Source organism: Lycium barbarum, chromosome 6 (genome assembly GCF_019175385.1).
Source record: "Lycium barbarum isolate Lr01 chromosome 6, ASM1917538v2, whole genome shotgun sequence".
Classification (NCBI taxonomy): Eukaryota; Viridiplantae; Streptophyta; class Magnoliopsida; order Solanales; family Solanaceae; genus Lycium; species Lycium barbarum.
Genome location: NC_083342.1, coordinates 62,595,823 through 62,667,911, shown reverse-complemented (window position 1 = coordinate 62,667,911; position 72,089 = coordinate 62,595,823). Strand labels below are relative to the sequence as shown.

The following is a 72,089-nucleotide window of genomic DNA, read 5'->3' as shown; positions in this document are numbered from 1 at the left end:
TATGTACCAAGTATGTAAAGCAACACGGAATCATAAACAAGGAGAGTGCAGCAGTAAACAAGTTTACAAGTCAAACTGTAAGTAACCTGAAATGGCATTCTGAACCAAGTCCTGTGGCCCTTACCCAAACTCTAGCATGCGCAATATAAGTACAGCATATGCAAATTCTAGAATGCACAATATAAATTTAGTATCACACAGTCCCTTCGGACGGCCGCTTCCGGCATAATGACGATGATGGCCCCTTCGGGCAGCCGCTTCCGGCTTAATGATAGTGATGGCCCCTTCCGGCAGGCGCTTCCGGCTTAATGATAATAATGGCCCCTTCGGGCAGCCGCTTCTGGCTTAATGATAATAATGGTCCCTTCGGGCAACCGCTTCCGGCTTAATGATAATAATGGCCCCTTCGGGCATGCCACTTCCGGCTTAATAATAATGGTGTGGAGAGTAAACATAAATCGTAACTGAAATGAAATAGTAAAATCTCGCACCCCCTTTGGAGTGGTTTTGAAAATCAACTTTATGCTTCCTTTAGTACAAAACTAGTTTTCTCAAAATCATTAGTAAACTATAAACACATTTCTAGTAAGCCCGAGTTAGCATAAGAAAGTTAACAACCATATGTATACCATTTTAAGGTCCGTATTTGCACTTTACGACCACTGGGCAGATTGCAAATCTGCAACATTTCATATTCCTTAGGCTTTTCATTCCAATAATCCACATCCATTTGCATGCATTTCTCACCTCATACCTTGCCTTATCTTAGCCAACTTTCTCATCTTGCCTCGGATACCTTTGAAATCTCACCTAGGGTCATCAAACGTTGTCTCTTACTCATGGGACATCGTGGACTCGCACGCCTCACTAGTTCATTTACTTGCGTTCCAACGCCCCCCCCCCCTTAAGAACATTCGTCCTCGAATGTTAAAGTCTTCGGGGATTCTATAAAAATTTCGCCAGAGTTTCCCCTATAATAAGGCATTACATACGAAGAATGTACTGAGTATGTAAAGCATGATCAACATCGATATATATATAAGCATAGTAAACAATATATGAAATAGCATAGGAGGGGGGGGGGGGGGGGGGGGACAATAACATCATCATCATCCTGGCACTTACTTGCCTTTCGTAGGAACTTTCCATCTCTCATGCGTATATGTATACATACATCCTCATCCGTATTCCAATAGTAGATCTCGTATTAGTATACATGACCTTAGTCGCATTCATATTCATATTATACACGTAGTCATATCATATACATAGCACGTCCACATATATACATACATACATAGCATACCCGACCATAAGGTTCGGTGTTTCATACATACTTGGCCAACCAAGGCTCAAGGTTATAGCTACCTGGCCCTACCAAGGCTTCAGGGTTATCCGTACCATCTGCAGATGTGTGCGTGCGTTACGTAATCATATACATACATATATATATAAGCATATACGCTACCCGGCACCATAGGCTCGGGGTTTCATTATATCCCTTCATAGGCACACATACATCTAATAGCCCGTAGGCACCTTTAGCATCATTATTATTATTATCATCACCATTACTATCATCATCATTATCGTTACGTCTATATTATAGGCTTACTCGTTATATGAGGAACGTAGTACAAACGCGGTACATATCGAGGATCGTGAGCTTATGAGCTCGGAAGATCAATCATTTGGAGACAACATACTCGTATAGAGGATTTAGAAGTTTAGCCAAAGAACCATGCCTTATGAAAGAAGGGTTAGCCTTACATACCTTTTCGTCGCACTATTCTACACTTGCGCGTTCCCTTCCAACGTTAGCGTTTCTACCTTCATTAATATCATAACAATGGCCATTAGTCATTCACATTATCCACATTCCTTAATTTACTCCTAGTTCACCCATATTCATGGTTAGAACCTTCGACCTCGTCCACTCATATACAATGTCTATTCCACGATCTTAACGTCATTTATATCGCAACTCAACAACAATCATAATTCAATTCAAACTATTTCTCAAAATGTCACTATTCATCATTCATGACCCATTTTACCATATTTTCTACAATCCACGTATTTCAACTCTTCAATACCTTAAACATCATATAAATATCATGAATCTTACCTTAGATGTTGTAGGAATAAGCTTTAGTTGATAATACTCCACTTTGAGCAAAACCCTAGTTTTCCTCCATTTGGATTTCTTGGCCTTGGATGATCTTTGATGGTTTCCTTACTCTTGATTCACTTGTTTTTATCTTATTGATCACTAAATATCTTTGGTCCCCTTATTTAACAACTTGAAAATCTGTGTTGAAGTGTATAGTGGTCGTAAACATGGTTTACGACCCGTCCTCAGTTTACGGACCGTCCTTCATAGGCGTATTTAACCATATCAGAACCAGAAACTCAGACTGCAACCATGGTGATTTACGACCATGGTTTACGAGTCGTAAATCACTTTACGGTCCGTATTCCAGGTCGTATTTTACCATTTCCTCGACTGGCAGAAAGTTGAAGTCTTGCATGCCAATTTACGACCTGCTAGTTTACGGACCGTATACCATTTTACGGTCCGTATTTGCACTTTACGACCACTGGGCAGATTGCAAATCTGCAACTTTTCATATTTCTTAGGCTTTTCATTCCAATCATCCACACCCATTTTCATGCATTGCTCACCTCATACCTTGCCTTATCTTAGCCAACTTTCTCGTCTTGCCTCGGATACCTTTGAAATCTTACCTAAGGTCATCAAACGTCGTCTCTTACTCATGGGACATCGTGCACTCTCACGCCTCACATGTTCATTTACTTGCGTTCCAACGGGAAATTTTCTGAGGTGTAACATAGCTCATCCAACATATCATCAAGTTTAGGAATAGGATGTCGATACTTTATCGTGATTTTGTTGACGGCTCTACAATCAATGCACATCCTCTAAGTGCCATCTTTCTTTGGAACAAGAATCACCGGCACGACACATGGACTAAGACTTTCTTTGACAAAACCCTTCTCAAGAAGCTCTTCAACTTACCTTTGCAACTCCTTAGTTTCCTCCAGACTGCTCCTATATGCCGGTTTGTTGGGAATTTTGGATCCCAGCACAAAATAAATTTGATGTTCAATACCAATCAATGGAGGCAATCCTTTGGGCATCTCCTCAGGAAATAGCTCATTGTATTCCTGCAAAAGAGAAGAAAGAATACTAGGCAAAGTGCTAGTATCTTGGTTAGTATGCAAAAAGATATCCTTGTTGACAAAGCACACCATGAAGCGCCCCTCATCAACACCTTTCAAGCAATTGCTTGGTTTGGCAAGTGTACACATCTTGGCTTTCCCTTTTGTTACCCCTTGATCCTCTTGGCTAAGTAAAGACTCCATTTCAACCTCTTCTTTTTTCACTCTATCCTAGAGCTCTTACATGATTCTACAGTCCTTACTCACTTGATAGGGTGTCAATGGGGTAAGAGTATGCTTTCTACACCCAAAGACGAAGGAATACTTATTAGATCTCCGGCTATGTTGAGCATCCCTATCAACTTGCCATGGTCTCCCAAGTAACATATGACATGCTAGCATTGGCACCACATCACATAAGACTTCATGTTTGTACTTTCCAATGCTAAACTTCACTACAACCTGCTTGGTGGCCCTTACTTCTCCACAATCATTAAACCATATGGGAAACTTCATATGGTCAACCAATGTCGTGCTCACCACATTAATGCACCTCCCTATATCAATGATCAAGGAGCACACCTTATCCATGTTTGCATTGAGTATGGAAGAGGTTTTCCCTTTGATCAATTTTCTCTCTATTCATTGCACCCATGATCCTTCGCGACACATAAGCCAAATTAATATTCTCCTCTAGTTGCCATTCATCATCCTCCTCTTCATATTCTTCATCATGCTTACCTTTTGGTTCATCATCACTACCTCCTCCACCACTCTTTTCCTCTTCATCGGTTCGATAACCATTAAGCATGGCCACAATTGCCCTTCTATTAGGACAGTCACTTGTAATGTGACCCATGGTAGAAGGACGAGGAAAGTTAGGTTTAGCATTGTTACCTCCTTTAGCCTTATCTTCACCCTTGGCTTTGTAGTCGAACTTGGCTTGAGGAGTTGGAGTAGTGATCTTGGGTTTTTCCCATCTATCCTTGCTCTATGATGAGGATGACACATTCTTAGCCTTGTAGGATTTCTCCGCTTTCAAATCCACTTCAACCTTAGTTGCATCATAAAATGCTTCCTCAAGTGTGGTATAGGATTGAAGACTCATAGGTTTGGAGATATCATTGTTCTAATTGGCTACAAACCGGATCACCTTATAGTTCAAGTGCTCTTCGATCTTGGATTTCAACCTTAAGTTCTCAAACTCATCGAAGTATTCTTCCACGCTCTTACTACCATACTCTTTTGATAACGCCTTGATAATAGTCGAGTGTTACATACCTTGCTTTCATGAGCTCAATCAACTCTTTCTACGTTGGCACATCAAATATATGTCGTTGAGTGCTCTCACGTTTCTTGGATTCCTACCGAGTGGATGCATACCCCTCAAATTGGGTGAGGGCATACTTTTCTTTCAACGCATCCGAGATGTTGTTAGTAAGGAAAATCCTCTCGCTTTGCAATTTCCATTCTAAGAACTCTTCCGGGTCACTCCTACCTTTGAACTTGGGAAGTTCCACCTTAATAGCATAAAAATTGCGGTCTTGACCTCCTCTATCTTCATACCCTTACCATCTCGCCTGGTCTTCATGTCCTTGCCATCTAGCACGGTCATCATGACCTTTCCACCTACCCTGCTTCTAATAGGGTCTACCAAAACCTCCTCGTCTCCCTCGTCCCCTTTGGGCATCATACCCATGTCTCCCTCCATACCGTGGCTCCTCCCACCATCTCTGCCGTTCATACGCCTCAACTTCTTCTTCATAAGTCGAATTATGGTATTGGGTTGGAAATGGTTTCGGGGTTAAGTTTTTTAGTGTTAGTGCATTTGGGTTTGTGTGGGAAATAATTGGTAGATTGACTCTCGGGGTCACGTGTGGTGGACACTCCTCTTGAGGGTGTTGGTATAATTAGGGTTGGTTAAGGGGGTGGTTCGCCTCGCATGTCCCGTGGAATCAACATTTGGATTAGTAGGGGTGGAATGGATGAGGAAGGATTGAGGCTAGCTTGGGGATAGTATAATGGACGCATTTGTCTTGGGGTTATGGTTGGTGAGGTGTTGGGATTCCTACTCACGTCATCTCTAACAGTCGCATCCCCACCATCTGATTGGGGAGTGCCCATGTCACGACCCAACCAGAGGGCCATGACGGGTACCCAGAACTATCCTATCGAGAAACTCGGAACATGCATCTCATAATCATCTCTAGGTGGACCACAAAGACAACTCATGGGTATCATGATCTACAAGGGCATATATAGCAAGATAATGGCACATCTCTATGTAATCGTCAACAACTGTGCCCATAATCACAAGCCGACATGGCTGCCAAAATATCATACAATAATATGAACCGGTAGGGTTACAAAATGTCTAACTGTACATACATGTCCATGAGCCTCTACATAGAATACAAGTGACCAAAAAGACCAATACCAATAAACTGCAACTCCGAAGTAAGTGGAGTGCTCTTGAGAATCCGCTGATAAAGCACCTACGGATCTAATTCGTCTCCCTGCCTACCTGCGGGCATGAATGTAGCGTTCACAAGAAAGGGCATCAGTACGAATAATGTACTGAGTACGTAAGGCATGAATAGCAACATAACAACAGATACAGAACATAACATGAGATAAGGATAACCTGTACATCTGATTGCCTCTTGAGGCGAACATCATGCATGCTTAACTTTCTTTTAAAAAAAAACATTTTTCATACATATATAACATAATAATGCTGCGGAACGTGCAGCCCAATCCATAACTATATTATATCATCATCATATATGTTTCCATGGAACGAACGGCTCGATCCATTTATCCCATATATCCCACGTCCGGGCATCCCGTGTCCGGGACGATATCATAATATGCCAACTGATCAGGTAGTTATGCGTATATAACGCCTCACTTTTCCCCATATCCCATATATACATATCTAATATACATATATAATATAAGTAGCATGCATGATAGCCCAAATAAAAGCTACTACTTTATCGGAGTGACATAAGGTTGGTAACCGCCGATTATCTTATGGAACAATCATCATCGTTAAATCCCACCTTGAAGGAACAAGTAACATAAGGTGAGATGAACAACAATGAGTAAAATCAAGGAGATCATGAAATAAAATCAACAATCTCATAATAGCATCAAAACCATAAGCTTAGGAATATCTTGAATGGGATCATCATCATCATCATTAGCATCATTGGAAACAACTATCATTAGAAATATAGGATCTTTGAGAATCATGAACTTCTAGCATTTTGGGAATAAGGATATTATGGAAAACATGTATGGGTTCATAAGAAAAGAACCATGTCTTTAGAAAGAAAGAGACTAGCCTTAACATACCTTTTCGATCGCCTTAACTTTAACTACTTGACGCTTGTCCTCACAAGGTCGTAAATCTACATTCAAGAGAATTCATACTATTGTTAGGCTTATCGTCATATGCTTATATTAAGCCTTCAAGTTAAACCCCTTTAGAATCTGCAAAAATTTGGGCAGCATCTCCCCTATATCTTCTCCTCCCTCCAATCTTCAAAACAACTCCCAAAGCACAATAAAACATCAACAATTCCATAATCAAAAGATTACATTCAAACTATACTCAATTCAATCTCAAAACTTCTTTTCATAATCAATCCATAACAACAACTTTATACAACCCCTTATACACTCGTATACGACAATTCCTTAACATCATTATTATCCCTCATAACAAGATTATGCTCAAAACATACTAATTATAACTCAAGTTAATTCACAACTCAAAATATCATCAAATGCATATTTGAACTTTTCCTCCAATTTTCTTCTCCTCAAATCTTAACGTAATTACCAAACAAACTCATAAACATGAAACTAAGATGAAATCTTACCTCAAAATTTAAGAACACTTCAATTCCATGGTTACTCCACCTTTACAAATACTCACCCAAACATCATCAAGAAGAGATGACAAGTGTAGACCTCACTTGGAACCCTTAACCACTTTAATCTTCACTTTGATCCTTTGTTTGGGCTTGGAAATATGTTGGAATATGTTTGGAGAGTTTTCTAGGACTTCCTAGGACTTGGGGCTATGTTAAAAATGACCAAAATTGTCATATAGATTTGTAGGAATATATGTGCATGTTGTGGAAGTTGGAGGAATGTTCTAGAGGATTTTGGATATGTTTAGGGGTGTTTGGACGAAAAAATAAGTGGTAAAACCCCTTTTATAGTGTTCTAGAGTCGGTTGGCACCGACCTAGAATTTTCGAGTACTGTAGCGTACGTGTCGCGCACTGTAGCTACGTGTTTCTGCTCTGCCAGCCTGACTTGTGACTTCCATAATTCTCTACTCCGACGTCGTATCGACAAGCGGTTTGTTGCGTTGGAAACTAGACTTCATCAACTTCAACTTAGGATTTTGCATTACTTCAAAACTCCTCATATACTAAAAGATATTCTTTCCCCAAGTTGGCTCATACTTTGTTGCTCAAAGTAACGCTCATCTTTTTCCAAAGTAATACTAACTCAACTCTTTCCACTCAATTCCTTATAGGACCTTCCGAAATTCCTCATATGCATCCTTTACTCATAAAATATACTTAATAATGCTTCGTCCTTTATACTCCAAAGTTGTTTTACTTAGCCATAGTTCAACATACTTACACTTAAATTTGATCAGTGCTTCTTCGCAAGTACGGGGTGTAACAGCCCAACCGACTAGTTTGCTCCACATTCGCCAACCTAACATTGATACTTCCCACATCCGCCCTCATTGCACTCATCTCCATGGTCATCCTTGCAAACTACTAAGTAATAGAGCCATTGAGTCCTCTCCATCATGAGATTGTCCTTCGGAATTAGTCATGGTACCTACAAAACTCAACAAACAATATTAGTAGTAAAGTTCCTCACGTCGCTCGAATTTAACTCTCAAAGTTTACCACTCAACCTAGTGTTTCATCCAAGATTGCGAATGAAAACCACCTGTCCAATCAAGCCTCACGATTGCTAAGCTTTGTGGAAGAATGGATTATTGCGTTAGGAATGACGGACGACTCAAAAAAAACGAACAAGAACCAATAAACGTTCAACAAAATAAAACGAGAAAAGCTTGAAGAAATTCGTACGTAATAAAATTCGGACTCAAGAACTAATTTAACAATCAAGGAAAAGAAATTAGAAGAAGAGATAAACCTTGCAGAAGAATGAAATTTTTATTTATTTTTAAATTTTGGGGCTGGAAAAAAAAACAGGGGAAAATTTGGTGAACAGGGGAGAAAAAACGACTGAAACAAGGCCAAAAAGAGAGCAAAACCGCCTCTGAAGGTTGCCTCCACGTGTGCTCAGGCTGCGCTTGGGCCTGGCGCAGGCACATGGGAGGCGGGCTGACGTCAGCAGGGCGTCAGTTGTTTCTTTTTCGATTGATTTTTTTTTTTGGTTCTCTTTTTTTGTTTTGGTTAATTCGTCCCTTGCTTCTTTGAGGAGTCCACCAAACCTAGTATTTTCCCCTTTTTGCCCAACAAACAACTCTTACTTTGTATCCTAAATTAATTTGGATCAAACACACTCCTTTTGGGTCTTCTTCTCTATGAAGATTTAAAGTTCTTCAAGAACACCAACAACTCCAACTTTCCAATCACCAAATCAACTCCAAAAATTCTCAAATTTTTAATCTAGGTTCCCCTCCACTAGTAATAACAAACCCAATAATTATCAAGCCCTAATTTCCAATTCTTCCCCATGACCACCTTCAAACTCCATTAATGGTGGATGACTCAAAAATGATCTAATTGACTTGAAACTTTGGATTTTGACTCAAATAACACTAGAGAGGAAGAATCTAGTGTCAAATCAACAAAACAAACAATTTTTTATTTTTTGGAATTTTTCATTTTTGAAATTTTCAACACTTTTTTTTTAGAAACAAGGATGAAGAATTGATGGAATAATTCTTCTACGAAACTCTTGATACCAAATGATAAGATTTCTAATGGAAACTCTAGAAATGAAAAATGGGATTTAAATGCAAGGAATTAAGATAAAAAGCAAGACCCAATTAGTAAATGAATTATAGGAAAATCTAGGTATGTTAAACCTAAACCCTCCTAATTTATTAATTTATTCCTACTAATGAACCTATACTAATTGATAGTCAACAATGAAACTCAATGAATCCACAAATGAGCAATTCAATGTAGAAAATCAAGGATAAGAGTTTTGGATTACCAACCAAAGATCCACACAACTAATCGCTAAGATAATTTCAAATTAACTAACTAAAAAAACTATCACTCATATGAGGTTTTTCTTCAATAATCAGGCTAAAATCTAATGAAATGACTAAGGCAACTATATATAGTCTTGGCTTTTACAACTAAGGGTCAAAATTGACCTTTTGCAAAATTAACCACAAGTTGGCCAAATATAGACAACATTGGCTCTTCTTTGGCCATTTGCACTTCTAGCCACTTTTTGTGGCTTTCATTTTATGCCTTCATCTTCAACATTGTTACACCTCGGAAAATTTTTCGTTCATGCACAGTGAATAGACTGATGAAGGGTAAGCCGTATGTGATGTTTTGATAAGTAAGAAATAACATTTGATGATTCTAAATGAGATTTCAAAGACATTCGAAGTAAGAGAAGAAAGTTTGCCAAGAAAGACAAGGTATACGTTATGTATTGAGAAGGATTTATGAGTAACGAATTAATGATGTTTTGGAGAAGAGCTATAACGTCCCTTCGATTGTTAATGAGGTGTTAAACAAGTGTCAAGAAGGTATCATAAGGATTGGAGATCAAACGAGTCGACGAGAATGAACTTTGAAAAACTGGGCATTATACGGCCAAACATACTGGCCGTATAAAGCATACGGGCCATATGTTCAACCGTATAATCAGCCCAGATTATCACCCCTCTCTGGACCAAATCTACGGCCAGACATACGGTCAGTATAATTTATACGGACCGTATGTTGGTCCGTAGAAACTGGTCGGGACAGATTTTGTGTATTTAATAAGGGACTAAGTTCATTTCATTTCATTTCCCTTTTCACACCCCTTCTCTCTAGAACTCTCAAGAACACTTCTCCCACAAGAATTCAAGAGATATTAGTGATCAACTTCATCAAACCAAGTGAATCAAGTGTAAGAAACTCATTAAAGTTCATCCAAGACAAGGAACCCAAGTGAAGGTGAAACTAGGGTTTTGCTCAAGTGAAGTGTTTGCACTCAAGGTTCATTCCTACACCATCTAAGGTAACATTTATGGTGTTTCCATGTTGTTAAAGGTATTTGAAAGTTGAAACACTTGGATTGTAGAAGGATATAGAAAAATGGGTCATGAATGTGGGAATAGTGTCATTTGAGTAATAGCTTGAATTGATTCATGATTCTTGATGTGTTGTGATATGGTTATGCTATAAATGACATTCAGAACATGGGGTAAGTATTATATGTGAGAAAACGCAATAGTGAACCATGACCATGATTATGGAGGAATTAAAGTGAAATTGTGAAATGTGGATAATGTAGATGAATGATGATTGTTGCCTATAATATTGTGAATGTTGTTATGGATGTTTGGGAATTGATATAGATATGGAGATGGTAGTAGAAACAAAGGAAATGCCGCCCAATTTTCTCTAGCTTTAGTAAGCACGTTCTTATAATCGTCTAACTAATGTTAATACGACCTCCCTTGATGGTAAAGACGTGAGCATTGAAGGAGAACGATCAAGCGGTAGAATAGCTAAAGGAAACGGTATGTAAGGCTAGTCCTTTCTTTCTAAGGCATGACTCTTATGGTATGAATCCTCATATCTTTCCATGATTTTCCTACATATCGGGAATTATGAATCTACGACTATAAAGATCTTCATACGAGATAAAGGAAAGAGATATGTTACGAGCATGACAATACCGATGATGAATCTAAGTCTAGAAGTCCCAAAGTTCATGATACGATATTCCTACAAAGCTAGTGATCCTCATATGATTCCTATGATATTATTTCCCTACCTCTCCATGACTTTCTTACATTTCGGGAACTATGAGTCAACATTGATAAAGATCTTCTTATGAGATAAAGATGAGGAATATGTCATGAATATGATGATAATGATGATAAGTTTAAGCCTAGAGATTCTAAAACCAGAAATGATGTCTATGAAGTTAATGATCCTATTTACGATCCCTTGATGTTGTTCATGGTGTACACTCACCTTAAAATGTTAGTTCCTTCAAGGTGAGATATGATGGATATGGTCACTTCATAATGTAATCGCGGGTTCTCGACCTTATGTCACCCCGATATTGTTATAGATCGTCTATAAGTTCTAATGCATGCCCTATGACAAATGTTTCGGAAGAATTACGAGTCTATGTTCATAGAGGATTTCATATGAGATAAAGGTAAGAGATATGCCATAGATGCAATGATGGTAATGATGAGCCTAAGTCTAGAGATTATAAAGTCTATCATACGATATTTATACGAAGTTCATGCTACGAATATGATATGATTTTCATAGATTGTCTTTAAATTCAAATGTATGCTCTATGAAAAGTTATGATAATCTTATGAGATGTATGTGATGACAATGATGATGATGAGATATACCGAGCCTTTTTATGGCCGGGTACGGAAGACATATATGTGATATTGTCGAGCCATTACGTGGCCGAATACGAATATTGTCGAGCCACTACGTGGCCGAATACGGATAATGCTTTATGTGTATAAGCAGATACGGTGCTACGATATACATATGATACGATGATGTACGCGCTATGATGATACATGTATTATGATTATATAAGGTATATGGATGAAATGCACCCACCCTGAAGAGTTACGCAGGTTATATCTTCATCTTATGACTTATGATTTCTCTATCATGTTCATTTCATTCATGCCTTACATACTCAGTACAATATTCGTACTGACGTCCGTTTTATTTGGACACTGTGTTCATGCCCACAGGTAGACAGGGAGGCGACCCAGATTTATAGAGGCCGATAAGTAGACTTTTGAGAGCACTCCATTATTCCGGAGGTGCCACTGATTTACTGTTGGTATACATATATGTTTTGGGCACGACGGGGTCTTGTCCCGTCCATATGTCTAGTACTCTAGTAGAGGCTCGTAGATACGTATGTGTGGGTAGCATGGCCTCACGATGACCTTATTGTATATATATATGGGTATTGTTTTGATAGCCGAAGGGCTTATGTATATAAAGGTAATTATGTATCAAATGAAAATGATTTTTCCTATGATTAGAAGTGTGAGATTAATGAATGTACGCTTAATAAGTATGATGAGTAGTAGAATGAGTGGTGCTCGGTGGTTAGCCCCGAGTACCCGTCATGGCCCCTAGTCGGGTCGTGACAAACATCCTCCCAAGCAATCATCCACACATTGTACACTTTTGAGAGGTGTTCTTTAAGCGCCTCCAATGCCCCTCTCTTCATGAATATCACTTGCAAGTCTTGGAGCTCCTTGGCTTGGCTATGAGTGAAAGGCCTTGAAGGAGTGGTGCCCATTGGTATCATATCATGTACTGTAATAAATTTTTTAAACCTTTAATTTCAAATATTATTTTCTCTACTTCAACTTAAATATTGTCCAAATACCTGCGGAAATGCTAATTAAAGTTATTAAGTGTAACAACTGGGAAAATTGCATTCTGATCCTGTGCAGCAATGGGCGAAGAATGTAAATACTATTAGTATATACTCCCTCCGTCCATTTTTACTTGTTACGTTTCGCTTCTCGAAGGTCAATTTAAATAATCTTCGGAGGTAAATCAAATTAGATTAATACAATATTTTAAAACTAAAATTTAGATGTTTGGGAATTATACGAAAAATACTATAAGTTGCAATTCTTCTCATATTTATTTGATGAAAAAATACATCCTAAAATGTTGGTCAAAGTCAATGCAATTTGAATCTCGAGAAACGGAACGTGATAAGTAAAAGTGGACGGAGGGAGTATAATATTCTAGTACCTTACTTGAATATTGGGGTTCAATCATTAACTTTGAATTTTAAATTTTTGCCGTATTTATCCTCAGTTATAAAGTAAGCTTAGCTTACAATGTAATTAAAAAATTAATTATACTGAATAAAGAAGTGCGAAATTCATCTTATTAAATTTTGAATCAACATATAAATTAATTACGACTTTACTTAACAATTGAGCGTGGTGGACATGTGCATTTTTAAACTAAAAATTATATAACTCAACTCTGCCAATTCATTGAGCTGAGTACCTCAATCAAGCTCGAGTTTATTCAAATCAAACTTTGACGGAATTGAATTGAACCATGTTGAACTTTAACTAAATACGAAGCGAGCTAGATCATGCTAAAATCTAAATACAGTCGAACTGAACTGAGCTGAGTCGAATCTCCCCGGACTATGTCTAAATTTCACCGGGCTTAACAGACAAGTAGTGCTAATTGCAATGCAACCATTTGGCATATTTGTATATAGTTCTTTTATTGACAACGCAAAATACGTAATAGTAGCATAATCATTTCTTAGCCCGCCCATTTATAAACCATTAAAAGGCTGTATTAAGGGAATGGGACGGGCCATAGAAGAAAAACATTCGATAATTTTCTATGGTCGGTATCCAATAAAACATAACGCAGCCAAACTTCAGAGTTATATAATCCAAGCAGCGAAATAATAGAAGCAAGTAGAAAGTATATAGTAGTATATATATCCACATAAAATATGAGGAAATAGTTGGAAGCAGGGGAAATGTTGCCATCAAAAAAACAATATTTCTGGGGTCTAAAGCAATCTAAAGAGCACTCAGGGTCAAGCACATTCCTCCTTAACAGATTTGGTTCTTTGGGACACATATTCTCCCTTGCATCATTCCCCTTATACGCTTGCATCTCACCTTTGTCGCTTTCTCTTTTTACCATTCCCCAGCTTTCTCTTTTTACCTTTCCCCGGCTTTCTCATGCCTTTTTTTTTTAAGATTATAACAAAAAACATATTCTAATAAACTAAAGGATTCTTTTAAAACCAAATTCACGATAGGATCTAACGATGGTATTCAAGAAATTTATCCAGGTTCAGAAGAAAGAGATTAAAATTTAGAATATAATCATATTGTAAGTTAATTTTTTTTTTAAAGTACAGTTCAACTCCATTATACACAATGACAGCAACCGAGAGTGAAGCCTTACATTAGTTATTACTGTGGATCGATGGAGATGAGTTGTCAATAGAAATGCAATGGAGTTATTCCTATGACAACTAGGGAAAGGAGTCTACCTCTATTTACCACAAATTCACATGCAAATAATTAATGGGTTTTACTTGTTCCACACATAATAAATTACAATTAGACATTATATCTTATTCACAAGTTGAGTTGGTCACAACTCCTTTAATCTGAAATAAGTGGCGTTTTACCCAAACCAATTTGGTTCAACAAAGTGATAAGATATGCTATTTTGTGTTTTGATGATGCGACAAACTCTCGAGGAACCAGATAGGGACCAGGTACTTGATTAGGTTCCCTGAGAGTTGTACAAGTCAACTCTACAGCTGTAAAGCTACGGTACTGTACCAGTAGCAGAACCGCAGCAGCACATCTGCAGTTTACTAGAGGTCAAAACCAAGGTTGAATGGTCCCTATCAAATCTGAAAAACACAATTATCTCAAGTGCTAGTTGCCACTGCTCTCCAAGTCTTGTCAAGAACGAAGCTGCTACAAACAAAGGACCAGATCCAAAAACTGAAGATGTCTTGAGTCCGTAGGTTTGTTTTAGTCTTTGTCTTTTTGTCCTTTACTTATACTCTTACTTTATTTTCAAGAGGTGTCATCGTAGGATAGATTTCAACTTTTGTTGGGTCGTTATCCTTGGCTCGAGTTAGTCAAGTTTTGTAGCTTTGTAATAGAGTTATTGTAAAGGGCTTACAATTGGGTTATTGTAAGGGGTGAGGGATTAAGAGTTTTAATTCCTAGGTTGCAAGAGTTGTAATCTGAAGTTTCTCTGTTTTAGTGGAGTTAGAAATCCTACTAGTGTGGGTCGTGGTTTTTAATCCCTTCCACATAAATATCCTGTGCATATTCACTTTCTGTCCTTTATCTGTGCATATTTATCAGAGCAGGCTCTTTCTAAAAGGTTAACACCTAAAAAGGATCTCTCTATACAGTTTGGTGGACTCATAGTTTACATCAATTGGTATCAGAGTAGGCTCTTTCTAAAAGGTTAACACCTAGAAAGGATCCCTGTCATGGCTGCTCCACCAAACCTATAGGAAGGACAATCGAGCACAAGACCACCAAGATTCAATAGAAAATACTATGGGTGCTGGAAGACAAGGATGCACGACTATCTCATGGCTGAAGATTCAGAGCTGTGGGACATCATCTGTGATGGTCCATTTGTTCCTATGAAGAAAAATGAAGCAGGAGTTGAGACTGAGGCAAAAACGAGGAAGGAATATAATGAAACTAACAGAAAATATGTGGAAAAGAATTACAAGGCCAAGAAAATCCTTGTTTGTGGCATTGGAGCTGATGAGCACAATTGAATCTCTTCTTGTCAATCTGCAAAAGAGATTTGGGATGCACGTCAAACCGCTCATGAAGGAACAAGTCAGGTAAAGCAGTCCACAATAGACATGCTTACCACAGAATATGAACTCTTTAAAATGAAAGATGGAGAAACCATTCATGAGATGCATACCAGATTCACCTCCATAATCAATGAACTCCATTCTCTTGGAGAGGTTATACCTACCAATAGATTGGTTCGTAAGTTGCTCAGTGTGTTGCATAGTTCATGGGAAATCAAAGTTAATGCTATCACTGAAGCTAAAGACCTGCAAAAACTCACCATTGATGAGCTCATTAGTAATCTCAAAACTTATGAGCCGAAAAGGTAGCAAGATCAGGAAAGGAAGGCGCCAAAGAAGGAAAGGAACCTGCTCTCAAAGCTGCGGCTAAAAGTGACTCCACTGGTGATGAGTCAAACATGGCTTATCTTAATTGAAGGTTTCAAAAGATGATCAGAAAGAATGGTGGTTTCCAAAAGAAGGGAAGCACAAACAAAAATCCCAAAGGAAATGACTGTTGTTATAAAAGTGGGAAACCCTGTCACTTTATCAGAGAGTGTCCTCTTCAAAAGCAGGACTACTACAAAAACAATATTGATAAGACAATAAAGAGGCACCAGGTCCCTGATATAAAGTTCCAGATGATAGAAACTATTGATAACCTGGTGAAACAGGCTCTTGCTGCCTGGGGCGATTCCTCAAGCGAATATGAAAATGAAGACCTCCAAGGAGATGCATCCTGTTACACCTCCCATTTTATTTCAAAGAGATTTCATCTTATTGGTGGTGTATACCTTCGGTACGGTAGTCCACACCAGAGTTTTGGTCATGAGATATTTTGCTTGGTATGTGTACAGGTGTATACGTATGTATTCTTGACATTTTGAGGGAATTGGAAGTGAACGAATGGAATCGGTACATAACAAAACAGTTTAGGAAACTGCTGAAACCAGTCAACGTCGACGGCCCAAGGGACGGACCGTCGACACATCGACGAGCCGTCGCCTGGCACCGTCGACGAGGTTCCGCAATCAGACATCTCAGGAGGAGGATTGATGGCGCATATCGACGGACCGTCAACACGTCGACGAGGTTCCGCAATCAGACATCTCAGGAGGAGGATTGATGGCGCATATCGACGGACTGTCAACACGTCGACGAGCCGTCAACCCTGCTCGCCAACCCGCGGATCTGGAAGCTTCCAGCCCTGATTATAAATATAAGCTCCCACGTTTTATTTCATTATTTCTCCTAAGAATAGACCCTATATCTCTCTAGAACCCTCTAAAACTCTCTCTCTCTATTTCTACAACCATCTATACCAAGAAATCAAGAGCAAAAGCCAAGATTTAAGAGATTCATATACTATGAAGCCTATTAGGGTTCGTGGAGAGTAAGAATTTCTTTGGTATGCAAGTGAAGGATTCCATTCTAATGTAGTACAGTGACTCAAGGCTTGTTCCCAAGTGTTTAAGGTGAGTTTTATGTTTATTTCTTATTATTGAGGGTATTGAGGGGTTGAAAGACTTGGATTATGGAAGAACATAGAATATGGAGCTTAAATGTAGAATCAATGGTATTCTTGAATGATAGTTGACCTGAATCATGACTCTTGATGTATTATGAATAGAATCTTGTTACAACTGACATTGAGAACATGGGATAAACATTATATATGAGTAAATGTAGTAGTGCACGATGACCATGATTATGGATGACTTGAAATGAAATTGGGAAATGTGGATAATGTAAATGAATGGAGATTATTACTTAGGATATTGTGAATGTTATTATAGACGTTTGGGAGTTGATATATGATTTGGAGAAAGTTGTATAAACAAAGGAAATGCTGCCCAATTTTCTCTAGCCTTAGTTAAGCATGTTCATGGGATCGATTAGCTAATTAGTTAATATGAACTCTCTTGAAGGTAGAGACGTGAACATTGGAAGAGAACGTTCAAGTGATAGAGTAGCCAAACGAAAAGGTATGTAAGGCTAGTCCCTTCCTGCTAAGGCATGATTCTCATGAAATGAATTCTCTTTTCTTTCCATGACTTTCTTGCATTCCGGAAAATATGAGTCAACGTTATATAGAGCTCCTTCTGAGATAAAAAATAAGAGATGCGTTTTGAATTCGATAATGGTACTAAGGAGCCTAAGTCTCGAGATTCTAAAGCCTATGATATGACGATAATTATTATTGCTAGACCCACCTTATGATACTAGTTCCTTCAAGGTGAGGTACGATGATTATGATTTTCCTATAATAGAATCGGGGGTTCTCGACCTTACGTCACCCCGATATGGTTACTGAAAAAAATAAGCAGCTTCAAGAAAGTTTGAAATCAGTAAAAATTAAGCTTGATAAGTCTCTAAAATGGACTGTGTCCTCTGATGTAACTGCTACTATGAAATGAGTTGGCCGGACATGTCACCGTTAATGCGGGCTGCTTATGATTCCACCGCGCCTAGATGGACGGACATGTCACCGCTAATGTGGGCTGCTTATGATTCCACCGCGCCTAGATGGCCCGATATGTCACCGCTAATGCAGGCTGCTTATGATTCCATCGTGCCTAGAGGGCCGGACATGACACCACTAGTGGGCAGCGTATGATGGTACCCGGACGCAGGTAAATGAGGATTATATATGTGATAGGTCGATATATATGATATGTTTAAAATGCATTTACACTTAAAGGCTAAGCAGGTTATGTTTTCACCTTATGTTTCATGATTTCTTTATTATGCTCATTTTAATTAAGCCTTGCATACTCAGTACAATGCTCATAGTGACGTCCTTTTCCTTGGACGTTGTGTTCATGCCCACAGGTAGACAGGGAGGTGATCCAAACTCGTAGGAGCTATCAGCAGATTTCGAGAGCACTCCATTATTCCGGAGGGGCCACTGATTTACCATTTTGTGTGTATATATATGTTTTGGGCATGACGGGATCATGTTCCGTCCATATGGCTAGTACTCTAGTAGAGGCTCGTAGCTATGTATGTGTGGGTAGTATGGTTTCACGATTTCCCATTTGTATATGTATATTCTTTTGATAGCCCAAGGGGCTTATGTATATAAAGGTAATTATGTTTCAAAGTGAAAATGGTTTCCCTATGATTAGAAACATGAGATTAATGAATGAGCGCAGGATAAGTATGATGAATAGTAGTATAAGCGGTGCTCAGTGGTTAGCCCCGGGTACCCGTCATGGCCCCTAGTCGGGTCGTGATAAAAGTGGTATCAGAGCAGTTTAGTCCTAGGAAGTGTCTACGAGCCGTGTCTAGTAGAGTCTTGTTTATGGTGTGTTGCGCGCCACACTTATAAACAGGAGGCTACAGGGCATTTAGGAAAAATGACCATTCTTCTTCTTATGAGATCGTGCGATAGAGCCGTGTTATAAGATTTTCTCATCCCTAATAGTGCGTTATGATTTCAGAGATGCTGCCAAAGAGGAAAGCTACAGCCGCCCAGAAGGGCAAGACTACGATGGAAAGGCGAGTGGAGAGGGAGCCGCCAACGGATATAGAAGAGGGTGAATCACATAATAAGGCTCCATCAAATACCTCTCCCACTCTGCCTTTTCTAGTACAACAAGAGGGGGCTTCAGCTCTAGCTCCTATGCCTACAGTTCCTCCACCAGTTGCTTCGGGTGAACAAATGATCGAAGCTATCCATTTATTGACACTGTTAGTTGCCACCCAGGCACAACGGTAGAGTTCAGGCCCTAGTGACAGGGCAGTTAGTACTAGAGCCCGTGATTGCATGAGTTTGAATCCTCCGGAGTTTTTCGGGTCGAAGCCGGATGAAGACCTGCAAGGTTTTATTGATGAAATGTTGAGAACATCGAAGATTATTCACGCATCCGAAACTGAATATGTGGAGTTAGCATCTTATAGACTCCGGGATGTGGCTGTCTTATGGTATAATAATTAGATATCTTAAAGAAAAGAGAATGCACCACCTCCGGTTTGGCAAGAATGTGTAGATGCCTTCATCAGCCACTATTTGCCACCGGAAGTCCGTCGAGCTAGAGCGGATAGATTCTTAAATTTGAAGCAAGGAAATATGAGTGCTCGGGAGTATAATCTTCACTTTAATTCATTGGCTAGATATGCTCCGACTATGGTGGCTGACATGGGAGATAGAGTGCACAGATTTGTGAGTAGCTTAGGGCCACATTTAATTAAAGATTGCTTAAAAGCTTCACTCCAAGATGGGATGGTTATTTCCCGCATTCAAGCCCACGCCCAGAATTTAGAAGAACAGCAACAGCCGCAGAGGGGCGAGCGTGATATTGATAGGGGGCAGAGTAAGAGGGCCAGATCTGTGGGTACAGGTAGCGACTATAGAGGGATATCGAGGCAGTCATATTCCAGATATTCAGGCCAGTCAGCGACTAGTGCACCTCCACGATTTGTAGGAAGGAGATTTGACCGCTCTATTCATTCAAGGCAGGGTCAGAGCTCGAGAGCATCAGGTTCCCAGTTTGGGGGTGAGTATAGTCAGAGGAGACCACCAGTTCCACGATGTAGTCCATGCAGAAAATTACATTCGGGGCCATGTTGCCAAGGATCAAACGCTTGTTATGTTTGTGGATAGACGGGGCACGTTATGTGTGATTATCTTACGAGGTACGGTAGAGGTGGAGTTCAGCCCACAGGATTAGCGGCTGGTTCTTCTTCTATGCGCCCGACAGGGCAGACTCCCCAGATTCCAGCAGGTCGAGGTAGATGCAGAGAGGGAGCGTCTAGTTCAAGTGGCACCCAACCCCGTATCTATACTTTAGTCGGACGTTAGGATCTCGAGTCCTCTCCAGATGTGGTTACAGGTGTATTGACTATTTTCTCTCATGATGTTTATGAGTTGATTGATCCGGGTTCTACGTTGTCCTATATCACTCCATATATTGCCAATCGTATTGGGGTAAAACCCGAGCCAATTAAACCTTTCAAGGTATCTACTCTGGCTGGTGATCCCGTGATAACTAGACAAGTCTACAAAAATTGTGTGATTGTGATATGTGATCGCCAGACTAAAGTTTATTTAGTTGAGCTGGAAATGTTAGACTTCGATGTGATTATGGGTATGGATTGGTTGGCCTCATGTTATGCTAATGTTGATTGCCGAATGAAAGTGGTTCGATTTCAATTTCTGGGAGAGCCCGTGCTTGAATGGAAGGGTAATACAGCATCCCCAGGGGGTAGGTTTATTTCCTATTAGGTTTCTAGTACGAGTTCATGACACCGAAGAAAAGTCGCTAACTCTCCAATCCATTCTGGTGGTGAATGAGTTTCCGAATGTATTTTCAGATAAATTTCCAGGCCTTCCTCCAGAAAAAGAGGTTGATTTCGCTATTGATGTGTTGCCAGACACCAAGCCTATTTCTATTATTCCTTACCGAATGGCTCCTGCAGAGTTGAAAGAGCTAAAGGCACGATTGAAGGATTTACTTGAAAAAGGATTCATTAGGCCTAGTTCATCACCGTGGGGAGCTCCAGTCCTATTTGTGCGAAGGAAAGATGGTTCCCTACGGATGTACATCGATTACAGGCAGTTGAATAGGGTGACGATAAAGAATAGGTATCCTCTTCCAAGAATTGATGATTTGTTCTATCAATTACAGGGTGCCAAGTGGGTTTCCCAGATAGATCTAAGGTCAGGTTATCATCAAGTGAGAGTTAAAGAAGAAGACATCCCCAAAATAACTTTTAGAACGAGATATGGCCATTATGAATTCCGGGTGATGTCATTCGGGTTAACTAATACTCTGGCAATGTTTATGAATTTGATGAATAATGTGTTTAAAACTCTCTTGGATCTATTTGTAATAGTGTTCATTGATGATATTCTAGTGTACTCTCGCACAGAGTCAGAGCATGCTGACCATTTACGTATTGTTCTTGGAATTCTTCGAACTCGAGAACTGTATGCAAAATTTTCAAAGTGCAAGTTTTGGCTGAATTCTGTGACATTTTTGGGTCATATTATTTCAGATGATGGCATTCGAGTAGATACTCAGAAAATTGAGGTTGTGAAGACTTGGCCAAGGCCTACAACGCCTACAGAAGTTCGTAGTTTTCTGGGATTGGCAGGTTACTACAGAAGGTTTGTGGAGGGGTTTCCTCTATTTCAGCACCATTGACAAAGCTAACTCAGAAATCAGCAAAATTTCAGTGGAATGAAGTTTGTGAATGCAGTTTTCAAGAATTATAAGATAGGCTAACTTCAGCTCCAGTCTTAACACTCCCAGAAGGGCCAGATGGTTATGTTGTATATTGTGATGCTTCTAGGGTATGGTTTGGATGTGTATTAATGCAACACGGTAAATTCATTGCTTATGCTTCAAGACAGTTGCGGAAGCATGAAAAGAACTACCCAACTCATGATCTAGAATTAGTCACGGTTATTCATGCACTAAAAATGTGGAGGCATTACTTGTATGGTGTACATGTCGATATCTATACAGATCACAAGAGTCTCCAATATATTTTCAAGCAAAAGGAGTTAAATCTACAGCAGAGACGATGGTTAGAACTTCAAAAAGATTATGATGTAAGTATTTTATACCACTCCGGAAAGGCGAATATAGTGGTCGATGCACTTAGCCATAAATAAATGGGAAGTCTATGTGAGATTCCTCCGGAGAAGAAAGAATTAACCCGTGAGCTTCACTAACTAGCCAGCCTTGGAGTTCGCCTAATTGATTCAGGCAGTGCGGTAATTGGTGTTCACAACCTAACTGTTTCATCCTTAGACATGGAGGTAAGAGAACGTCAATATGAAGATCCTCAGTTGAGCTATTATAGAGATACATTTCATGAGAAAGAGAAGTCTCCCTTTTAAACTTCTATAGATGGAGTTCTTAGATACCGAGGCAGGCTATGTGTTCCGAATGTTGCAGAATTACGTCGCCAAATTCTAGAAGAAGCTCATTATTCTTGGTATTCTATCCACCCAGGTGCAACAAAGACGTATCATGATCTCAAATTGATGTATTGGTGGTATGGAATGAAAAAGGACATAGCAGAATTTGTAGCACAATGTCCAAATTGCAAACAAGTGAAAATCGAACATCAAAAGCCAGAAGGATTATTGCAAGCAATGGAGATTCCAACCTGGAAATGGGAAATGATCAATATGGACCTTATTGTAGGGTTACCTCACTCCCGAAGCAAGTATGACTCCATATGGGTGATCGTGGACAGACTCACGAAATTAGCCCATTTCCTTCCAGTTAGAACTACTTACTCAACAGAAGATTATGCAAGATTGTATCTTAAGGAAATAGTGAGACTCCATGGTATTCTGATGTCCATTATTACTGATAGGGGAGCACAATTTACAGCTAAGTTTTGGAAATCCTTCCAAGAAGGATTGGGTACTCAGGTGAAGCTTAGCATAGCATTTCACCCGCAGCCTGATGGGAAAGCCGAACGCACTATTCAGACCTTGGAGGATATGCTAAGAGCATGCGTTCTAGATTTCGGTGGTAGTTGGGATGACCACTTACCCCTTATTGTGTTTACATACAACAACAACTATCATTCCAGTATCCAAATGGCTACGTATGAAGCTCTATATGGAAGGAAGTGTAGATCCCCAATTGGGTGGTTTGAAGTCGGGGAGACACAATTAATAGGCCCTGAGTTGATTCAATAGGCAGTGGAAAAGGTCAAGGTCATCCGAGATCGATTGTTGACAGCCCAAAGTCGTCAGAAATCTTATGCGGACAACCGCTGGCGAGACTTAGAATTTCAAGTTGATGACTGGGTATTCTTAAAGGTGTCTCCAATGAAAGGAGTGATGAGATTTGGTAAGAAATGAAATCTGAGTCCTCTATACATTGGACCTTATAAGGTTGTCCGCAAGGTGGGTCAAGTACTCGGAACTGAAATCAGTCCATCCAGTTTTCCATGTCTCAATGCTCCGTAAGTATGTTGGAGATCCTACTAGGATCGTCCCAGTAGATGATGTTTAAGTGACAGAAAAGTTGGCTTATGAAGAAGTACCCGTTGTCATACTACATAGGAAAGTACGGAGACTTAGAAATAAAGAGGTAGCTTCAGTTAAGGTTTTATGGAGAAATAACAACCAGGAAGAGATGACTTGGGAGGCGGAAGAAAATATGAAAGCCAAGCACCCACATTTATTTCAACCCCCAGAAGAAATCCAAGATGAAACGTCACGATTATGAGGTATGCATGTTTTCTTTTTATGCTTTCGGGTCGTGTGTGGCCAAACTTTATAACTATGATGTTGTGGCCCTATGAGGCATTGTTAATATGGGCCGTTGTGACAGGTTGGTAGTGCCATATTACAGGGGAAACTCCGGCGAAATTTTCGTAAAATTCTCAAGAACTTAACATTCGAGGACGCATGTTTTTAAAGGGGGGAAGAATGTTACACCTCCCATTTTATTTCAAAGAGATTTCGGCTTATTAGTGGTGTATACCTTCGGTACGGTAGTTCGTACCAGAGTTTTGGTCAGGAGATATTTTTCTTGGTATGTGTACAGGTGTATAAGTATGTATTCTTGACATTTCGAGGGAATTGGAAGTGAACGAATCGAATCGGTACAAAACGAAGCAGTTCAGGAAACTGCTGAAACCAGTCAACGTCGACGGCCCAAGGGACGGACCGTCGACACGTCGACGAACCGTTACCTGGCACCGTCGATGAGGTTCCAATCAGACATCTCAGATGGAGGATTGACGGCGCGTGTCGACGGACCGTCGACATGTCGACGTGCCGTCGACCCTGCTCGCCGACCCGCGGATCTGGAAGCTTCTAGCCCTGATTATAAGTATAAGCTCCCACATTTTATTTCATTATTTCTCCCAAGAACAGACGTTATATCACTCTAGAACCTTCTAAAACTCTATCTCTATTTCTACAACCATCTATACCAAGAAATCAAGGGCAAAAGCCAAGATTTAAGAGATTCATATACTATGAAGCCTATTAGGGATTGTGGAGAGTAAGAATTTCTTTGGTATGGAAGTGAAGGATTCCATTCTAATGGAGTACAATGACTCAAGGCTTGTTCCCAAGTGTTTATGGTGATTTTTATGTTTATTTCTTATTATTGAGGGTATTGAGGGGTTGAAAGACTTGGATTATGGAAGAACATAGAATATGGAGCTTAAATGTAGAATCAATGGTATTCTTGAATGATAGTTGACCTGAATCATGACTCTTGATGTATTATGAATAGAATCTTGTTACAAATGACATTGAGAACATGGTATAAACATTAAATGTGAGTAAATTTAGTAGTGCACTATGACCATGATTATGGATGACTTGAAATGAAATTGGGAAATGTGGATAATGCAAATGAATGGAGATTATTGCTTAGGATATTGTGAATGTTATTATAGACGTTTGGGAGTTGATATATGATATGGAGAAAGTTGTATAAACAAAGGAAATGCTGCCCAATTTTCTCTAGCCTTAGTTAAGCTTGTTTATGTGATCGATTAGCTAATTAGTTAATATGAACTCTCTTGAAGGTAGAGACGTGAGCATTGGAAGAGAACGTTCAAGTGATAGAGTAGCCAAACGAAAAGGTATGTAAGGCTAGTCCCTTCCTTCTAAGGCATGATTCTCATGAAATGAACTCCCTTTTCTTTCCATGACTTTCTTACATTCCGGAAAATATGAGTCAACGTTATATAGAGCTCCTTCTGAGACAAAGAATAAGAGATGCGTTTTGAATTCGATAATGGTACTGAGGATCCTATGTCTCGAGATTCTAAATCCTATGATATGACGATAATTATTATTGCTAGACCCACCTTATGATACTAGTTCCTTCAAGGTGAGGTATGTTGATTATGATTTTTCCCATAATAGAATCTGGGGTTCTCGACCTTACGTCACCCCGATATGGTTATTGAAAAAATAAGCAGCTTCAAGAAAGTTTGAAATCATTAAAAATTAAGCTTGATAAGTCTCTGAAATGGACCTTGTCCTCTGATGTAACTGCTACTATGTACAAGCGTGATGGAGACGGGAGTCAGGACATTGGTTTTCAAATGGCCAAAACCCCTTATAATCCCCACAGCAAGTATGTCACTGCCACTGAAAATTAGTTATGGACTTACTGTGGTAATACTGGTCATTACAGGGATACTTGCAGAGCAAAAATTCAATCTTTTTAGAAAAATGTAAATCTTGCTGAGAAGATTTTCAAAGAAAAAGGACCTGGTCCTTGCAAAACAAGAAAAGCTTTGCCTGCATGGACTAAAAGAAGTCTAATTCACCCGTTCCATCATTATAAGGGACCCAAACTAGTTTGTATTCCTCACTCTAATCAATGACTTTGTTTGCAGGCTGAACTGAGAGAAGGCAGTCAAAAATGGTAAAGGATAGTGGTTGCTCTAAGCATATGACTAGAAGAATGGATGATTTTCTCTCACTCAAGGCCTTCCAAAGTGGGAGTGTGTCTTTTGGGAACGACAAGAAAGGATATATTCTTGGTGTTGGGAAAATTGGCAAGACACTCTCCCATGCAATTGAAAATGTGTACTATGTGAATGGATTGAAGTATAGTTTGCTGAGCGTATCTCAAATCTGTGATAAAGGAAATGAAGTCAAGTTCTTGTCTTGCTCCTCATGATCACCAATCTCAAAAACTGGTGAAGTGGTGCTGATAGCAAAAAGGTTCAAGAATATCTATATAGCAGATTTTGAGTCCTTGAATGATGAAGATCTAACATGTCTTGGTACTATGGATGATGCTCCTGAACAATGGCATAGCAGGCTGGGACATGCGAATTTCTCCTTACTGAATAAGCTTGTTGCGAAGGACCTGGTTCATCGGCTACCAAATACAAATTCAAAGATCACAAGGTGTGTGATGCATGTATAAAAGTAAAGTAGGTTAGATGCTCATTCAAACCAAAGAAAGAAGTGAGTACCTCTAGACCACTTGATCTTCTCCGCATGGATCACTGTGGGCCAATGAGAACTCCAAGCAGAGGAGGAAAGAAGTACATCTTTGTGATCGTTGATGACTACTCCAAGTTCACTTGGACTCTGTTTCTAAGAACCAAGTATGAGACCTATCACACCCCAATCCTAATAGGGCATGATGGGCACCCGACTCTTACTTAGAGCCGAGCGAACCCGCTGGTTCTCGTTATACTCATAATCTCACTGGACTCTTAAATCGTGAAATGAAATGCATAATGAAAGCTTTTCAAAACATTCTTTTCGTCTTTCTCAAATCAAGTAAAATTTGTAATCATATGAAATATGTAGAGTAATGCATAATGATACATCGGCTTACATAGCCGCTTACAAGACTGACATACTGTATACATGACTCTGTCTGGAAAAGTCTCTAATGTAAGATATGATATCAAAACCTATGTTGGGACAGGGCCCCAACATACCCATAATGCATATGACTCAACTCATAAGGAAATGCTCCGATGCGGCATCACTCCGAACAGAATGGAGTTTACCAATCCAGCTGATAGCCTGGGACATCCTATAGTCGAGCTACTATATAACTTTCCTACAAAGCAATATGGGGTTGTTGGCATGAAACACAGTGCCCCCAGGCAAAGGGACGTCAGTATGAACAATGTACCGAGTATGTAAGGCAGCAGTAATCATAAAGAATGAGATATAAGTCATAATGAAAGTACGAGAAACAACTTGTAATATGGATAGCCCCGAAGGCAGCGAATACCAATGTAAGTATCCGAAGGCAATGACTAGAAATGTAAATATCCCCGAAGGCAATAATCATGCATGCTTTCATGTAAAACCATTTATCAATCCATAAGTATCCATAGGCCTTCATCGCCATCATATCAATATAACGTACCCGGCCCTAGTGGGACTCAGTGTGTATAACGTACCCGGCCTATATCTAGACTCGGTGTGAATAGCCAACTGATCAGTGGTTGCACATCTACGTGGCATACCCGGCCGACTATAGCGCGGCTCGGTGTCAGTAACATAATGAATACATATATATGTAAATGAATTCATATGAGACTCATAGAATCATTATGGAACCTTTTGATAAGATGTAAGGACATAAGGATTTCAAGTGTCGTTATGAAGCAGTAATGTTCAATAAGTAAAGCTGTCGGAATCATAGACATGGACAATATATAACAAGGTAGCATTTGGGGTCAAGTCATAATTCCCCTAATGTGTCTAAGAGTGGAAGTCACTTTTGGGGTTTATATGTTTGTCTTTCGTTCATATCGTAAAGATCATGCCAAAAAAAGAAAAGGGAATAGCCTTAACATACCTGGGAATCTATCTAATCGTCCAACGTCTACTTCTCGAGCTCGTAAGTCTACAATTAATATTATAATATCACGATTAGACCACTTACACCACTTACAATCTAATTTGTATGCGCATGGAACTTAATGAAATTCGGGCAGCATTTTCTCTATAATTCTTACTCTAATCCAACTCCAAAATAGCTCACAATATATACAATATCATCATCAACAACAACAATATTCATCAGCTATATTCCAAGAATTTCCAGCCACAACACAACTTAGGATATAACCAAGCAGTCGATACAACAACAATAACATCAAAATACGATTTCCCGCTATTAACTCCATATTTCTCATCCTACAATTTAACTATGACCCGGATGAACTTACATATATCAAGAATAGGAGAATTCTTGCCTTATAGCCAAGAACTACTCTTCTTCAATTTTACTTTACTTTGAAGAAAGCCCGGGTTCAACAACACGACCAAACCGAACAACAAGATCGAAGCGGTGAGCGAAACCGTATGTTGTTCTTGAGCAAAAATATACTTTGATCTTATGAAATTTTCATTTTGCTACGTAGAGGAAGTATTATGTTCCTGTGCATACAATTCTTTTTTCATCCAAATCCCTCTCCGTATAGTGAGATAAGTTTGCAAAAATGGAATATCACATTGATTTCCCCAGAATGGAAAATATCTGTCACACTATATTGTTGTTAATCACGTTAGTCCTTCCAAGAAATATATATATTTAGTAAGATATGTACTTTTACCTTATGTTAGTGGACCATGGGTCCCACTAATAAAGATTACCTTCCAAAGGAATACTCCTATAAAGATGCCACATAATTATACCAATTGATTTGTCATCCTAGGTCCTACCTGTCACGACCCAACTAGGGCCCTGACGGGTACCTGGAGCTGATTACCGAGCATCACTTATTATGCTGACTATCATACTCGACCTGGGCATATATCATTCTCAATACTAACTTATCATGAACCAATCTCCAAATAACTCCCAAACATATATATAAGCATGGGCCCATAAGGCTACAAAAATGATATACAAAATACACACTAGTGTATTCATGAGACGTCTACTACCCACGCATACGCATCTACGAGCCTCTACTGGAGTACTAAGACAAAAGGACGGGACAGGACCCCGTCATTGTCACGACCCAGCCCCGTGAGCCGCGACTGGCGCCCTACTTAGCCACCCCAAACAGACTTACAACCAGATCATCATATTAAGACTCATTCAGACTTAACATAAGTTGTTCGAACTGAAAACTAATAGCAGACGTCGTACAAGTATTGAACGAACATTTATCTTAAGCGGTCGCCCGTGCAGAATAGTCATATGAAAATCAGAAGAGTGGCGGAATATACATCGCCCAAATGCACACACACACACATACAACCATATGGGCCGTCTTGGCCATAATAGCATACGGGCCGCTTAAGAACGCAAAACAGAACCACATACGAACACACCGGACCCACGACCCACAAATATGACTACAGGCCTCTACAAACATAACAGAACATACGAACATATGACGGGACAGGGCCCCGCCGTACCCAAATAGTCACAAATGTACAGAATATGCATAGCGAAAAATATATACCAAAAGATAAGCTCCGGATCAAGGGGAGCTCTCCAAAATAGCAGAATGAGTAGCCTAAACCGGAGGATCACCCAAACGAGCGTCTGTACCTGTGGGTAAAGCAGAAGGTACAGAAATCACAATCATGACTGGAGTCAGAAGATACAAAAACGAATATCAAAGTAGCAGATCAAACCTGTGCGAAAGATAAATGTACAGAATGCAAATAAAAAATCATGCATAGGGTTCAGGAGCGTGGCCACCCCCGACACTGGTGCCACAACACATCATACTCCAGAAGTTTTCAAATCTCAGTACATACTCCGAACAAATCGTATCACACACATATCACATCATCAGAACATATCAAATGCCATATCACATCATAACTCCATAGACGGTAACCGGCCCTATGGCGAGGTCTCGGAAACCGTAGCACATCATACTCCCGAATATGGTATAGCGCGCACGATCACAAAGCCGGCCCGGGTACCGACGAACGAAATCATAATGAATGGAACGAACGGAGTTGTGCAGAAACCATATGCATATCAAAAGTAAATTACAGGACTCGACACATAATTACATATATGCATATACCGACATCAGAAGGCTCGAAGTAGGTGTCAAGTCAATCAAAATTAATATATAGAAGTTACGAACTTTCAAGCTACAAAACCTTCGAAAAACAATTCACAGGTCATTTTCTGAAAATTTAGTATCACGCATAGTGCAAAACGTTCAATAACGGTATAGGACATTTCAAACGGACCTTAGAATCATAGGCAAACGATTACTTTTCATATCGGACGGGAATGAGTCAAACAAATCGAATAAGGGAAGCCTCGGGGCTTGCGGGCCCACCTCGAGTCAAATCGAGGCGGCGGACACAAATCACAGACTTTAGGCTCCATAAAGCCATCTATGAAAGTTTCGGAGAGATTCGGACACAGTAGCAAAAGTTATGAAGGTTTGAGCATTCTTTCAACCAAATATAAAGAATATGTTTCAATTGCGCTGAATGAATAGTATCCAAAATTAAACTCGGATTTCCAAGAGCAGAATTATCCCCGAGGGTCCGACCTTAACCTAGTATAACTAGGGCATGCCAAAAGAAGGAAAAGTAGGCTTTACATACCTTAGTCGTGCCTTACGCTCGTCCAATCTTAATTCCTGTTTCGTCCAAAAGACTGCAAATGGTCACATTTACCAATTACTATTCATGAAACTTAAAATTTCAATTCTAGCCAACACTTGTCTATAAATATTTGGGGAGCATCTCCCCTATACATATAGCGCCCCCGAGATTCAACTCGGCTCAAAACAATCGACAACAACCCAACAACAACATCAACAACCTCAAAAATCGCAACAAGACACAATACAACACAACTAGTCTACTTTCCAACATAATGCAACAATTTTCATTCCGACTTCGCATTTTCAAATCAATACCAACATGATCATATTCATTACTAATCAAGATCATTACAATATCATTCGGACGCGTTTCATAACATTTCACAGAATATACAAAATTTCCACCAAAACCATAATTCTTCCAAAACTTCCAACTTTCGACAAAAACTTCCATAACATATTTTTACCTTTCAATTCCATTAACAACCATCATAATTTACATCTTACAATTTCATTTCCATAATTACATAAATCTTCCATAACATTACTAACTTCCTACAACAACTTAACAATGGTTTTTCATGCAAGTTTTTTTTTTTTGGTTCATATTCTTCCACTTACGACACAAAACTTCATCAACATAATTACCATACTAAATAAAATAAATTCATGCCCTCTCCAATCAATATACCACACGGCCACACCATCCATATGCACAATACACAAGATTTTCATACTTTTTATTCATTTCCACATACTACAACATATATATACCTTCCATATCATAACAAAAGCATAAAATCCTTACCTTCTCCAAGACTTTCCACTTGCCACTAGAATTGTCCTCTTGCCAAAATAATTATACCAAGTTGTAGAGAACCTCGAGCTTGGTAGTAATCCCACAAGAATTGAATTTTTGAACCAAAGGAATTGGCTCCAAGAATTTTTCTTTCTTTTTCTCTTCTCTCCTTCTCTTACCCGAATTGCTCTTCTTCTTTTTCTCTCAATTCTTTTGTTTTGATTTCTTGAAAATTCTAGAGATACAAGTCCCATACTTATCCTCTTATACTAATTAGTCATGTGATTAATCACATGACTAATTCCTCATGGGTTGGGCCAAGCATGGCCGGCCACCCTTAAGGAATTGGGCCTCATTTTATTATATATATTTTTTAGCCCAATTTCTCATGAATCATATTTTGTAATTCCCGAAACAAATTTCCAAAATTCCAATTTTTGCCCTTGGCCTCCCTCCGTATTTCCACACCAATATTTTTCATGAACAACACACACATATATTAATTCAAATCACCATTTGACCTTATTCCTTATAATTCAAAATTATTTCGTATTTCCGAAGATTCAAAAATGCCGGATGTAACATCCTCCCCCCCTTTAGAACATTCGTCCTCGAATGTTCAACTGACCTTATGGGGTTTCATCATACTTTGGGGAGGTCTGTATCCTTTAGATTCCGTTTAATCAATATTCCCCATACACCGCAACACTGACTGCGGGGGCTCACCGTTCGGTCCATACGGTCATAACTAGGATGCCATTTGCACCCATATACATTTACCATCATTTCACTTACGATACATCCTCAAACGCCATTCAACTTATTCTGGTTTCCAAGCGGTGTCGTACATTCCTTTCTTCTTCGCCGGCGGAGTTTGCCTTAGCCGATCCGGCTTAGTTAAGGTTTCTAATCATTCGGTACGTCCTATTTTCTTTCAGGTTATCCTGGAGTTCCCATCTGCCTTTTATAGCAACATTTATGAAAATTGGGTATACTTCCCAGGGGGGTCACCCATCCCAGAATTGCTCTAGTTCTAGCACGCTTAACTTCGAAACTTTCATATGTTTTGGCGCGTTAATGCTAATATGATTGCGCCAACTGCCCCACACGACCTTTATCATGTAATTCTAGAGCAAATCGGGGTCTTAGCAAACTTTCCGGAAAGTTTTCATAGCGGGCCCCATTCCGACCTAAAGGGGTCGTTTGTTCTTCTAGCTATATGATTTATCGTCTTAGCCTTCCAAATTCCCTATATTCGCCTCTCACCTGTGTAGATAGTTGCATCGAATGGTTCCATGGGTTCGAATTTTTACCCTACTTTTACCAACACGCAGAAGGGGAAGATCACGCAATATAATGAAATATAGATCTATCATTGCACATATTCATTCGGAAAAGGTTAATAATATACCTGGGTCTGCGTCTGGTGATGCCTCTGGGTCCTGCCGACCAGTCAAAGCGTATATGCGGTTCGAGGGACCGCTAGTATCAGAACCCCCGCCACGGCCTCTACTGCGGCCCGCTGGTGCTGGCATACCTTGCCCCGTAGGGCGCGTGGCTGAAGGAGTAGATGACGAACCAGCAACGGTTCTCGTCGGCTGTGTTGCACTACCAGAACCGCCCGCCCACGGACAATCTCGCATCACATGGCCCTGGCGGCCGCAAGAAAAACATGCCCCTGTAGCCCAGTAGCACTCTCCTAGGTGCGATCTCCCACAATACGAACACTGGGGCATAGGTGGCCTAGTCTGACTGGGACCCCTGGTCGCCTGAGGACATGGGGCTCTGGAACTCTGGTTTGCCCTGGACGGTCCTGCGCCATCAAATCGCTTACTGGCAGACTGTGTGTCCCGGCCTAACGGAGGGAAGTATCCACTGGACTGATACAGAGGCTGCCCGCCCCGGGAATCTCCAGAATACCCCGCTGATCTGGCCCTCTTGGGCCGCCTCCTGTCATAATCTCTACTGGGCTGATTTGCTCAGTGCCGGTCCTCCATCCCCTGGGCGTAGGCCTGTAACCTGGCAATGTCCATGTCTGTTTGCGCCGCCATAGACATGCAACTATCAACCAAATAGGGATCCAGCCCTATCACATATCTGTGCATCCGATCGGCCATGTCCGCCACTATAGTAGGAGCATACCGGGCCAGATAATCAAACTCCAAATTGTACTCACGAACACTCCGACCCCTCTGCTTTATCTGCAAGAACCTATCAACTCTCGCCCTCCGCAACTCCGGGGGCAAAAAGTGGCGAAGAAAAGCGGCCTCGAACTCATTCCAAGTGGCTGGGGGAGCACCCTCGCCCCTGGATAGCTCCCAGGACTCATACCAATTTGCGGCAACATCTCGCAACCGGTGCGAGGCCAACTCAACAGACTCAGTCGCTGAAGCCCTTACCAGTCCTAATGAGCGCTGCATCCCCCGAATGAAATCGTGGGGGTCCTCATCGGGCTTAGACCCGAAAAACTCTGGGGGCCCACATGTTAGAAAATCACGGACCCTCAAACTGTCACGTCTATCATCATCGTCACCCCTGGGTCCGCGTCCACGAACCTGTCCAGCTACCAAGGTCGTCAGTAACTGCACCGCTTCCCGCAACGTCCTATCCTCCGCTTCGTGCTGGGGAGCTGGAGGCGCGGGCGCTGGGGCAGCTGGAGCTGCTGATGGACCCGCTCCAGCCCCCTCTGGTGGTGGTGTAACTGAGCCCTCTGACTGTAACACAATACCGGGCCTGGTCTGAGCACGAGCCCGTGTAACCCGCGGTATCTGGCTGGTCTCTCCCGTCTTCGCCTTGCCCTTCTGGGCAGCCGTTGCCTTTTTCGGAGGCATCACTGAAAAACATAACAGTTCGTCAGAGGAGAAATCATCCTAATAACACGGCTCTAACGCACGATCTAAGATCCAAAGAAAAGGTAACATCCTAAATGTCCTGTAGCCTCCTGTTTGTAGATGTGGTGCACAACACACCGATAAACAAGACTCTACGAGACACGGCCTGTAGACATTCTGAGGACAAACTGCTCTGATACCACTTCTGTCACGACCCAGCCCTGTGAGCCGCGACTGGCGCCCTACTTAGGCACCCCAAACAGACTTACAACCAGATCATCATATTAAGACTCATTCAGACTTAACATAAGTTGTTCGAACTGAAAACTAATAGCAGACGTCGTACAAGTATTGAACGAACATTTATCTTAAGCGGTCGCCCGTGCAGAATAGTCATATCAAAATCAGAAGAGTGGCGGAATATACATCGCCCAAATGCACACACACACATACAACCATATGGGCCGTCTTGGCCATAATAGCATACGGGCCGCTTAAGAACCACATATGAACACACCGGACCCACGACCCACAAATATGACTACAGGCCTCTACAAACATAACAGAACATACGAACATATGACGGGACAGGGCCCCGCCGTACCCAAATAGTCACAAATGTACAGAATATGCATAGCGAAAAATATATACCAAAAGATAAGCTCCGGATCAAGGGGAGCTCTCCAAAATAGCAGAATGAGTAGCCTAAACCGGAGGATCACCCAAACGAGCGTCTGTACCTGTGGGTAAAGCAGAAGGTACAGAAATCACAATCATGACTGGAGTCAGAAGATACAAAAACGAATATCAAAGTAGCAGATCAAACCTGTGCGAAAGATAAATGTACAGAATGCAAATAAAAAATCATGCATAGGGTTCAGGAGCGTGGCCACCCCCGACACTGGTGCCACAACACATCATACTCCAGAAGTTTTCAAATCTCAGTACATACTCCGAACAAATCGTATCACACACATATCACATCATCAGAACATATCAAATGCCATATCACATCATAACTCCATAGACGGTAACCGGCCCTATGGCGAGGTCTCGGAAACCGTAGCACATCATACTCCCGAATATGGTATAGCGCGCACGATCACAAAGCCGGCCCGGGTACCGACGAACGAAATCATAATGAATGGAACGAACGGAGTTGTGCAGAAACCATATGCATATCAAAAGTAAATTACAGGACTCGACACATAATTACATATATGCATATACCGACATCAGAAGGCTCGAAGTAGGTGTCAAGTCAATCAAAATTAATATATAGAAGTTACGAACTTTCAAGCTACAAAACCTTCGAAAAACAATTCACAGGTCATTTTCTGAAAATTTAGTATCACTCATAGTGCAAAACGTTCAATAACGGTATAGGACATTTCAAACGGACCTTAGAATCATAGGCAAACGATTACTTTTCATATCGGACGGGAATGAGTCAAACAAATCGAATAAGGGAAGCCTCGGGGCTTGCGGGCCCACCTCGAGTCAAATCGAGGCGGCGGACACAAATCACAGACTTTAGGCTCCATAAAGTCATCTATGAAAGTTTCGGAGAGATTCGGACACAGTAGCAAAAGTTATGAAGGTTTGAGCATTCTTTCAACCAAATATAAAGAATATGTTTCAATTGCGCTGAATGAATAGTATCCAAAATTAAACTCGGATTTCCAAGAGCAGAATTATCCCCGAGGGTCCGACCTTAACCTAGTATAACTAGGGCATGCCAAAAGAAGGAAAAGTAGGCTTTACATACCTTAGTCGTGCCTTACGCTCGTCCAATCTTAATTCCCGTTTCGTCCAAAAGACTGCAAATGGTCACATTTACCAATTACTATTCATGAAACTTAAAATTTCAATTCTAGCCAACACTTGTCTATAAAAATTTGGGCAGCATCTCCCCTATACATATAGCACCCCCGAGATTCAACTCGGCTCAAAACAATCGACAACAATCCAACAACAACATCAACAACCTCAAAAATCGCAACAAGACACAATACAACACAACTAGTCTACTTTCCAACATAATGCAACAGTTTTCATTCCGACTTCGCATTTTCAAATCAATACCAACATGATCATATTCATTACTAATCAAGATCATTACAATATCATTCGGACGCGTTTCATAACATTTCACAGAATATACAAAATTTCCACCAAAACCATAATTCTTCCAAAACTTCCAACTTTCGACAAAAACTTCCATAACATATTTTTACCTTTCAATTCCATTAACAACCATCATAATTTACATCTTACAATTTCATTTCCATAATTACATAAATCTTCCATAACATTACTAACTTCCTACAACAACTTAACAATGGTTTTTCATGCAAGTTTTTTTTTTTTGGTTCATATTCTTCCACTTACGACACAAAACTTCATCAACATAATTACCATACTAAATAAAATATATTCATGCCCTCTCCAATCAATATACCACACGGCCACACCATCCATATGCACAATACACAAGATTTTCATACTTTTTATTCATTTCCACATACTACAACATATATATACCTTCCATATCATAACAAAAGCATAAAATCCTTACCTTCTCCAAGACTTTCCACTTGCCACTAGAATTGTCCTCTTGCCAAAATAATTATACCAAGTTGTAGAGAACCTCGAGCTTGGTAGTAATCCCACAAGAATTGAATTTTTGAACCAAAGGAATTGGCTCCAAGAATTTTTCTTTCTTTTTCTCTTCTCTCCTTCTCTTACCCGAATTGCTCTTCTTCTTTTTCTCTCAATTCTTTTGTTTTGATTTCTTGAAAATTCTAGAGATACAAGTCCCATACTTATCCTCTTATACTAATTAGTCATGTGATTAATCACATGACTAATTCCTCATGGGTTGGGCCAAGCATGGCCGGCCACCCTTAAGGAATTGGGCCTCATTTTATTATATATATTTTTTAGCCCAATTTCTCATGAATCATATTTTGTAATTCCCGAAACAAATTTCCAAAATTCCAATTTTTGCCCTTGGCCTCCCTCCGTATTTCCACACCAATATTTTTCATGAACAACACACACATATATTAATTCAAATCACCATTTGACCTTATTCCTTATAATTCAAAATTATTTCGTATTTCCGAAGATTCAAAAATGCCGGATGTAACAGTCATACCCAAATATGTACACAAAAGAATGTATCAATAAATGGCACCTCTGGAGTAGTGGGGTGCTCCTGTATAGCTGCTAATAGCCTCCTATGAATCTGCACCGTATCCCTGTCTACCTGTGGGCATGACACAACGTCCATAAAAAGAAGGACGTCAGTACGAACAATGTACTGAGTATGTAAGGCATGTACAATAGCATAAGAAAGACATAGAGAAACATAAAGCTGGGAGCAAACCTGTAACTGAATGCCTCTTAAGGCGCAGTCATGTATGCTAACTTTTACAATAAAAATGATATCATATCATACATATATAAGCTGCTCATATAGGTGAAGTGTGATCTTCATTAGCCCGCGTTCAGGCCTCCCGCGCCAGGGTATAAGCTGCCCACTGCAGTGGTGTGTCTGCCCGACCATATAGGCATTGTGTAATCATACATAAAAATAACATAAGCTTGCATGAGAGTCCAAGTGAAAGATACAACTCTATTGGAGTGACGTAAGGTCGGTAACCTCCGATTATGTTATGGAATAGTCATGATCGTCATGTCTCACCTTAAAGAAACTAATAACATGAGGTGAGGCTATCAACAAGTAGCCGCATCAATGAAATCATAAAAGAAATAAGAATATCGAGCTTATCATAGCATCAATATCAACATTATTGTCATTATCATTATCATGGAACATAGCCCATCTCTATCTCATAAAACGCCCTTAAGAATCTTTAACCTTCCTCTTTTAGAGTCTAAGAATATCATGGGAATATAGAAAATAAGTCAACAAAAAAAGAGTCATTCCTTTGAAAGAAGGGACTAGCCTTACATACCTTTACGTCTCCTTAACTCTATCGACTAAGTGCTTTCCTTCCAAGCTCGTGATTCTACATTCAAGAGAATCCATACTAAAATTAGATAACCGGAAACATACTTAAGTTTAAGCTAAAGCTAATGAAAATTAGGTAGGATCACCTTTGTTTCTACAACTTTCTCCATATAATATAACAACTCCCAAACATCAACAACAACACCCACAATATCATAATCAATAAACTTTGTTAAGCTAGACATTATTCAATTCCCAAAATTCCCTCTCAAAGTCATCCATAACCATAGCTATATCCTCATATAATACTTCTTTAACATCATCTATATCATTTAAGCAAGATTATACTCATAACATGTCAAGAATTATTATTCAAGTCAAGTTACTATTCAAGAATACCATTATTTTCACATTTGAGCTCCATATTCCAGTTTCTTCCTCAATCCAAGTCTTTCAACCACTCAATATTCTTAATAACATGAAATGATCATAAAACTCACATTTGATGATGTAGGAATGAGCTTTGGATAAAAATACGTCACTTGGAGAAAACCCTAACTTCATTTCCAAGGAAATTTCTAGCTTCCATGAACCCTAGTTACCATTCTTGCACTTGGTTCCACTAATTATTGGTGTTTGATCCTTGATATCCCTTGAATTGGTGTTAATAAAATGTTGGAATATTCTAGAGCTCTTGAGAGAGGTGGAGGAAATAAGAAAAATGAGAAATTAGAACTTGGAACTTATATTTATACTTGGAGAAAAAGGTGTCCCGAGCAAGTTATACAGACACTTATACGGTTCGTATAACTTTATACGGTCCGTATAAGTGACGGTATACCACCATTAGGGATTTTCCCTTTTAGTAAAGGTTATACAGACCCTTATACGGACCGTATAAGTGGTAGTATAACTCCATTTTTCCGAAGTTAATCTCATCATTTCGTTTGATCTCCAATCCTTATGGAATATTCTTAACACTTGTTTAACACTCCATTAAAAATCTAAATATCCTCATAACTCCTCTCCAAGGCATTACCAATCAATCCTTAACTCGATAGTTGCAAAATCTTCCCCAAGCACAACTTATACTTCACCTTCCTCAACGAGCTTTCTTCTCTTGTCTCAAATGTATTTGGAATCTTAATTAGAATCATTAAGTACCCCTTCTTACTTGTGGGGACATCATATACATCTTACCCTACACTAGTCTATTTACCACGTAATGACATGAATATTTTCGAGGTGTAACACTACCATCGTTGCTGCCACGTAGTGGGAGAATATCCACACTATTTTCTCCATAATCCACTAATTAATTATTAATCTCCCAATAAAATTCAACATTTAACAAATTTCTCACATGATTTCTTGATCTCAATTCCCATAAATAGTACTTATATACTCATTATTATACTCATGTGATATAGCACTAGTCCATAACCTCATTTGTCATACATAAAATATTATTTGCAATCATCGTCGTCACACTTTTCCATCTTAAATCATTTCGGGACTTCATTCCTCGTATACACCGAGTTCTTGATTTTCATGCTTGAATATGACCAAATCCTACGGCCTCGGGAAAATTTCTCATGTTGGACGGTTCAATTTCCTGGTCCAAAAATACAGGATTTTATAGCTTGGACTGTATTTCATTCAAATAAATTTTGAACCTCGACGAAACTTATTTTCTTCGATTGGTTTAACTTCAAATCCTTACGATACATCTGTACCATCACTCTAACCACCTACAAGCTTAAGGGATAACCTCACTTCCGTTACCAATGTCATTTTAACTCGCACGCTTTCCAACGCATGAAAACGCGAGATGTAACAAGACCTTTCCCATGTTTGTTGCTTTCTTGAAACAAATTCAGGTGAAGTTGGGAAATCACGTTGTGAGCATTAGATCTGATCATGGAACAGAGTTCAAGAATGAAAAGTTTGATGAATTCTGTGCTGCAAATGGTATAAGCCATAACTTCTCTGCTCCTAGAGCACCCGAGCAAAATGAGGTTGTAGAAAAGGAAAAACATGACACTTGAAGATATGGCCAGAACCATGTTGATTGCCAGTAGTGTGTCCAAGAGTTTCTGGGTTGAAGCAATCAACACTGCTTGTTACCTGATTAATAGATGCATGATCAGGTCCTTACTTAAAAAGATTCCCTATGAGCTACCCAGTGGGAGAAAGCCCAAGCTTACTTACCTAAGAGCATTTGGATGCAAATGCTTCATAATAAAAAATGGTAGGGAAGCCTTGGGAAACCTTGATGCTAGAAGAGATAAAGGAATTTTTCTTGGATACTCCTCTCAAAGAAAGGCTTACAAAGTCTACAACAAAAGAACCCAGTGTGTAGAAGAGAATGTGCACATGATCTTTGATGAATCAAACAACTTGAGTAGCAAAGAGGCACACATTGTTAAAGCTGAAGATGGTGAGTTCACAAAAACCCCTGATGAATCCATCAAAATCTCAAATGGAATGCCTGAATTGATTAGTCAGATTAAACAAAGTGATAAAGAAGTTGCAGTAGAATCTCCAGAAGGGATTGAGGAACCTAGTCCCCCCTTTACTTCTCTCGAAGCTAAAGATCGGGTAGTTGATGCGGTATCAGGTATTCCTGAGGTTGAACAAAGACATGAAGGTCATGCTCCTACTGATGTCAATAATGAATCAATTATAGAGGAACCTGGTCCCTCGAATCTTGAGGTTCAAATATCCAATTGGAAGCACAAGGTGTCCCATCCTCTCCACAATGTGATAACTCCCTTAGACTTTGGTATTCAAACTAGGTCTATGGTAAGAAATATGTTTGTCTTCTCAGCCTTCCTATCTCAAATTGAACCTAAGGATATCAAGGAAGCATTGAAAGATGCGGACTAAATAGCTGCTATAAAGAGCACCATTAATTTGAGAGAAACAAAGTGTGGCACCTGGTCCCTAGGCCTTCAGACAGAACAGTAATTGGGACTAGGTAGGTATTCCGAAACAAACTCGATGAATTTGGAAACACTACAAGGAACAAGGCAAGGCTGGTAATTCAAGGCTACAATTAAGAAGAAGGAATAGACTATGATGAGACGTTTTCTCCTGTTGATAGAATGCAAGAAATCAGGATCCTTATTGCCTTTGCATCTCAATGGAATTCAAACTGTTCCAGATGGATGTTAAAATTGCCTTCCTTTATGGATACCTGAAGGAGGAAGTCTTTGTGAAGAAACATCCTAGCTTTGAAAGTGATGAGCATCCTCACTATGTGTTCAAGTTGGACAAGGCTCAATATGGGTTAAAGCAAGCTCCTCGGGCATGGTATGAAAGATTGTCAAAATTTCTTCTTGAAAATGGCTTTACAAGAGGAAAAATTGAGAACACCTTATTCTTGAAGAAAAGAGGAAGAAATTTGTTGATTTTGCAAGTTTATTTTGATGGCATCATTTTTGGTGCTACAAATGACTCTCTTTGTGAAGAATTTGCCAAACTCATGGGAAGTGAAGTTGAAATGAGCATTATGGGGGAGCTGAATTTCTTTCTAGGATTGCAAGTAAAGAAAACCTTAAAAGGAACCACGATCAGTCAATAAAAATACATCAAGGAGCTGATTAAAAGATTTTGATATGGAAAATGCCAAGCCTATTGATACACCCATAGCCACTGCTACTCGGCCAGGCATGGATGAACCTGGTTCTCCTGTCAATGAAACCATGTATAGGGGTATCATTGGATCCTTACTTAACCTAATTACCAGCAGTCCAGACATTGTCTTTAGTGTTGGATTGTGTGCTAGGTTCCAATCATGCCCAAAGGAATCTCATTTGAAGGCTGCAAAAAGAATTCTGAGCTATCTCAAAGGGACCACGGACCTGGTCCTCTTCTATCCTTTAGGAGATAACTTTGACTTGGTTGGATATGATAATGTTGATTATGCTGGATATCTTGTGGATAGAAAAAGCACATCTGGAATGACACATTTTCTAGAGTCATGCCTAATCTCATGGGCTACAAAGAAACAAAACTCAGTGGCTCTTTCTACTGCTGAAGCAGAATATGTTGTAGCTACCTCTTGTTGTGCTCAACTTTGCTGGATCAAACAACAGCTTGAGGACTTTGGTGTGCTTACTGATTGTGTGATAATACAAGTGCACTCAACATGGCGAAAAATCTAGTGCAACATAAAATAACCAAGCACATTGATGTTAGGTACCATTTCCTAAGGGATAATGTCGAAAAGGGGTTGATCTATATGAAGTTTTGCAAGATAGAGGATCAGGTTGCAGATATCTTTACCAAGGCACTAAGAAGAGAGCACTTTGAAAGAAATAGTCTGCAGTTGGGCTTGATCAAGCTCAACTAGTTGCTTCTATTCTAGTCCCCTATTTGATTGCCTATGAGAAGAGGTCAGGTACAATGCTGAAGGTGTTTTTTGGCGGCATCTAACTCACTTTTATACTGTGATAGGTATACACACATGGCATTTCTAGGACAACATAAGTATAGGTGACATTACGTTTCTCAGAGTTTTTGCCTGCTTTTTCAAAATTGTCAAGGAACCTGGTTCCTGTGACTTAGATTAGTAGTCTCTTCAGTACTTATATGCTTTTTAAATAACTTAAAGTGCCATGTCATTAATTCCCTTCTCGCCTAAATCTCAAAACTTCACGCTCCAACCTGACACCCTCTTCCCACAACCAATCACCATCTGTTCCTTCCCTCAATCACTTTTATCGCTCTCTTTCCTAAAATTCCTAAAGTACTCTGCTTCACTCTCTCTCTCTCTCTCTCTCTCTCTCTCTCTCTCTCTCTCTCTCTCTCTCTCTCTCTCTCTCTCTCTCTCTCTCTTTCTACTCAAGACAATAAGAATCCAAAATTATACATTATTCCTTCTTTGTGTCTTCTTGCTTCCAAGCCACTTATGTCTCAACATAATGCCTTATCTCCGTTTGAACTTAAAATGAATCCCACCTTCTCACCATCCAAAAACCCAGCGCCACTAGACTCAACACTGTAAGAATTATCCCCAAAAGACCCAATCCTCATAGACCAAAACTCTTTTGTCACACCAATAAGGCCATTGATTTCTAGTCTCCCTAAGCCTCACACTCATAAACCACAAAGAAATTTGTGTCCTCCTTTACAAACCTTGTTTCCACTGACAAGCTCGACTCTGAAGAGAGTTGTCAGACAATGTCCGTCTCAAAATATCTTCAAAATACTGATGAGATCGAAGATAAAGATGATGATGTCGAGGTTTGCTAGTCTACGGTGACTAAAGTTGTAGGTACAAAGGATCAGGGTACTATTTGTCACACCCCTTTTTGGGCCCCGTGCGAAGAACGCGCAGGTTTTTATTATTTAAAGGTTTTGTTCAATTGAAGTGATGATTTTGAAAAGGGATTATTTATTTACAGAATCGTCACTTGGAATTGAGTTTTGGTGTTTCAAGTCACCTTATTGAATCCCTAATCAAAAGGAAATGACTCTTTATTTTTTGTCTGCGAAAATAAAAGACTGGGTAAGGAATTCTATTGACCAGGGAGAAAGTATTAGGCATTGCCCGAGTCCTGTGTTTCTAGCACGGTCTCTTTTAAAAACTTATACTTGGTTATAATTAATTCTTGGATAAAAAGTGTTTTAATTGTTTAAACTTAGGGGCGTGTATGCACACAAGGTCTTTCATTAATTATATATTATTAAAGTGTCAACGAGCGGGATGGCGCACATGACTTTTCTTTAATTATATGCATTTAACCAAGGAACGGGTCTGTCCCCAAGGTCAACACAATTATTATTAGAGGGTCAAGGAGCGGGATGGCCCACATGACATTTCTTTAATTATATGCATTTAACCAAGGAACTGGTCTGTCCACATGGTCAACACAATTATTATTAGAAGGTCAAGGAGCGGGATGACCCACATGACTTTTCTTTAATTATATGCATTTAACCAAGGAACGGGTCTGTCCACATGGTCAACACAATTATTATTAGAGGGTCAACGAGCGGGATGGTCCACATGACTTTTCTTTAATTATATGCATTTAACCAAGGAACGGGTCTATCCACATGGTCAACACAATTTAAGACACGCCCAAAGAGTCTACCGTTATAAGGATTATTCGTCTCTTAAATCTGAGACGCTTTATTTTATAATTTTAGTCATTTTTCTCTCTTTGACAACGGGTTTTGAAACGTGCTCGCAACCCATCTCGCTCCCTTACAGTTGATTTTTCTGCTCTTTTCTTTTATACTTGACAACGGGGTTTAAAATGATTTTCATCCCATCTCGCTCATCTCACAATTGAAATTAAACTGGGCCTTACATAATTGTCTTGGCCGAAAACTTTGTCTTATCCTAGCCGAAATAAAACTCCGCCCCATTTAATATCCGACATAAAAAGAATCAATACGAAGCCATATAAAGTAAATGCCCAAACAAGATAATAATCCTACACATCCTAACTATCCAAAACTATAGTATGAAAAGGCAATGAAATATTGACATCAGTAAAACAACTTAATTATATTAAAGCAACTGGAAAATGATAGAAGTTCCTTTTGGAAACCAACTTGGTTAACTTTTATCATCTCTTTTAGTTTCTTTAAGAAGGCAAGCTAATATAATACTCCATGATATGTGGATTTTGAAAAATGTTTCTCTAATCATATTAATTCTAAGAAAACGTGATTAGCACATCCGTATTGATACAGTACTTGTTCTTAACATTTTTTTTGTCATGCTAGTCAAATCCTAACTCTCATTGCTGAGTATTAAATGAACAAACCCAAACAAGAAGACAACACATTAACATACTTGAAATAACATTCAAACCCAGTAATCCATAATCAGTATAGGACTTTATAAGCATTCATTCATAATATTTATTTAATAGTCTCAAAGAAATAACACAATTTTTTTGGGACAATTTTTGATATATTCAACTAACAACAGGAAATTCAAATTACACCAAAGAAACATAGAAATGAAATTGCAAAATTAACAGATCTTAATTCCGAATCTAGATAAGCTCCAAGTAATGATACCTGGAAAAGAAAGAGATAGTAGAGTGAGGAAAGAGAAGAAGAGAAGAGAATAGAAGAAAGAGTGAGGAAAGAGGAAGAAGGGAGAGAAAGGAGAGAAAGATACCAAAATTCAGTTATCCTATGCTCTAATCTGTGAGTTTGTTATAGCAACAACTCAACAAATCTAGGCCCTTCATCTTCATTAATGTTGAATTAATCTAGAGCATCCATGTGTGTTACCACGTGTTTTAACTTCATTCGTTATTTCTTATTCCACTTTCAACTAATTTATTGAGCTCATGACATTCCCGGTAGCTTCAAACAATCCTTGACCTCAAGGATTATCTCTAAAATCAGGAAACTTATTTAGCAGATCAGTGTAGTTCTCTTAAGTTGCATCCTCAGGTGGAAGATTTGTCCATTGCACAAGCACTTTCCCAGCAGCTATATTCCCATTCTTAACCATCTGTCTTTGCAGAATAGCTAATGGACTGACCAAGAATTGACCATCAGCATTAGTAATTGGCAAATCTTTCTAGACAAGTACTCTGTTGCCCAATTTTCTTTTGAGTAAGGAGACATGAAAGACATGATGAATATGAGATGATGGGGGTAATTCTAATTTGTAGGCTACTGGCCCAACCTTCTCCAACACTATATAAGGACCATTATATTTTGAACTTAATTTCAAGTTCCTCCTCAGAACCAGTGATGACTGTCTATAAGGCTGAAGCTTAAGGAACACCTTGTCGCCAACTGCAAATACCCTTTCAATTCAATTCTGATCTACATACATTTTCATTCTATCTTGAACCTGCACCAAATGATCTTTAAGAAGTTGTTGTAGTTGTTGTCTTTGCATAAACAAGTCTTCAGTAGCAGGAACTATAGACTCCAACATTGGTCCTAATGATATATGAGGTGGAGTTCACCCATAAAGAGCCTCAAAAGGGGTACACTGAAGGCTGTAGTGGTAGTCTGTATTATACCACCACTCAGCTAAGGGCAACCATTGTTTCCACTGAATTGGTCTGCTTGAAGTCATGCACCTTAAATAGGTTTCTACACATCTATTGACCCTCTCGGCTTGGCCATCGGTTTGAGGATGGTAAGCAGTACTGTACTTAAGTTGAGCTCCCACTAGCTTGAAGAACTCTTGCCAAAAGTTACTCATAAAAACCTTGTCTCTATCAGATACAATGGACTCAGGAAATCCATAGAGAGGCGCACCCTTTTCATGAACTTCCATGGAGAGAGTACACCCTTTTCATGAACTTCTTAGCCACCTGGAGTGCTGTAAAGGGATGTGACAAGGCCATAAAATGGGCAAACTTGGTCATTCTATCCACCACCACAAAGATGACATCCTTGCCTCTTGATTTGGGAAGTCCTTCTATAAAATCCATGCTAATATGCCTCCAAGCCTGGTCTGGAATAGGTAGAGGCTGGAGAAGACCGGGATATTGAACATTCTCCTCTTTGTTCCTTTGACAGAGTTCACAAGTGGCCACATACTCATTTACCAGTTCCTTCATTCTAAGCCAATAGAAAACCTGAGATAATCTTTTCAAGGTACCTTGTTGTCCTGAATGGCCCCCAACAGATGAGTCATGAAATGTTTGAAGCAATTGTTGCCTTAAATTACCTGTTCCTCCAACTAAGATCTTTCCCTTCCTTCTGAGTACCCTTGAGGTGTAACTGTAGAAACTTGGGCCTTGTTGATTTACAGTTACTTGAGCCGGTAGCTCAGTGATCATTGGATCACCCTCATAACTGGTTTGTATATCTATCATCCATCTAGGTATTGTAGTGCTAATGGCCATGACAGTAGCACTCTGAGAAGTGCCTACAGTGGTGTCTTCAAACTTCCTTAAGAGAGCACCTGCAACTTTATTCTCATTTCCTTTTTTAGACTACACTTCATAATCAAGTCCCAAAAGCTTGGTCAGTCCCTTTTGTTGAATAGCAGTTGTCACCTTTTGCTCAAGTAAATACTTAAGACTGTGATGATCAGTATTAACAATGAAGTATCTATATTGAAGGTAATGCCTACATTTATCAATGGCACTCAGTAATGCTAAGTACTCCTTTTCATAAATGGACTTGCCCCAATTCCTACGAGCAAGAAATTTGCTAAAATAAGCAATAGGCCTTTCTTGTTGCATGAGCACACTGCTCTAATACTAGTTTGTCTAGCATCAGTCTCTACAATAAAGGCTTGAGAGTAATCCGTCAAAGCCAATACTAGTGTTGCGGACATGGCTTTCTTAAGTTGTTCAAATGCAATATTAGCAGAACCATTCTAGTTAAATGTATCCTGTATTAGTAAAGCTGTCAAAGGATTGCATATGATTCCATAACCAGCTACATACTTCCTGTAATAACCAGTGAGCCCCAAAAATCCTCTAAGATCTTTAAGAGTCTTGGGAGTGGGCCAATCAATCATAGCCTTAACCTTGCTAGGATCTGTGGCAACTCCTTGTGCATTGATTACATGCCCCAAATATTCAACATGTGACTGCCCAAGAGCAATTAGACCTTTTAGCCAGTAATTGTTGTTCTTGTAATATGTCAAACACTTCCTCCAAGTGTTTCAAGTGTTCAACCATAGTTTGATTATATATGAGAATATCATCAAAAAATACTAAAACAAACCTCCTGAGTAGTGGTTGGAAAATTTGATTCATCAATGCTTGAAAGGTTGCTGGAGCATTGGTAAGCCCATAGGTAATTACCTTGAACTCATAGTAACCCATGAGAATCCTGAATGCTGTTTTATACACATCCTCTGGCCTCATTCTAATATAAAGGTAACCAGCTCTCAAATCTATATTTGAAAATACTGTTGCACCATGAAGTTCATCCAACAAATCATCTACAATGGGAATGGGGTATTTGTCCTTCACAGTAACTTCATTTAACCCTCTACAATCCACACAGAATCTCCATGTCCTATCCTTTTTCTTCACCAAGAGTGCAGGAGAAGAAAATAGGGATTGACTATGCTGGATGATTCCAGTACCCAACATTTCCTTAACTTGCTTTTCCATTTCCTCTTTTTGATAGTGGTTGTATCTATATGGTCCTAAACTTATAGGTTGTGCTCCTGGCTTCAATGGAATGACATGATCTAGTATCCTGGTTGGTAGTAGTGACTTAGGTTCAGCAAAAATGGTTTCATACTTTTGTAACAAAACCAAGAGTGTTCCATCCATTTCTTCCTGTTTATCACTAGCAGTAGTGCTCACCATGAAAAGATGAGCCAATATACCTTGGCCTTTCTTTAATAGCTTTCCCATGGAACTGCTAGTGATCAAGCTTAGCTTACCCTCTCCAGAGATACCCTTCAAGACCACTTTTGACCTTTTCCTCCCAATGGTGGCACACTATTTTTCATGATTAAATTTAACTAGATTATATTTCTTCATCCAGTTATTTCCCAAATCTATGTCACACCCGCCTAAGTTAATGATTCCTAGATCTTCTTGAAATGTTTTCCCTTGCATGATCCAAGTAATACCTTGACAATGGGAAGTGCAATACATGTAATTCCCATATGCTACTATAGGAGGTGTATAAGTATGTTTGAATCCAGTCTCTTTAACAGTTTGATCATTAATAAAACTATGAGTACTACCAGAGTCAATCATCACTGTGAGGCACTACCAGAAAATGGGCCTATGGCAATGGAATCTATTGTAACGATTGTAAAACTGTTGCTATAAATATTTTATGGCAATGGTCATATCCGTTGCAATAGATTTTGGGTACTATAAGTACACTTTGGCTACAAAACCGTAGCTATTGTGTAAGAACCGTTGCCATAGGTTTAGGTATTGGGACGGATTTTCTAACCGTTACAGTAGAGACGTTTATTCCAACATTATTTTTGGGAAATTTTCTATTGGAACGGTTATATAATTCCCTCCTTAATTATTTCCCCCCCCCCCCCCCCCCCCCCCAAAATTTTGATACACCCGCCAATATTTTTATCCTCGTAGCTTTCACCTTTCTAATATTAAAATTAATAGGTTTAATTTTTTTCCATTTCCCCATCATCCAAGCTTAGCAAACGAAACCCAGTTTTTAATATCTCAGTTCTTTACCTCTCTCACCAGTAGTGGAAGAGAGGTAAATTTTCTCTCATTACATACGTGAAGAACAACTGGACAAAATGCAATTTTTTGTTGAACCCAGCTGATTTTTTCTCTACAAAAATGCAATTTTTTTTTTATCTTTGATGGGTGTTAAACACAATATGCTTATAATTATACATATTCTGGTCGAATTTTGCCTCTGTTCTTTTGGTGGGTGTTTGATGAAAATGGTGATTTGCGGTTATTGTGTTGGGTTTTTTTCGATTTACATTTCTCTGAATTTTTCCGTTTTTACATGAAATTATTGCTCTTTGGTTTTGGTTATTTTCTTGGTTAGAATGGAGATTTATGGTTGATTCTTAGTGGGGGTTTTCTCTTTGGATTTCATGGTCATGAATTGTTTGTCAAAATCTAATTTTATGGTCATGGGTTCTTTGCATGTTTCCATTTTTACCTGAATCTTCCTTCTTATTTAAATTTTTGAGTTTTGTTTGACTAAATGGAGCTTAATGCCTTATTTTAAGTGAGGTTTTTTGGTTGGAATCCAAGTATCAATTTTTCAGGTTCAATTTTATATCATAATCCAAGTGTTTCATATTTGCAACAATTTTGCCTCTTATTGTTTTATTGTTTTGCTTTTTTTGTTAGTCTTGGGAGATTTCTTTTTATTAGATGTAGGTATATGTTTTTTTTTTTGTGGTTTTCCAGTTCTATTTTTCTTTCAAGATTGTGGCTTGTTTGCTGAATTTTTCCTTTGATGCTAGGTAACTCGATCGTGGGGAGAATCCAGAATTTGGAGCTTCAATCGGTTGGGAGGTACTGAGTGTTTCTCTCGTACTGGGTGTTTTCTTTTTGGAGTTTGGTAGAGTCAAGTATTTGCGAAATGGTCTTAGAATGCATATGATTTCTTTTGCTTGTTGTTTGAGGTTTGCGGTTGTCTTATTTTCTCAAATAGATAGGCACATATAGGCACGTGCGTGTATGTATGTTTTTCTTAATGGCGTTTAGAGCTAAATTGTAATTCAGAGATTTTTGCAGATGTATAAGATGGTACGTTGTTAGTTAAGCTATCTCGATAGAGATGCTTCTCTTGTTGTTTCTATGTATGAATCACTAGAAACTTGTAAATGCTTTAAACATTGTGTTAGGATTAATGTTTTATCCATGGAATGATTCAAATTTTTAGTGTTGTTTCAATTGTAGAAAGCATTTATACTTGTTATTCCCACTTAATTTCCATTTGGATTCGGAATGAGCAGAAAATAGCAAAGATTACGCATCGGCGGTTCACGACGGTTCTTCTTCTCACTTTTTAAGTTGTTAGTTTTATATTCTTAATGAGATTTACCTAGAAATTAAAAGATTACACCTTTCATAGAATTGTTTGATTGATTTTTTGCCAAACTTTCCGTAGAGTTTGTTTGAGTTCATCGATTGAGGTCGCCTGGGTCTGTTTCCAATAAACTTGACATTTAGCTCGGCTGATTGCGTCTACTTCTCTCCAGGTACTCTCTCTCTCTCTCTCTCATTTGTTTTCTGGATTTATTTTGTATGCTCTTTGTTTTGCTATTTTGGAATTCTCAATAGTGGATTCTTGACTGTAGCGCCTTCCTCATAATCGATTTTGTACTCTCTCTCTCTCTCCTCTCTTTGTTTTCTGTAGCATTATATCCATATTTCATGTTATCAACTGACAAAATATGCACTGGAAAATTCAAGTTAACTGCCAGATAATTTATTTGTATTTTGAGTCTATTAACTTTATTGGCTGAAGCAAACTGTACAAAAATGACACAAGATTCAAAGCTACCTTCTCTACAACTATATTTCCATATACACCAGCATTCTTTGCTATCTGTTTTGCAGTATCTGTTTCCATTTTTTGTACATAGTCTTCACACGACTTTAGGGGTGTTGTTGCTTCTGTCAGCTGATATAGTGTGTGTGTGTATATATATTCCAACTATATTTCCGTATACCCCAGCCTTCTTTGCTATCTGTTTTGCAGTATCTGTTTCCATTTTTTGTACATAGTCTTCACACGACTTTAGGGGTGTTGTTGCCTTAGTCAGCTGATATAGTGTGTGTTTGTATATATATTCCAACTATATTTCCATATACATCAGCATTCTTTGCTATCTGTTTTGCAGTATCTGTTTCCATTTTTTGTACATAGTCTTCACATGACTTTAGGGGTGTTGTTGCTTCTGTCAGCTGATATAGTGTGTGTGTGTATATATATTCCAATGTTGTTTTAGGAACTTCATTGTACTGATGTGCAGTTCCATCTAAGTGATGGTTATTAATGAAGCTTCTTTATTGCTTATTGATTTGAAAGAATACTAATACTTTAGAACCATTGGAAGTTTAATTTATTGTAACTGTCTTCTCGCTTAGCCTTGGGGTTTGTTACTTGGTTCTGAGATTCTTATAGTGTATGTTAATTAAAAAACAGAAATTTACTTATAGTAATCCACATTTACATATTAGCAAAAGTATGCAAGTGTATGGTGAAAAAAATAAAGAATTTCTTTTTTTGGCAATTAAAGAGGACTTTATTAAATCACCAAAGTGAGAATGACATACCAGGGGTGAGCTTAGCCACCTCAATCCCTTCTCAGTTACTTTCTCTACACCTAGAAACAACAACACCTAGGAAAAAACCAAACAATACAAATGAACCTACAGATTACTAATGTATTCGAACAGCCTACTACTAGCTCTAACTCTAGTACAAATAGCAAGCTTCAGTTGGTGAAGCAGTTGATTCTCTGGTGTAGCTTTGTGCTAAAAATCCTCAAGTTCCTTTCAATCCAAATACCATGTACTACTGCTGCAAAACTAGCCTTCAAGATAATCCCTCTAGGATGTTTGCCCCTAGCTTGCTACATTACCCCATTTCCACATTGTATCCTAATCTTGTGATTCTCCTGGCCACTTTTGCCACTCCAACATGCTTCTCCAGATTTTGTAAGTATACTTACAACCAAAAAAATAGATGTGCTTTAGTTTCTGGCACAGCTTGGCAGAATACACACATAGCATCCACAATCATTCCCCATGTAAGTAAAATGTCTTTGGTTCTAAGTGTATTGTGAAGACAAAGCCATAACATAAATACATGTTTAGGTTCAGCTACATTCTGGCAGATCAACTTCCTTTAGGGGACATTGGGTACAACACCTCTCAAGATCTTGTAAGAACTACTTATGTGAAAGACCCCTCTTTGTATGAAACTGTTATTCTGATTCAGTACCTGCTAGTGTTTCCTCATATTAATAATCTTCCTAATCATCCAAGAGGCTTGTTTTGGCATCCCCATTGTGAAATTTTTTTGAACAAGCTATTTATGTCGAATGGATTGAAACTAATAGTTCAAAATTTCAGCCTGCAAAGTATGATGGTAACTGTCTGTTTTGGGTCCTCTGTGTATACTCTTTTAGTCAAGGATTTCTTATCTTTTGCTTCAAATTAAAATAGAGTCTCCTTTTCCTTTTGAGATGCAATTCTATTGAATGAGTAAGAGTTTTGTGGTTAGTAGTTGAAGGTCCGTAACAATTATCTTAAGATGTTGCTCTTCTTCTATTTCTTGGCTATCAGGACTTCTAAATTTTGTGTTTTCTTATCTTATATAGGATTTTAATGGACAATGGAGATAAAAGTTGGACGAATTGCCTAAGATGGACGGAGGAGTATAGTCGTGGAGTGAACAATTTTCTTGATAAGGCATTTGAACGAGCTTCTCAAGGAGATGAAATATTATTCCCTTGCAAAAAATGTGTTAATCGCTACTGGAATTATAGAAATGTCGTGGAAGAACACTTGGTTGTTGAGGGGTTTGTTGATAATTACACCAAATGGGTTTTCCATGGAGAAGGGTTTTACTCGAGAAATGCACCTGATCCAATCAATGATGATGAAGATTCTAACTTGCGTGACGACATTGATGGACTGCTTCATGATACATTTAGAAATGTGGAGGGTGAGTCGGCACATGAAAAAGTAGGGATAGAGGGACTATCTGAAGATGCAAAGAATTTTTTTAAATTATTGGAGGAAGGGAAACAAGAGTTATATTCGGGGTGTGAAACTTTCACTAAATTGAGTTTCACCATTCGGTTATACATGCTTAAAACCTTGCATGGGTTGAGTAATGTAGCATTTTCAGACATTTTAGCATTGCTGAAGGAGGCATTTCCCTTTGCCCAGCTACCAGAGTCATTCAACAAGGCTAGAAACATGATAAAAGATTTGGGTCTACATTATGAAAAAATACATGCATGCCCTAATGATTGCATGCTATTTTGGAAAGACAATGAGAAAGCAGAAAATTTCTCCGTTTGTCGGTCTTCTAGATGAAAGAGTGTTGGTAATGCCTTGACTAATGCCAAATCTAAAATCCCTGCAAAGGTTTTAAGGTACTTTCCCTTAAAGCCTAGGCTTCAAAGGATGTTTATGTGTCCTGAAACATCTGTTGCAATGAGGTGGCATGCTAATGAACGACCCAATGACTGGAATATAAGACATCCTACTGATGGAGAAGCTTGGAAGGATTTTGACTCTGTGCACCCTGACTTTTCTAGAGATCCTCGTAATGTCAGGTTGTGTCTTTCAACTGATGGTTTCAACCCATTTTGAACCATGAGTATTTCTCATAGCACGTGGCCTGTTATGTTAATGAACTATAATTTATCACCGTGGATTTGCATGAAGTCGAAATATATCATGTTGTCAATGATCATTCCGGGTCCTTCATCTCTGGGAAATGATATAGATGTGTACCTTCAACCATTAATTGTAGAATTAAAGGAATTATGGGAAGCTGGGATAGAAACTTATAATGCTGAAACCAACCAAACACTGAATGCATGCAGCCTTATTGTGGACAGTTAGTGATTTTCCAGCATTAGCAATGGTTTCTAGATGGAGCACCAAAGGGAAACTGGCATGCCCCACTTGTAATTATGACACATGCTCTCAATATCTCAAGCATAGTCGTAAGATGTGTTACATGGGTCATAGGAGATTTTTTCCTCGCGATCATCCATTAAAAAAAGATAAGAAATCATTTAATGGTCAGGAGGAGCATAGACCTGCACTAACTCCTTTGTCGGGTGTAGAGGTATTTGAAGAGCTGCGTGAATTCAACAATGTGTATGGAAAGGGCAAAAAAAAAGGCCTCGGGATAATAAGGGTCCCTGGAAAAAAAGGTCCATTTTTTTTAATTGCCATATTGGGCACATAATAAATTGAGGCACAATCTTGATGTGATGCACATAGAGAAGAATATATGTGATAGTTTGCTTGGGACTTTATTGGATATAGATGGAAAGTCAAAGGATCATGTAAATTCTCGCTATGACTTACAAGAAATGGGGATACGGACGGAGCTACAACCAATAGAAGATGATAATGGTAGTTTAAGTTTGGCTCGAGCTTGTTTCTTCATGAAGCCAGAACAGAAACGGTTGTTTTGCACAGTCATGAAAAATGCCAAATTACCAAAAGGGTATGCTTCGAATATATCACATCGTGTGCAAGTGAAGGAGATGAAAATATCAGGGTACAAGAGCCATGATGCTCATTTTATAATGCATTACCTTCTCCAAGTTGCTGTTAGAAAAGCTTTGCCCAAGAATGTTTCGCTGACCTTGATTAGGTTGGGAAATTTCTTTAGAGCCATATGTAGTAAGGTTATAAGGCCAAGAGATCTTGAAAAAATGCATTCTGAAATTGTTGAAATAATATGACCTGGAAAAGATTTTTCATCCAACATTTTTTGATATAATGCTACATTTTCCTATTCATTTAGTGAATGAAATTAAGTTTGGAGGTCCGGCCCATCTTCCTTGGATGTATTCCATTGAGAGGCACCTATGTAAGTTGAAGAGGTTCGTTCGCAATCGATCTTGTGCAGAAGCATCAATAGCAAAGGGGTTCCTGGCTGAAGAGTGCTTGACTTTTTGTTCGAGATACCTACACAATGGCGTGAAAACAAGATTTAGTAGGTACCAAACTGAGGATGACGAGTGCCTTCAAAATTTGTCACCTATATTCCCTAACATAGGTCATCCAATAGGAAGAGAGAAGAAAAAAGAGAAACACTTTTCTTATGGATTCACAATCCAAAGATGAAGCATATCGGTATGCTCTGTTCAATACTGGAGATGAACAAGTGGAGAAGTTAATTGAGTAAGATAAATTATATAACAAATATTTACATTTAAACTTCATTATTTGCATTTTAACTTCATTTATAAAGGCCTAGTAATTTAATTTTTAATTTTCATAATTGCAGGGAGCATAAGAATTTGATGGGTAATCATGCTAGATCAAATGCCTGGGTAAGAGCAAGTAATCATAGTCGGGAATTCAGTAACTGGTTTGAAAAGAAAGTTGAAAATGTTGAAGTGCCAGATTATTTATGAGGGCTAGCTCAAAGGCCTAATTCGGTGGCTAAAAGATATACTGCATATTTTATTAATGGATACCGATTTCATACGAAAACCCGAGATGCACCCCACGAGACTCAAAATAGCGGAGTGACTTTATCAGCAACAACTGATAGTTTTGCTAGTGCTAGGGACCAAAATCCCATTGATGGAGAGGTTATCTATTATGGAGTTATTCAAGATATCATTGAGATTGATTATTATGGTCATTTTAGTGTCGTATTGTTTAGATGTGATTGGTTTCATAATGAAGTAGATGAATATGGTTTAACTCGGGTATACTTCAATAGATTATGCAGTACAAATGACCCTTATGCGTTAGCATCGCAAGTTCATCAGGTTTTTTATGTGGAGGATCCAGCTGAAAAAGAGGTTTACTATGCAAGGAATAAAGTCCCGATAGATTTGTATGATTTAGAGGAAGAGAATTGTCCCAATATGAGAGACACATTTTGGAGGGAACCTAATGATGACATTGGTTCCTTAAGTAGATTACCTGATGTTGACAATGGCATGTCAAGAGAAGGCATGCCTGTTGATGTTGTTGACGTGTCAATTCATGCACAAGATTTAGAAGAAACAATTAGAGAATCATCAGAAGAGGAGGATGACATTGATGATACTGATTGGGATTGGATGGAAGAGGATGATTAAAGTGAAAATCTTGAACAAACTTTAATTAAGCACTTGTTGTTTTAATTTTAATTTTATTTTTTATCAATGAATGATAAATGCCCTTTTAGAAAACTATTTATGATTATTCTTGTTCTCTCTTTTTAATCATCTTTCATTTATCTTCTTTAATTTACTGAATTTATGAATAGATTTGTATATTTAACAAAATGTATCTTAGGATGAGATTTAAGTTATATGAAAAAGGTCTGAAGGTCCTGATACAAAATTTAAAAGGTTTGTAATTTTAGTGTTGGTCATCTTTTATTTTGTTTCTACTAATGCCTATGCTAACCTTTCCTTTTATTTTAATTTTCTGAACTTTACAGAGTTCTGAATAGTCATGAATGAAGAAGATCGGGCTTTAAGAAAAAACAAAAGAGAAAAAGGCTCAAAGTTCCTTCCAGCTGGATCACTTGCCTCGTTGGCAAACCAAATGTCGTTGAGGGGAACAAAAAGAAATGTTGAAGCAGCTGATTGCTCAAATAGGGAAAAACAGCTTCCAAGGTTAAGATCACAAGTGCTAACTCAAGTGCAGCAAGTGCCAATTCATTCTACCTCTCTTGTAGAACAAGTACAACAAGTACCAAGGCATTCAACCGCTTCTGCAGCACAAACAGTACTAGAACAAGTGCAGCAAGAGTCACTACATCCTACCCCTTCTACAACACAAGCAGTATAGGAGCAAGTGCAACAAACATCACAAGATTCTACACCCCAAGAAGCAAATCAAGAATCTGAGGAACAAGGTAAGAATCTACAGATTGTCATAGATTCTACTAACATTAATTAGTAATTTGGTAATCTCTGTGTTGTGATTATTGTAGGTCCTTCCATGGAAAAAAAAAAAGAGGTATAACACAAATGCAAAATGTACATGGACGAAGTGAGCGTAAATTGATCGTGCTAAATAAGCAATACCAACCTGTTGGTCCTACTCAAGCGATCGTAGCAGAGTTAGGTAGCTTCCTTGGAACATTGGCAAGGAATTCGACCTTTTGTCCTGTTAACGTATCAAATTGGAGGAAACTGAAAACACATAAAGATATGTGGAAATATACCAAGGTTTGAAGTTCTCAATGTTTCTATTTTTTGTTGATATTTTTAAGTATCTTTCGCATTAACCTAACAGCACCAAGTTGTAGGAAAAATATAACATTCCTGATACTGCACAAGCATGGGCTTTAAAAGCAATTCAATCTGCTTGGAGAAAGTATAAGAATTGGTTGAAGAAAAAACACTATATACCCTATGCCAATGACCAACTTCGAATGGAAAATAGGCCCGGATATGTTCCACAATCTCATTTTATGGATCTCCTTGTATACTGGAACTCTGAAAAATCTCAGGTAATAAATAAATTAAGGACAACGTAACTTTCTTTTCTTGAAACTAGTGCCTTATTTACATCTGATTTATTCTCTTCATTGCTTATATTTTTGGTTCCTATTATCTCACTAACTAATTTATTGCAGAAAATGTCCAACACTAACACAGAGAATCGCAAAAAGTTGAGGTATCCGCATACTGTTGGCAAAAAAAGCTTTGCTGTAATTCGCGAGGTTTGGCGTTTTCTTTTATTGTTCATTTACTATAAATCTGCAGACTTTACTTAGAATGATTTTTATGCCAACTTTCATTTAACTAGGAAAAACAGAAGGAAGGTCCCGATGCTGTGACGAATAAGGCCATCTTTGTGGCTACAGGAAAGAGGAAACCTGGTCAAGTATACAAGGACTCATATGAAGATACGATTAGGAAAACAGTACGAAACTTTCTAATATAAAGTTTATTGAGATCATTTGTTTGTTCTTAAATGTTGGATCAGTTTGATATACTTGAACTCTCTACTTTTGAATCTGATTTGTAGGCTGAAATGGAAAGAATAGAAACTCAAGAAAGCGAAGATGGAAGTCAATCAGTTGATGCATTTGCCGCAGTTATGGGACCTGATCATCCGGGCCACGTAAGATTGTATGGGCGTGGGGTTACCAAAACTGTCTTGAAAGGGAAATCGGGAGATTCTGGACCCTCTTTAAATGGTACTGATGAACTGATGAAGCAAAAAATGGAGGAGATGGAAGCAAGGATGCAAAAAATGCAGGAAAAATTCGAGGCACAAACGGAGGTGATGGAACAAGGTATTACAATGAACGTCATCGCACAACTTCAGCGTCTAAACCTAGACTTAGTACTTGATCCTAGCATGCTAAGATTCAATTTTCGTTCGCGAGGAGAAGCTGCTAGTAGTAACAACCAAGGTCAGTAATTCTTCTTCTTCTTCCACTGTTCTCTCTGTTCAAGACATTTCTTTTCTTCTTGTTCTCAGTCTCAAGCAACTGAGTAATCTTGATTCGTACATGTGATCTATTTGATAATTTTCTTAATCTCTCTGTTGATTTTTTTTCTTGCCTAAGCATTGATGAAATCTTATACTGGTTGGTTGTTTGTAAGGAATGAACGAAATATGTAATGCTGGTGTTTGCTTGCTAGTTCTTGATCTATCTAGATTGGTTGGAAAGAACAGTGAGCTGGAAAAAAATTCTCTTGTTATTGGTTGTGAGCTAAAAATTACATGTGGAACTGATTTGTCAAAATTCAGTAGTTGTTTTCAGTGAGCTGCTTTGAGAACTGCAACTATTTGCTTCTTCAGTCACCTTTAATTTCCATCCCAACTCCCCTTCCTTCTATCACTTTTATTTCTGAATTTTCCACTTTGCACCTGTCCTAGCTGATATATCACCCTCGCTAACAGTATTAAAGAAGTTCTGCGCAGTCGACTCCTCATCCATATCTCAATTCTACTTCTTTCCTCTCCTGTTATTGCTACTTGCAAATGTCCTTGAGAATTTTTTACTGCAACTTAGTTTTTTACATATTAGATGAAGTCTTGTTTACCAGTTTTTTACGAAATAGTTTTTTACCTGAGCATTTACCAGTTGATTCTGCTTATTTCCAGCAGACTTAGGATCATTTTTGCTAGGCTTGTGTACACTAGCACTTGAGGTCAAATGTTCATAACTTTCAAGTGCTTTTTCCCCATTTCAAACTATTCGATCTGGTATCTGCTAGTGCACTGTACTGCTGTTGTGAGCTGCAGATTTTTATGCTATAAACTGGTGCTGCTTATGAGTATTATCCCTTGGAGTCACATTATTTTCCAGTGTCTTGTTTGCTGCTTGCATTCCTAGTAGTTTTTTTTTTCTCATCAACTTTATTTATATGGAGTATATAACAACGAAATAAGTTTTGTAATTTTTCGTTGTCGTTTTATTCTCGTGCTATCAAACCTTCTACTGGTACATGCTGTATTGATCGATGGACTTACCAATCTTGATTGTTAAAATACTTTTACCTCAGCACCCTCAAATGAGATGGAGCAACTGCAGCACTCATAGTAGCATAGACTTGCTGTTGTTTGTGAACATCGATCAGTACCCAAGACTTGCCCTATAGTACCGGTTTCACCAGCAATATGTTTAGTACTGCCCTTATATATTCTCCGCAACTGATTGCAGCTTCTTTTGTGAACTCTGTACCTGCTTGCGAACAACAGTACTTGGACTCATTTGATCCTCAGTCTGCACCATAGCATTATGCAGCACTTTAATTAGCACCATCCTCCAAACTCCTTTCTCTCTTATTTGTTTGTACTGCATCATGTGCAGTTTGGATCAAGTTAGAAGCTTCAGTAGCTGCATACAAGTTAACATCTTCAGCAGCTACATATTCACCTGCAACCACCTTGTTTACCATGATTTCCTACATGTTACCCCTTGATTCTTTCTCATCAACAGCATCCAAGGCTAGCACTTTAGTGCTAGTCTCACCAGCAAATTGCACCTGCTTCTGATCTTTCTCTTCTCTAATTATATATTCGTTTTGGGGTGGATTTTGAAAAGACGCAAAGTGATACTCACCTATCTAAATATCATGAGATCAGATTCATCTTGTTTCTACTTTCTGATCAGAAGAGATCAGAAATTGTGTCACATTTTTTTGGATTCTTCTTTAACATGCTTTCCATTGTTGAAAGTTGATGTGTACAGATTTGAATGTTTCTCAAAAAGAAAATACGAGTTTTAATAAGTTATTATCTGTGTATTGAGTGTGCACGCTTGAAGGGTAACGACATTATTTATCCTCTTTTGTAGGTGTTGAAAATGAAGAAATGGAAGGTGATGATCGGAGTGAAGACTTCTGAGTCGCTGCTCTGTTGCTAGATCTTTTGGGAATGATCTTTTGCTACATGTTTTAGGAATGATCTTTTTCTAGATGTTTTAGGAATGATCTTTTGCTATCAAACAATTTAGATCTTTTGCTATCAAACAATTTAGATCTTTTGCTAGATGTTTTAGGAATGATCTTTTGCTATCAAACAATTTAAAACTTACGCAAACTCTCTTGAAATGCATGTAATTAAACTTAATTATGCATATTTGGGTTTTAACATTTTGCTTTTATGGATATTACTAGCTTGCAGCCTATTTGGATTATGAAAAGTTCCATTTTGTGATTATATAAAGGGCATTGTATATCATAATTTATTGACCAGGGTTGTAATTTTAATTTTTACCGTTGCAATAGTCTACCAAACCCGTTGCAGCAACTCCCAAATAAATGTACCAACCGTTGCAATAGGCCATGTGAACCGTTCCTATATGTCCGAAAACTGTTCCCGTAGATACTTATTGATTGTCTCTAATCCAATAAAAACTGTTGCATAAATTTTTATTAACCTTAATTAAGCATTGCCATACCCTTAGCAGTCGTTGCATAAAGGTCTATGGGGACGGTTGTTAACGGTTCCAGTTAACCAAAATAATGTTGCTGCAGATAGACCAATTAACCGTTGCTATAGAGAAACTATAGCAACGATTATGTTAACCGTCGCAATAGAGAAACTATAGCAACGGTTATGTTAACCGTTGCTATAGAGCTATTGGCACGCAATCAGATGTCACCGATGATAATGCGTCCCGATAGATCTATGGCAACGGTTTTCGTGTCTAGTGCAACGATTTTGTTTGTGTTGCCATAGACCCATTTTCTGGTAGTGAGGGTCCTATTCTTAGTCTTGACCTTGAGTAGTATAGTGTTTACTCCTTGATTATTACCTGATAGTGCATCGAGACAAATAGCTTCCTGCATTTCAGATCCTTCCTCTGCATTTGACACCAATTCTGCATTTTCTTCTTGTATTTCCTGCAGTTCATCCTGTTCACCAATTGTTTCACCAGTCTGACCCACAATACATTTCAATTGTCTGAACTTACATTGATGTCCTGGGGCATATTTCTCTCCACATATATAGCATAAGTGATTTGCTCTTCTGTAGTCATCGACTTCTTGGCTAACTCTATAGGTTGTTGGTCTGTTGTTATTATTCTTCCCAACAGTCACTGTTGGATTCAACTTAGTGATTGCCTGACTCCCTGATGCCTACCCAGATTTGGATTGTGTTTTATTCCTCTTATCTATAGGCTCCAGGGCCTTTTCCTGCATTCTAGCCTGTTCTATAGCTGCCTTCAAGCTTTGACGCTTGAGCAACTTAATTGTGGCTTTAATTTCATCTTTCAAAAATCCAATGAAACTGGAGGGAAAATCAGCTTCATTGAGAGCAGGATTTCGAATCAGCATCCTAGCTTTCAACACCTCAAATTTCTCTAAGAAGTCATCAACTGTTCCAATTTGTCTTATCCCGTTAAAGCTTTCAACCACATCTTATGAAGGTTCATTGCTGAACCTGACACAAATCTCCTCTCTAAGCACCTCCCATCTATCTATTCCTTCTTCAAGTAGTTGGACTGGTACCAGGTTTCAGCTGTATCTATTAAATGTGCAGCTGCTATCTCCACCCTTTGCTCCTCACTAATGTGAAAAACCTTGAAAAACTTCTAACTTTTTTTTATGCAAATCCAATCAGCCTGATGCTGTTGGATTTTATTAAAATACACAAAGATATTTACAGAACAAAAAGAAATGAAAATGAAATGAAATGAAAGAAAGATGAAAAAAGCTATACTACTCTATCCTAGGAGATGAAAGTAAAGTCTAAGCCTTGTTTGAACAGCCAAGTGTAACAATGAAAAAACTACAAACAAGAACACTCTTTCTTTGGATTGATGCCATTATCAGTCACCTCAAGCTCTCACCAGGTGCTATGGTATCTAATCTCACTGAAAATCTTTCAACAAGAAGTGTGGTATGAAGCTCCTCATGGTTACTGTCCTTTGTTGTCCAATGTCTCTGATCAATCTTACACCTGAGGTCATGTTGAATGTTTGTAGCTAGATTAGGTAACTAAGGAGATCCTGTTAGTAGGATGAACATTTCTGTTAATACCACACACTAACAAGGATAACCTTTGTTATCATGAACCTTTACTTCCTTGTGTAACTGAATCTTGTGTCATCACTTGTTGGCATGTATATAGAGATCAGATGCATATGATCAGTCTGGTTCTCTATTTCTGTAGATCTTGCTTTTGAAACTAGGCATCATCATCTTATCAGTATTGAGAATCTTCTTTGCACCTGTTGGCAACTCAGCAAATGAATGAAAATAAACTATACCTGCAAAATTAAAAACCAGGTTAGCTAAAAAATCAGCAAGTGCATTGCCTTCCCTAAGGATATGAGTAAACTACACTTGTCCCTTGTTCCTCCAGAATTTGATCTTATTAACTTCCATACTGATCTTCCATGGAATCTCCCATATTACTTGAATAATGTTTATCATGGACAGAGAATCTGATTCAATCATTACAGGCACCAGATCATTTTTAATACAGAACTCAACTCCATCCAATATAGCTACAGATTCTGTTGTGATGTTAGTTCTATCAGCTATTCTAACATCTGCGCACCCAAAGCTTTTCCTTGCCTCCAAACAATGGGAACTCAAACTTGGGAATAGGAATTTGCCATCCTTATTGTCCATTACCACGACCTTCTTGAACCATTATAGGTGGTCGTTCAGCTTCTTCTTGCCTTGGTGGTTGCTGTCACACCCCGATCTTACTAGGGTGTGATGGGCACCCGACCCCATATTTGGAGCCGAGCGAACCCGCTGACTCTTATTACATACATAATCTTTTGGACTCCTTGAATCAAACAAAAATGAAATACATAGCAAAGACTTCCAGAAACATCCTTTTCATCATGCTCAGATCAAGTGAAATCTGTAATCATATGAAATTTATAACATAAAGCAAAATGACACATCGGCTGACGGAGCCGCTCACAAGACTGACATTCTATACCCACAACTCTGTCTGCAAATTCTCTAACATTAATCAGAAATCATAACATATGTACTCTAACTCGGCAACACTCCGAAAGGAAGTGGAGCTCGTCAATCCAGCTGAAGCATCTTCTAGCAATGTCCTTTACTCATCTGGGTGTACCTGCGTGGCATGAAACGCAGCCCCCGAAGAAAGGGGGTCAGTACGGAATATGTACTGAGCATGTAAGGCAGGAATCACAGTAAAAGGATCATAACTGATATAAGGAGTGCAGAAACCTGTACAATGTCCAGAATACCAAAACTCTTGCCTTTAAAACATAAATCATGCATATCTTTATCACACACCGTACCCGGCCCGTTATGGGACTCGTTGGATAAAATCATATTATCTTACTTTCATATCATCATGCATGCTTATACATATACATATATATATACCGTACCCGGCCCTCTAGTGAGGGACTCGGTGAGTAGAGTCTTGCATGTCAACATCATATATCATATATATATATATACCGTACCCGGCCCTCTAGTGAGGGACTCGGTGAATAAAGTCATGTCATCATATCAGCATGCTATCATATCATCATGCATATACATATATAAATACCGTACCCGACCCTCTAGTGAGGGACTCGGTGAATCAAATCATCATATGCCCTCCTGGCCGCCATAACACATCATCAACTCATCATGTCATCATATACATATACCGTACCCAGCCCTCTAATGAGGGACCCGGTGAACAATGCAGTGGAGTGCGCACGATAACATACCCGGCCCGGGACTCGGTGAAAGACATATTTGAGGCGTGCACGAGCAAAGTAGTGAGAAACTATATGCATATAAATCAAGACTCGATAGATAGGTGCGCAAATTGACACTTGAGGATCATAAACACGTTTCGGGTCAATCCGAGTTAGCATGAAAAAGTTATGGACGTTTTAGTGCAGAACCTTCTACGAACGTTTCAGAAGCCATTTTTGGAAAATCAAAGCAACAATCATGTTAGGCACCTTCCGAATATCGTTATGGATCAAATCAAATAGAGCTTTTGGAACCATATGTACGTATCAAAATATATCAAAGACTCCATGGAATAATCAAACGTACTATTATTTGAAAATCAAGACATTAGTCATATCAATTGTCTCTCGAATGCCATTCGGAAACATATCAAACAGAACTTCAGACATCATAGATACGCATCAAAACCATATGAAACAGCTTATGGAAGTCAAGAATATTAGCCATCCTAGTGGTTCTAAGAATAGGAATTTCTTTGAAATCATACATATACATTGTCTATTCGTTTCACAAAGATCATGCCAAAAGAAAGAAAGGGTAAGCCTTACATGCCTGTTCCACGTCCTATTAGCTACGCTTATTTATCCAAGCTCGCTATCTACATTCAAGAAGATTTACACAATTATTAAACTCATCGTCACACACACTTGTCTTAGTCTTTCAAATAAATCCACTTATGATCTGCCGAAATTTCGGCAGCATTTCCCCTGTAAATACACCATCCCCGAGAATCTAACTCGGCCAATTTATCAACAACAATCCGAGAATTCAACTTGGCCAAATTATCAACAACAATACCAACAATCATACTAACAACATCAACCATCAATCCAAAATACACTCTAACATTAACAATCCTTGTCACACAATTCAACGGCATTTCATTTATATTCAATTCAATCACATATAGTCGAGCTAGCACCAATGATCCCACCTTCAAGTATTAATCCAAAATTATTCTAACATGATTCAAGAATACTTTAAACAATTCACATGATATTCAAAACAACCCAATCAACATACCACTTCACCCGAAACCTTCCAAATTCAACAAGAACAATAACAACACATTTCCTTCCTTCAATTCATGAACTATACCAATAATTCACACACTAACAACATTATCATCATAATTACAAGAAATCATATTAGAATCACATTAATTCCTCCAATAATTTCTCAACGATTACAACTTCATTTCAATTCATCCAACCTTCATTTTCATCATGGAATCCATAACTACAACAATCAAAATACTAAATAAAATCACTTCATCACATCTTATCAACATACTCTATATTCGGCCATAACCCCTATATCCATATTTCATGAATTTCATCCATTCCTACATACTTCAATATACATAAATCATCTATAACACATGTAAAAGAAGATTGAATACATACCTTTCTCACTCCACTTCTTAACTTGGCTAGGGTTGTAAACTTGCACAAATGAATGATTTTATTACTCCAACAACCACTCCATGTTAATTAGGGCCTTCAAATTAGTTGGAATACTAGAAGAAAATATTGTTTCTTGATCAATTTCCACGGACCAAATTTTTGGAGCCATGGCCGAATGGCCCCTATTTTTTTTCTCCAAGTTCTTCTTCTCCAAGCTTCTTGATTTTTCTAAGTGTAAAGGTGGGGATAAATATGACTAATAAGTCATATATATATATATACATACATAATTCATCCATGTGGGCCAAAGCCCACCCCACTTGGACGACCACATGGCCCTTCAAGAATTTCTTGAGTTTTTGTGAAATTCCCAGTTTGCCCCTAGCCTTTCACAATATTACAATGAACCACTTTGTGAATTTACCTTTTTACCCTTAGCCTTTCTCAATATTTCCATACTAATAAACAACTTGTACATTAAAATAACTTTGAAAAATAGTCTTGCCCTTAACTTACCACGATTATCTTAGAATATCCGAATGTACAAAATACGGGCTATAACAGTTGTCGATTACCACGACCTTCTTGAACCATTATAGGTAGTCGTTCAGCTTCTTCTTGCCTTGGTGGTTGCCGATTATCCCCCCTATTGTGCTTTGGAATTGGTAACAACCCGTCACCCAACCTTTCATCTCGGATTTCTTGTTGTTGATAATCATTCATGGTATCAAGCCTCTCATTCATGCGAGTCAAGGTTTGAACCATTATCATATGGTCCCTAGCCAAGGTTATATGAAAAGATGATATTTCCCCTAATTTAGCTGTCAGTTGCTCTAGTAGTCCACCATGTTTGAGGATAGTCTCTTCATTTCGTGAAACCCGTTCCTCCATCATCTTTGACCTAGTTCCTTCGTTAACCGTCATTATAATTTCACAGTCGCAGAATCACAGCTCTGATACCAATTTGTAATAGACTCGAAGAAATAACACAATTTTTTTGGCACAATTTTCGATATATTCAACTAACAATAGGAAATTCAAATTACACCAAAGAAACACAGAAATGAAATTGCAAAATTAACAGATCTTTATTCCGAATCTAGATAAGCTCCAAGTAATTAATACCTGGAAAAGAAACAGAGAGTAGAATGAGGAAGGAGAAGAAGAGAAGAGAATAGAAGAAAGAGTGAGGAAGGAGGAAGAAGAGAGAGAAAGGAGAGAAAGATACCAAAATTCAGTTATCCTATGCTCTCATCCGTGAGTTTGTTATAGTAACAACTCAACAAATCTGGGCCCTTCATCTTCATTAATGTTGAATTAATCTGGAGCATCCATGTGTGTTGCCACGTGTTTTAACTTCATTCGTTGTTTCTTATTCCACTTTCAACTAATTTATTCAGTTCATGACAATTTAGAAATAAAAGAGTAAGAAAATAGACCTCCAAATGTTGTAGAATGATTCCTTTAAATTGAAAATAAGCAGAGACCACTCCCTACATATAGCAGTACAAAGTGACTTCAAGCAAAACTTTTAGCCGGATGGGGACCTCAACCAGTGCTCTGACGGACTCGGCGAACAAGACCTCAACCCTTCGTTCAAACAGTGAGTGAATGGTCTACAACGATGGCTTATAAAGTTGTGTTCTTTGGACAAAATTGGAACGAGAAGAGGTGATTTTATGGGTTTTTCTGGTTTAAATGGGATGATGATTCGTTTTTGGAGGATTCTTTTAAGTGGTTTTACATGGAGAAATATGAAGCTTTGATGATTTTTTTTTTTTTGTAGAGAAGATGGCTATAGAAACAGGTGAGTGTATATTGATGAAGGGAGGAGAGGGAACAGTGCTCTATGATGAGTTTTCTCTAGTTCCCCTAGCCGTTGTTCCTTGCTAAGTTCAGCAAAAAATGTAAAAAAAAAAAAAAAACGTAGGAAAATATCTTGCAACTCAATTCCCTGTTTGTATAGGCGACTGATTATGATGTAGGCTCTAGGGGCCATTAGGTTTCTATCTTTAGCTATTTATAGTGTGTTGAGGTGTAGGGTTTTGAGTGTGTATCATTTGTTCCCTTTTTCCTAAAATGCCCATGTGTAAAAAATATCTTGGGAAGGAAAAATGGAATATTCCTTCCCAAAATGGAATGTGTTTTTTGTGTGGATAGAATTAAATTTTTCCAAGTGGCAATACACTATTGATTCTATTTTTTATTTAATTGATAAAAATACTACTCCTAATTAAAAAAACAAGGTTTAAAAATACTCAGTTACTCGATACTTATTTATTACAATCTTTAACTTCGAAATTAACTAAAATAGATTAAAAAAGTATTTTTTGGGAAATTTTCTTTCTTTTGTGACAAATTAAAAAAAAACTTATATTCTAAAAATGAGACGCTTTTTGCAGTTTTCAAACGTCCCGGGACGGTCAAAAATCGTGTGTCTACATTATTGCTGAAAAATCGAGTCCGGATGACATGAATAAATCTGACAGTGTTGGTGCTACCTATTAAAGGCAAGTCTAAAGAAAAAACCAACTCAAGTACTCTCACTTGTGATAAAGGGGCAAAAGAGTCTTCAATTTAATTTGATGCGTCCTTGTCCAATAAGCAACTAGCTAGGTCCAACATTTTGGACAGTGATATCAAAATTGTGGCAGGTTTTGTTGATGCTTTGCAGGCTGAAGAAGGTTGTGCAGGGATTCAGGGGGAATTGAAAAATGGGCAGGAAAGGGGTGATTTGAATGAGGGACCTGGTTCCTCAACCCATAGAGAGTCTACATTCTCTCCACTCAGGACTTCTCCTATCTGGGATGAGACACCAGGATCCTCAAGGGCACATTCGAATGATAAAGTACACTGTCTACCCTTGTAGTACCCCTGAGAGATCCTTCTCTTGACCAGGAACCTGGTTCCTATAGTCATTCTCACGAAACTATTTTTGATGATGATCTTGTCATAAGTTCAGCTTTTGGAACTTCTGGTGCGATGACATATGCTATTGTCACAAAAAGGAAACACATTGTTGTTAAGGAACCCACTACCAAGCTAAAGAGAAGGGTCAACTTGAGTCTGCTCTGAATGCTAGTAAAGAAAAGAGTGTTGTGAAGCGATGAAGGACGATGGTGACAAGTAGGCTCATTTATGAAGATGAGGAAGCAGATGCGGTAAAATATTCATGTACTGGAAGGAACTCAATAAAGAAAATAGAAGGGAAAGGCAAGAAAACCATTGACAAGGCTGCAGTGGTTGCTGACAGGGAATAGGGAAAAATGAAAAAGAATGTGTCTCGAGCTCCTCAAAAAGAAAGGGGCAGAGTGAGCGAGGCACCTAGTTCCTCTAAGAGACAAAGTATCAAGTCCTATGAGTTGCCGAGATTGGAAAATCTAAGGGCTCAAAAAGTATTGCCAGGCAGAGTTTTTGACTCTGCCATTGGTGAACAACATGGGATGAAGGAACTACTTGAAATTGTTGAATTTCAACAATGGACTCATCTCTTTGTTCAACCGTCCCCTGGTGTGTTTGAGAAGTGGCAGAGTTCTATGCAAAGTTGTGCTACATTGATGATAACACTTAGCTCTGTTAGTGAATGGCATAAATTTTGAGATAGATGAAGCCAACCTGGGTGGGATTCTTGGTGTCCCAATGACTAGGATAAGAATAGTGAAAGGAAAGGCTTCACAGGTCTTCAAGGAACTGATTGTCAAAAGGGCAAGAACTACTTATGGGGTGAAGCTCTGTAAAAAGGAACTAAAGTCTGAGTATCAACTCTTGTTTGACCTAGTAAATAAAGTGTTGCTTCTACAGGCTGAGAGAAGATCAATTGCCTCAGTCTCAGACTTGGTTCTTCTTGAGGCATTAGCAACCTTTGATCGCATTAGCTTGCCAACTCTCATGATAGAGCATATCATTAAGGTTGTCAATGCAAGAGAAGGCAAGCATGGTCTTCCTTATGGGTTCTTTCTAACCAGGGTTTTTGAGTAGTTTAAAGTCCAAACTGGAAAAGCCACCATTGGGTCTCGAAAGCATATGATCACTATGGGCACCTTGGAAGAATATGAGTGTGTGCCAAAGAAGGGTAGCATTGCAGCAGCTCTACCATCTCTGGTTTGATTGAAGCAGAAGAAAAAGCCACTGAAGAAATTTTAAGGCTTCAGGGGTGAAAATGCTTTCCTACGAGCACAACTGGTTACAAAAGAAATAGGGACCTGGTCCCAGTGGGGATACCGAAGCTATCAATGCTGAATTAAGGGCTGAAAATGCAAAGTTGTGGTGCCAGCTTGACGTACTTCGTGACCAAATGGTTCAGGTTCAGCGAATTGCAAATGAACGGGTTGATCGCCTTCTTAAGGCTCCAGCTCCTTAGTCTCCTTCTTATCCTATTCTCCACTCCCATACTCTTTAGCCTCCATAAGTCCCTACACTGTTATGATCTTTTGCTACTGGCACTGGTACATTTTGTTGTTTAAATATCATACTTGTGTGCTGCTAAGATTACTATCTTAATATGATTAATCAATTCTTGGCAATTACTCGATGTTATGCAATGCTTAGTTTAACTTGTGATTCCTGTATCTGCTTATGATGTGTTGCCCAAGTGGCCCTGAGTTAATGCTGCTGAACTTCTTTTTGTTTGTACCACTTGTTTTTCTTTTCAATGATGCCAAAAGGGGGAAAATAGGTCAAGGAGGCCCTGTTTATTTCTGTTGGTACTACTAACATGTTATTTTGCTTGGAAGATAGGCCAAATTCGCAGGGGGAACAAGTGAGAATCTGGTTCTTAGGGGGAACATCAATGCTGGGTTTGTCATCATCAAAAATAGGGAATTTGATAAGATATGCCATTTTGTGTTTTGATGATGCGACAAACTCTCGAGGAACTAGATAGGGACCAGGTACTTGATCAGGTTTCCTGGGAGTCATACAAGTCAACTCTACAGCTATAAAGTCGTGGTACTGTACCAGTGGCAAAAACATCAGCAGCACAGCTGTAGTTTGCTAGAGGCCAAACCCAAGGTTGAATTGTCCCTATCCATTGTCACATGATCATCACATGCTCCCCAATATATATACAACATGTTACATTGCTAAACCTATACTTGAAAATATGAAAAACACAATTATCTCAAGTGATAGCCGTCACTACTCTCCAAGTCTTGTCAAGAACAAAGCTACTACAAACAAAGAACCAGATCCCAAAACTGAAGATGTCTTGAGTCCTTAGGTTTGTTTTAGTCTTTGTCTCTTTGTCCTTTACTTGTACTCCTACTCCACTTTTAAGATGTGTCGTCATAGGATAGATTTTAACTTTTGTTGAGTTGTTTTCCTTGGCTAGGTCAAGTTTTGTAGCTTTCCAGTAGAGTTATTGTAAAGGGCTTGTAATAGGGTTATTGTAAGAGGTGAGGGATTAAGAGTTTTAATTCCTATGTTGCAAGAGTTCTAATCTGAAGTTGCTCTATTTTAGTGGAGTTGGAAATTGTTACACCTCGGAAATTTCCCTCGTGAAAGTACAACGAATAGACTAACGAAGAAGACGGGTATGTGATGTTTTAATAAGAAGGGAACGACGTTTGACGACCTTAAGTGAGACTTCAAAGGCAATGGGAATAAGAGATAGGTTATGCTCCACAATAACTAATTATAGGTTTTGAAGACTTGAAAGTTGCGGATTTGCACTTTGGCCCAGTTGGTCGTAAAAATGAAATACGGACCGTAAAGTAGTATACGGGCCGTAAAACACCATGTCGTATTCCAACTCACAAAACATCAACTTTATGTCAAATGGTTAAATACGACTTGGAATACGGACCGTAAATTGAAATACGGCCCGTAAACTGCGATCGTAAATCACCATGATCCCCAACATACCTTTCTGGTTTTGATATGCTTAAATACGACCACGAAACATGGCCCGTAAACCGGAATACGGACCTTAAACTGGGTTTACGACCATTGTGCACTTCGACTACTGTTCATTCCGG

The 72,089-nt window shown here is 38.8% G+C and overlaps 2 protein-coding genes across 2 annotated transcripts; both read left to right on the top strand.

Moving 5' to 3' along the window:
• Window positions 1-42,029: 42,029 nt before the first annotated feature.
• On the top strand, window positions 42,030-42,578 carry LOC132644054 (secreted RxLR effector protein 161-like). The gene has a single exon (XM_060360601.1). It carries the CDS (start codon window positions 42,030-42,032, stop codon window positions 42,576-42,578), a length of 549 nt encoding a protein of 182 aa, XP_060216584.1.
• Window positions 42,579-58,131: 15,553 nt separating this feature from the next.
• On the top strand, window positions 58,132-60,995 carry LOC132644053 (uncharacterized). The gene is made up of 4 exons (XM_060360600.1): window positions 58,132-58,215; window positions 58,302-58,418; window positions 58,524-58,914; window positions 60,808-60,995. The coding sequence occupies exons 1-4, from the start codon at window positions 58,132-58,134 to the stop codon at window positions 60,855-60,857; spliced, it is 642 nt and encodes a 213-aa protein (XP_060216583.1). The 3' UTR covers window positions 60,858-60,995.
• Window positions 60,996-72,089: the final 11,094 nt, after the last annotated feature.

Excerpts from the sequence above, each read along its gene's own strand:
- LOC132644054 (XM_060360601.1), top strand. The coding sequence starts at position 42,030 with ATGGAAAATGCCAAGCCTATTGATACACCCATAGCCACTGCTACTCGG.
- LOC132644053 (XM_060360600.1), top strand. The coding sequence starts at position 58,132 with ATGTCCAACACTAACACAGAGAATCGCAAAAAGTTGAGGTATCCGCAT. Across the intron at positions 58,216-58,301 it reads GCTTTGCTGTAATTCGCGAG|GAAAAACAGAAGGAAGGTCC; the intron begins GTTTGGCGTTTT and ends TCATTTAACTAG. Across the intron at positions 58,915-60,807 it reads TGCTAGTAGTAACAACCAAG|GTGTTGAAAATGAAGAAATG; the intron begins GTCAGTAATTCT and ends CCTCTTTTGTAG.